General features: G+C 31.0%; 7 protein-coding genes across 8 annotated transcripts in view; 5 read left to right on the forward strand and 2 right to left on the reverse strand.

Annotated features, from left to right (window-relative positions):
* Positions 1 to 178, forward strand: part of LOC108469253 (transcription factor MYB41-like) — a 2,415-nt gene extending 2,237 nt beyond the window's left edge. Inside the window, exon 3 of the mRNA XM_017770143.2 lies at positions 1 to 178. This exon is cut by the window's left edge and continues 495 nt beyond it. Within this exon, the coding sequence (XP_017625632.1) occupies positions 1 to 4 (4 nt within the window). The 3' untranslated portion in view covers positions 5 to 178.
* A 1,263-nt stretch (positions 179 to 1,441) lies between these two features.
* Positions 1,442 to 6,508, reverse strand: LOC108468552 (ABC1 family protein YPL109C, mitochondrial-like). Of its 2 annotated transcripts, XR_008287042.1 has the most exons (6): positions 6,296 to 6,508; positions 4,554 to 5,895; positions 4,054 to 4,320; positions 3,590 to 3,745; positions 3,217 to 3,398; positions 1,442 to 1,796 (listed from the first exon to the last, which is right to left on the reverse strand). XR_008287042.1 is itself a non-coding variant. In XM_017769433.2 (5 exons), the coding sequence occupies exons 1-5, from the start codon at positions 6,502 to 6,504 to the stop codon at positions 3,279 to 3,281; spliced, it is 2,094 nt and encodes a 697-aa protein (XP_017624922.1). In that variant the 5' UTR covers positions 6,505 to 6,508; the 3' UTR covers positions 3,037 to 3,278. The 2 variants fall into 2 exon arrangements, 1 of the variants encoding a protein (XP_017624922.1); XM_017769433.2 differs by lacking the exon at positions 1,442 to 1,796 and having other exon boundaries at positions 3,037 to 3,398.
* Positions 6,509 to 8,853: 2,345 nt separating this feature from the next.
* LOC108469655 (ubiquitin carboxyl-terminal hydrolase 14) lies at positions 8,854 to 15,681 on the forward strand. The gene is made up of 20 exons (XM_017770626.2): positions 8,854 to 9,429; positions 9,677 to 9,848; positions 10,480 to 10,592; positions 10,698 to 11,031; positions 11,288 to 11,382; positions 11,883 to 12,016; positions 12,104 to 12,160; positions 12,252 to 12,329; positions 12,646 to 12,700; positions 12,791 to 12,826; positions 13,100 to 13,180; positions 13,460 to 13,658; positions 13,771 to 13,828; positions 13,908 to 14,030; positions 14,238 to 14,326; positions 14,405 to 14,494; positions 14,611 to 14,781; positions 14,883 to 15,007; positions 15,121 to 15,256; positions 15,372 to 15,681. The coding sequence occupies exons 1-20, from the start codon at positions 9,316 to 9,318 to the stop codon at positions 15,548 to 15,550; spliced, it is 2,439 nt and encodes an 812-aa protein (XP_017626115.1). The 5' UTR covers positions 8,854 to 9,315; the 3' UTR covers positions 15,551 to 15,681.
* A 794-nt stretch (positions 15,682 to 16,475) lies between these two features.
* On the reverse strand, positions 16,476 to 16,991 carry LOC108469656 (calcium-binding protein KRP1-like). Its single transcript, XM_017770627.2, has one exon. The coding sequence runs from the start codon at positions 16,913 to 16,915 to the stop codon at positions 16,613 to 16,615; it is 303 nt and encodes a 100-aa protein (XP_017626116.1). The 5' UTR covers positions 16,916 to 16,991; the 3' UTR covers positions 16,476 to 16,612.
* A 4,880-nt stretch (positions 16,992 to 21,871) lies between these two features.
* LOC108467700 (multiple organellar RNA editing factor 9, chloroplastic-like) lies at positions 21,872 to 24,586 on the forward strand. The gene is made up of 4 exons (XM_017768434.2): positions 21,872 to 22,373; positions 23,786 to 23,883; positions 23,978 to 24,043; positions 24,125 to 24,586. Exons 1-4 carry the CDS (start codon positions 22,030 to 22,032, stop codon positions 24,295 to 24,297), a joined length of 681 nt encoding a protein of 226 aa, XP_017623923.1. The 5' UTR covers positions 21,872 to 22,029; the 3' UTR covers positions 24,298 to 24,586.
* Positions 24,587 to 31,787: 7,201 nt separating this feature from the next.
* On the forward strand, positions 31,788 to 33,027 carry LOC108470148 (probable histone H2A.1). The gene is made up of 2 exons (XM_017771393.2): positions 31,788 to 32,076; positions 32,613 to 33,027. The coding sequence occupies exons 1-2, from the start codon at positions 31,888 to 31,890 to the stop codon at positions 32,823 to 32,825; spliced, it is 402 nt and encodes a 133-aa protein (XP_017626882.1). The 5' UTR covers positions 31,788 to 31,887; the 3' UTR covers positions 32,826 to 33,027.
* A 9,395-nt stretch (positions 33,028 to 42,422) lies between these two features.
* Positions 42,423 to 45,957, forward strand: LOC108468551 (receptor-like protein 33). The gene is made up of 2 exons (XM_017769432.2): positions 42,423 to 45,553; positions 45,656 to 45,957. Exon 1 carries the CDS (start codon positions 42,488 to 42,490, stop codon positions 45,527 to 45,529), a length of 3,042 nt encoding a protein of 1,013 aa, XP_017624921.1. The 5' UTR covers positions 42,423 to 42,487; the 3' UTR covers positions 45,530 to 45,553; positions 45,656 to 45,957.
* Positions 45,958 to 51,945: the final 5,988 nt, after the last annotated feature.

The raw sequence follows: 51,945 nt of genomic DNA on the forward strand, positions 1-51,945 counted from the left end.
TTAATCAGAACCTTGTTCGAGCTTGATTCCGTTGAATTCGTCGTCGAGTGATGAAGGTGGTGGAAGAGAGTTATTGTGGTAACATGTTAGATGTTTGATGTTACCATATAATAGATTGAATGTTAATGGATGTAAGAGAAAGGATACCATCAAAATGATATTATCTATTTTCAATCAATTAATGTCACATCAATTATTTTATTTTAAAATTTAGAATTTTGTTTGAATTTGATTATTTGTAATATGAAAATGTTGATGTAGTATTAAATTATTGAAAAAGAATCTGAGATGATGATGACGATATATGTAATATTTTAAATATGTTTGTGAAAAAAATAGTTGTTTAGATTTATTATTATTTTTATTGAAGATTTTTGTTGATTTAACCATTAATTTTTCTTGTTTCCATTGATGATAATAATAATAAACCTTTTGAAAAAAAATCTCCTTTGAGATTTGCAAAATATACATTAGGTGAAATTATGTTTATGTTTTTAATTTCATCATTAGTACCTATATTTTTTAGATTTTAAAGTTTATGTTTTGATTCAAATGGTAATTATTACATTTATTAATTAAGATAATATGATTTTTTTTTTTAGTTTTATGTACAAATAATAAGTTGAAAAAGTATATGTTTGTAACTAGTGGTGTAATTAGAGGGCTAGTAAGGACTCCAACCCCTAAAATGAAAATTTTTACATTTAGTCTTTAAAATTTTAAAATTTTAAATTAGCAAAGATAAAATTACACTTTGGTCCCTCTTAAAATGATAAAATTTGATTTAATAATTTAAAATTTATAAAAATATAGGCTATTAAAATGGTGAAATTACAATTTACTATTGTAAAAATTATAATTTAACTTCAGCCCTTAAAAATTTTTTTTGGCTTTCTTCTATTTGTAATGGCTATTTGTAATGGCTTTCTTCTATTTGTAACTTAAGATTTATTTTTAAAATAGCATAATTTAATGGCAACCGTTTAGTTAATATTGAAAATTTGAAAGTTCAAAAATTATAAAACTATTATTTTAACGTTAGAAAGACTAATTACAAAATTCAACCTATATATTAAAACAAAGCAAGTTAGGAAATTTTAAATTTTCCCATATATTAATAATAACGTTAAATCCTTTTATTAGTCCCTATATTTTATAAAAGTTATAGATTTAGTCTTTATACTTAAATTTGATCAATTTTAATCTTTGAACTTTACTAATTGGTCAATTTTATGCGTACAATTGTGAATTTAATCCATATTCTCCAATAGAATCATTTTAAATCTCTATACTTTTCAAAATTTTAAATTTTAATCTTGAAGCAAATAATAGACATTAATCCATTAACTGATTTTTACAGTGTAATATTTATAAATAATAAGCTAACATGACAATGGCACTACACATATAATAATATATTAAACACGTCAAACTCTAAAAATAATAGAATTTAATCTAATGAATTTAATAGTTATCTTGTGGTGAGGATTAAGATTCTAAAATTTGAAAACTACATGATGACCAAATTAAAATAGAGAGATTAAATCACAACTTTGGTAAAGCATAAGGACTAATTGCAGGAATTGACCAAAAAAGGACTAACAGCAGGATAATAGCCGCAGGGACAGGAATTTGCCAGTTTTCTCCGACGACTTTAGCTGACTAACACGTGTTAACACAGTCAAAAAGGCCATAAATAGCACGTGAGAAACAGAAGTTAAATTTGTAACACGTGGCATCCAAATGAAAGCTCCAAGCAATTCGCCGAAGATTTGTTCGTCTCTTGTCGTGTTCTCCTGAAACCAGTCAAAGCTTTTGAAACGTGAACGCAACTTGGATATACCTTCATCACCCCCTTTTCCATTTCACTTTTTGTTTACTTTAAATTTCTTTTCTTTTTAACCTTTTGCTTTTTTTCTAATTTTTATTTTTAAAACATGAAAATAAAATTAATATCTAAATATGCCTATAATTTAAGGATATTTAAATTTAGTTTCTTATTTTAATTTAAGATATTAAAATTTTATACTTACTTTTTATTTAGTAGATTTAGTGCAATTAAGATTTAAAATGGAACATAGTTTTCAAAATTTTAAATTAATTAAAAATATAATTACATTTTAGCCTCTCTTAAAATACATTTAATATTTATGTTTAAATAATATTATAATAAGTGTAACTTAATAAGCAAATGACTCTAAATTAGTAACAAAATTAACAATAAAATAAGAATTATATAATTTCTAAATAATAACAACAAAATAATAATAATAATAATAATAACAAAATGATAACAAAATAGTGTTAAAACAACACCAAAACAGTGGCTACAACAGCAAATATTTTTTTGCTAATTTTAGTCAGGCAAAAGAACTTACCCAATGCTTAACCCATTTAAAAAACAAGTCTCGTGTTTTTACCTAAGTCTATTTTTTGAACTTATATTTTGCTCAAACTCTTTCACTTTTCAATAGACATCTGGACCAAGTATGATCAGATCTAGCCATGACCCGACTCTAAAAATTTTCCAAGCTCAAACCCAACTTGATCCACCAAAAAAGCCCCATTTTACTATTTTTAAAACAATAAAACATTAAATATATTTTTTTTCATATTAATATTTATATAATTTTAAATAAAATTATTTAATTTGAATTTTGACCAGGACTAACGAGACTCAAACCGAACAAACCACTCAACCCGTTAATAAGTAAAAAATAATTATATAATATAATATAAATCATCTTAAACACAATTATAATCCACCAATTATCTAAAGTCGAATGAAAATCATACATAACTCATTAAATCAAATACTCAAATATCACACTATTTCTACCATTTACAGTATATGAGTTTTTGCTAAGTACTGTCCTTGACAAGATTTTTAAAATTACTAGATAACCATTTATAATAATAATAATAACTATATTAAAAACAGTAATTGACAAATTTAGTCAATTACTTCCAATGCATTGATAACTATATTGCTATATATATATAATATAGTAATCTCAAAATGCAGCTTTAGAACACTTTGTTATTATTTTAAATCTATTTTCTTTTAATGTATATTAGGAAATCAGAATGTGTCAACACTCTAAATATTTGTAACATACAATATATGCGTATTAACAAAACAAAATATTAATGCCCCTTATGAAATCCGGACCGAACCAATAGTTTTCTCATTATTGTAACAGGTTAATGTCATACCTTGGTACCAAAACTTTGGGTAAAAAAATAGAAATGATGATGATGATGAACAGAGAGTCCTTTTAAGGTGCCACAAGTCCTTCAATGGTGTAAAACAGAGATTCAGCCCAATCAACTTTGAATAGCAACGTCTGCAATGTCCGCATTACGTCGAGTTGAGGATCAAGTTTCCGTTGCCATCCCTACCAAAGATGGGAAAAAGAAAGAAGAAGATCAGGAATCCAGATTTAGGTAACATCAAGAAAAATGAAGAGTCGGAATAACGTAGCTCAGATTACATTAGTTGTCACACCCAGAAAATGAGCAAAAGGAATTCGATAACTTCCTTAGGGAAGAGAGGGCTGCAATATATGGCAGGCAAAGAGTGCATTACCTCGAGAACCAAGGTGGTAACGATTACTGTACAAACATTTCCATCAATGTTGACTTTATGACGTCTAACATGATCAAGCAGTTGTTGTATGCACTCGCCTGGATGGATAGACCCGCCGTCTAGAGAATCCCATAAATGGAAAGATTTTTCAACATCCTGTATAACAAAATAAAAAAGCTTAGCTTGGATCATTTCTATTGGTACAACAAAATAAAATGCATGGTCCAATCAAACCAAATTCAAAGTGCGAATAAAGAAGATAGCCGGTGAGGATATGAGGTTCTAACTTTGTCCAATAAACCCAATTTTAATTTGAGAACATGGATGAATGCTTAAAACCAAACATAGTAAAAACATGAAACGTGTTATGAATTCTTGAATAAACAAACTCTTCAATTGAAGCCCTGTTAACTTTCCTGGGCGATATAGAAAATCAGTATGTTATACTCATCAGAATACATTACCTCTATGAAACCTTTCGGATTAGGGCAACGTTGCTGTTTAGATAATCTAAGTGTGCACTCAGCAGCACTTCGACCGTCTCGAAGAGCAACAGCCTTAAAGAACTCGAGTAAATTCATTCGATCTGTCCTAGAGAGTTCAGCTGTCATGCCCACGTCAAGTAAGATAACATGAGGCCTTGAACTAAAGAGATGATTACGTGATCGCCTATCTTTTATACGGACAAGAATATTTCCGGGATGCATGTCTGCATGAACAAAATTATCTACCTGGAGAGTAACAAAAGAACCGCATAAGTCCAAATCCAATCACTGAATCTTAGCATGACTCACACATACACTTTTCGGATGCAAAATCTGAAACCAAGCACTGGACTACAGCATAGAAGAAACCATACAAACAATCTAATGCCAATGCAACTCAGCAATTATAACCGCCACTATGAGAAGAAATGAAAAAGTGAAAGATTGAAAGAAAAAACAAGAGAACAAGAGAATAGTACCAAAAGCATTTTTAAAAGTGCATGTGTCCCAATGTGAGCAAGGGTGCTTTTAATCTGTTCATGTCCTTCAAGCTCATCAACATAGTGCAAAACACTTTCTCCGTGCTCAAAAGTCTCTACCAGAACAGCAGGGTGCACCAAAGGGTATAGAGGCTTCGGAAATGAGACATCCTTCCATCTGCGGAAGTTGTAGATAAAACGGCTTAGGTGCGCAGCCTCCCTAGCAAGATCAACTTGAGACATCATGTAAACAGCAAATTGTTGTAAACTTTCATCCAATCTCAACCATTTCAACGTAGGGATGAACTTTGAAATTTTAGCCACAGAATTAATTATAGTAAAGTCCCTTCTAATTGATTCACCAACCCCAGGATGTCGAACCTTTACAGCAACAACAATGGGCTTGGTTTGCTGACCAGGGTATCTATATTTTAAAGTTGCTCTATGAACTTGAGCAACACTTCCAGATGCCAAGGGTTCCTCTTCAAAATCAGCAAAGATTTCAGATAACTTTCGACCAAATGCATTTTCAATGGATTTCTTTGTGAAAGAGAAACTATGTGATGGAGCTTTCGTATGAAGTTCAGCAAGTACATCACAAAGATCTCTGGGAAACAGATCCGGTCTAGTTGCAGCCCATTGACCCCATTTTATAAATGCTGGGCCTGCTTTTTCCAGTGTATGGTGGACAATACGAAGCCACTTTTTTCTGAATTCAACACCTAGAGAATCCACAAAGGGAGCCATTGCTACGCTGGGTAAAAACAATATCGCTAAATAGGTTGCTCTGAATAACAAAATTACAAATTCCAAAATGAAAAACACAAACGATGCTAAATAAATATGCCCATCTTGTGCTTGCATATAAAGAGTATCCTTTGCAGGGAAGCCTTCTGCCACTGCCCATCTCTGCTTGTTCCAGGCTAGTTCTCCGATTAAGAACGCCATAACACCAGGAGCTACCTGGTTCGACCTACTTAAAGCTAGACTTGCTGCACGGGCAATTCTACTTATTGGTGTCAAAGCTGGACCATCATAGTAAAATACATGAAAAAGCCTCTTCCAAGTAACTTGTGCCTTGTCCGAAAACACATAGCTAGGCGAAAGGGAATAGAAGCTCCGAGGCTGATAATTCTTGGATAATCTTTCCATTACTTTGTACAATGCATAATGCATAGTATCTTCTCTAAATGAATGTTTATACTGTGAGTAGAACCTATATAGGGAAAAAGGGTACTCAACTTTTGGGTGCACCCCATTATTATTCATTTCCCGAAAGCTATTCTTCCAGTTTGAATGAATCGATCGGCCAACCCTCCTAACATTTCCATAGACCAAAAATCTGCATAATGTTAAACCATATTTTCCATTTAACAAGCTGAAAGAATAACCAAAATACAAACAATAAATTTAACTCTATATAACACATTTTTAAAAAATGATAAATAAAAAACTTTAATTAATTTATATTAACACTGTTAATAACACTACTGAAGACGAATTAAAAAAAAAAACTCAATCGTAAATCAAGACTGAGATTTTCCATTCAGGTGCAAAGAAACCAAAAGGAAAACTAAATTAAAGTATTAAACGAAAGGACAAAGACAGAATCTGTGGTAAACTAAGCCAAATGTAAGTACTTAGCCCTATTCCGATCAATACAGCGAAACAACAACAAAGAATACGAATTCTTTTGAAAAAAAAAATTACTAAAAGATCAAAGTTCTTGAAGGTAGATTAACCTCGACATGACGGTAAACGACGCCGGTGAGAGCATCATCGCCGGCAGGGAATGAATTGGATCAGCCGTGAAGGCGGTCGTCGGAGTCGGAGGCGGCGGCGGTGGAAGATTGGCGCATGGTGGTGGAGTCGAACATGTAGCTGAGAATGATGCAGACAAAGAAACACTGTTGCCGCTCGAGTTAAGAGATCCGAGTGATGATGTGGTCATTGTTTTTGAGGGTTTCTTTTATATGGTTAATTGCATATTTAGTTCTTGTATTATATTATTTTTCTCAATTTCCTACTTAAAACAACAACAATAAGAATAAAAATAATAATCAAATAAAGCTTACATCCAAATATAATCGTAAATCAATATAAAATATTCACAAGTGATATTTCTAATATTAATAAAAAAAATTAATTTTAATTTTAATATTAAATCAATGTTATTAAAATCTAAGGGCAATTAATTTAATCGATCTAACCAATTAAAACAAGAGTATTGAATTGGGTTTTGAATAGACTTGTTTATAGGTTGAGTCACCCAAACCAGCTTGAAAAGTGAGAAAATTTAGATAAAAAATAAACTCAAAAAATAAATTTGAATAAAAAAATAGCACCCGTTTAAAAAATGTCAGACTTCAAGTAAGAATTTTTTACTCGACAATTTAGGGGGAGAGAATGAATTTTCTCTCTTGAATTAATGAAAATATTTAACTTAATTAATCCTATTTAACTAAATACTCTAACATCATTTTATATATTATAGTAATAAAGATGGTGGATTTTATCCTCACATGCAACTAACTTGGTTTAACAATGGTTAAATAACCATTAGGTTTTAACATAATTGCTACATAGGCCCTTATGTATTTTCTAAATTAGAACTCAATAGTAATTATATTTTTTTATAATTTAGTCCCTATATTATAATCAACTTATTTCTCAGTTCAATTACTCAACTACTTAACAATATATTTTCCAATTAAATACGAAAAATTCTTCGATTCATAATTTCATTCACTTGGGTTATGAAATTTGGTTTCGAAACCGTATTTTTTGACATTGGCTAAAAATCAAATTGTTACAACTTGTTCATTTAACAACAATTTATTTTGTATGAATAGTACCGTGGCATGCTTTTCATATAAAGTCTTTTCAGTTTTGTTGTTATTTGACTTTTCCAAATGACAAACCATCTCGTAAAGGGATTATTATTGATATCACTCAAAGATACAAGGTCTTTAGATGGAGAGGGTTTTATCTCAAAAACATATTGTTTAGCAATGCTTTTATCTAGAAAGTGCTTATTAGTATCAATGATAAATTGGCCAGTGCTTCTTGCCAAACAAGCTTAGAGAATGCTATAAATTTTGAAGTTATTATGAGTATACATTCTCAAAGGCATATACTCTATTTTATCTTTATTAGTGCTTCTGTAAAATATTTTTTGTCCCGGCAGAAGTAAAAAGATTTAACTTTTGCTCAAAAATACTTTTTTGTCTAAAAATATTTTTGAAAAACAATATTAAACTATGCCTAAGTCCCTAAGTCTCCAATAATTCTAGAAAGAGCAAGTGAAGTCTAATGCATCCAATGAATACCAATGCTATACAAGGAACCATCGCTTGAAAGATGGTTTATCTCTTTACATGCAATAAAATTTTCCCTTTCCAAGATTGAACCTTATTTCATATACCATCATCTTAAAGCTTCTCCTTTGCTACAGGGTTTTTCTCCATTGTTCTATCTCATGAATTCTTAATTTCCTTGTCCTATTGAGTTGTTAGACAAGATGACAGTAAAAATTCAAAAAATTAACCATTTGCCCTTTAACATTTTCAATAAGGTAAAAGAATTACATGCGAAGAAAAAAAACAAGTGGCTCAATGAAGGGTAGTAATAGCTAATGCATTAACCAATAAAGCTTCCATCTTCTAGGCGTTTGTCGAAGAGAGCTAGGAGAATGCCAACAACATTGATACAAAGATGCGGTGAGAAGGGGTTACCTCAGTAAAGTCTCATTGTTGGCACAAACTTCTCTCATTTCTCACCATTAAAAGCCATTGAGATATTAATTCTCGTTACACATCCAATAATTATTTGAACTCAATAAAAGTAATTTTTTAGTTTATTGAAAAAATATTTGAAGAAATCCTAATTAACTTTATGGCAAGCTTTACTTCGTTTGTTTTTTAAAATGAAAGTTAAAAAATATAAAGAAAAAAAATCAATCTGCTTAAAACGAAAAAAAATATAGAAACCAATTGTATAATTAATTTAAAATTTTTATTTGAAATGATGATCTAATTTACCACATCACTTATCATTATATTGTTAACGATAATTAACAGCTTATCATTATTTGACTTAAATGTTATAATGCGATAATATAAGTGATTAAAATGTAACATTTGAAATATAAATAACTAAAATGTAACACGTAATAAATAAAAATGACTATTTTAATAATTTACCCTAAAAAAATCACATTTATTTCCAAAAAAATCCAAATTTTTTTACGTCAAAATAAAAAAAAATTGAGGATCCCATGTTTATATTATGAACTCTAAAGAAAAATTTGAGGAATGAGTTAATTTTTGTGATATATAGAAAAAAAAAATCAATTTTGAAGAGAAAAAAACGAAATGAGACGTATTTAGTTGGAAGCAGGACTTAGAAGGCGTGCTTTCTAACTTTTTGTCCAAAAAAAAAATCATTTCTTTAAATATTTTTAAAAATATAACATTTTCTCCAAATTTGTTCTTAATTTCAAATGTTGTACATTTACTTTTATTTTAATTTTGCAGTCCAAAAGGGGGGTTTTGAGTTGATTTAGCAAAGACCCTTGTTTTAAAAGCTTACTCATCACTCTCTTTCTCTCTCGATAAGAAAAAAAGTTAAAAAGAAAAAAGAAAATTCAATCTTTCGGCGAAGAAACAGTCTCTGCATTTGCTTGAACTTTAGGGCAAAAATCTGATTCTTGCCCTCTTTTTTCTCTCCTAAAAGACCAAATCAAGGAAGAGAAAGAAAACAAATGGAAGGCATAAACCCTATGGACCTGCTCCGATCCAATCTCTCTCGGGTTCGGATCCCTGAACCCACCAATCGTATCTACAAGCAAGAATGCTGCCTCTCCTTCGATTCTCCGGTACTCTTCTTTTGTTGTTGTTATCTGTTTGTTTCTCGAGAAACTACTTGATTGCTTGCGACTGAAAAATATCATGTTTATAGGCTATTTGTTTTGACCTTTGAGTGTTTCGAATTTGTTTTGTTTATGAGAAAGTTAGTAAAAGCTCAGATTCTTTTGCTTGAGTTTTTAAACTTCTTTTTTTAGGGTTTTTTTGGTTCGAGATTTTTAAAGAACTGTTAAATGTGGTTGATTTTTTTTTTTGCAGAGGTCAGAAGGAGGATTATTTGTTGATATGAATACGTTTCTAGCGTTTGGGAAAGATTATGTGGGTTGGAATTATGAAAAGACTGGAAATCCTGTGTATCTGCATATTAAGCAAACGAAAAAGTTGGTTTCTGAAGATAGGCCTTTGAAGAAACCCACTCTGTTGGCTATTGGTACTTTTTATAATATTTGTTATTATTTACTGCTTGTGAACATTATGTTATCATGTTATTGTTCATGTTGGTGGTGTATGCATATCGTGCCTTACTTAACACTGGCAAGGCCTTTTATTGTGCCTTAAGCAATATAATTGTTCTAGTGCCTTGAGTGCATATTGCATGTCCTTGATAACAATGGAACTGAGAGTGGTTCTTATTTTGTTTTGCGCACCCTTGATACGTATGGGAGATCTCAAAGCATAGATATTTTGTATAATGTTCTGGGGTTCCAAGTATAAAGGGAAAACATTGGAAGTGCCTATGTCAAATACATAATCATGTCTGACACTTTTGAGTTGAAACTACTATCGCCAGTGACTTTAATTTCTTTGATCACGAGTTACAGCATAAAATGATGCTTGCAGCTGTTAATAAAAGAAGTTGGAACTAGTTTATCCATCTACTAGCACGTTTAGAGAATTAGAGCTATTGAATGTCTTGTTCCTATTGGACTCTGCATCTGGAACCCATGTGAGAGCTACAAAATGATAAAGTTTTGAAGTTTCAAATGTTTTCTGAATGATTGTGTTGCCTTAGTACTATCTGTTGTGGCTAAATAGTAATATCCATGCAATTTGATTTACAGGTGTTGATGGTGGATTTGACAACAATGAACTAGAATATGAAGAAACTCACAAAATTGTCATTTTGCCTAGCTATGCAACTCTTCCTTTTCCATCTGTGGAGTTGCCTGAGAAGGTATGGATTGTCTCATTTTTTATTTTTAAAGAATTTTAAATCAGAAGTACATATTCTTCATCTTGGACAGTAACCTAGCTTGGTTATCCAATACGAATACTGTAGGTAAGGTTGGCAGTTGATGCTATTTTAATGGCTGAGGGTGCTGAACGGAAAGAGCAAGTTGCAGCCTGGACAGCTGATAAGAAGCAAATAAGTGCATATGCAATGGAGTTGCGGCAAATTGGCAATGTTGTTGTTCCCCCATCTGGTTGGAAATGTGCTAAGTGTGATAAAAGAGATAATCTATGGCTAAATCTTACTGATGGAATGATTCTCTGTGGGAGGAGAAATTGGGATGGAACTGGTGGTAACAACCATGCGATTGAGTACTACAAGGAGACTGGCTATCCGCTAGCTGTAAAGCTTGGGACAATTACTTCTGATCTGGATGCTGCAGGTAAGGCTTCCTTGTATTTCACTGTCTGTGTGCGTTTATTTCTGGTGTCATTTTAATAACTTCTTATTGATCCACAATGGTTACAAACTATTTTTGCTCAGTTACCCTTGAGATTTCAACCTTAGATTTCTTTGTATTAGAACTTTGGTTTGTGGCACTGAAAGTCTGAACTGCAGTTCTATGATTATCTTTCTTTTGAGCATTGGTAGGGACATTTGTCAGAACTTACCATGGGTAACTTATTGTGGCATTTCAGATGTTTTCTCTTACCCAGAGGATGATAGTGTTATAGACCCTCTTCTAGCTCAACATTTGGCATATTTTGGTATTGATTTCTCATCATTGCAAAAGGTTAGCTTTTTTCTGTCGATTAATTATTTGCTGCCTTTAAGGTGAATTTGCAATTTTGTTATGCAATTGTACCTTTTTTGTTTATTATCCCTATGGTTTCATTTTTGTTCGAATGTTCAGATAGTGTTTGCGAAACCTTAAGTTTGATATCCATTCCCTTTTCATAGAATCCCTCTTCTGATATGTTGGTATGTATAAACTTTGTCATGTAAGTATTACATTTTTAATGACAACATTTGCTAAAAACGAACTGTGTCAGCCTTAAGGTTTGTAATTTTTTATTATGGTTGGAGTTTCCGTAAACAAATGTTACATTTTAAATACAACTATATTCTGTATCAATCTTGACCAACATCAGCTTAAGCAGTAAACAAATGATATCATTACTGTAGAATGTAAGTTTCAAACTTTACCATAAGAGAAGATAAGTGAAGGTTTGAAGTGTTTATAAATGATTTAGTGTCATTTGATTTGAAATTAAAGTCTTTCATTGTTTCCAGACCGAAATGACAACTGCTGAAAGGGAGCTTGACCAGAATACCAACTTTGATTGGGATAGAATTCAGGAAAGTGGGCAGGATGTGGAACCAATTTTCGGACCAGGTTATACAGGTCTTGTGAATCTTGGAAACAGGTAATGTTGATCATGATTAGCGGTATGGCTACCAATAACTATATAATTATATAATGTTTTTGACTAGCGAAATTTGTTCTCATGCAGCTGCTACATGGCTGCAACCATGCAAGTTGTGTTTTCAACACAGTCATTTTGTAGACGGTAAATTACAATGCTAATATTGTAAATTCACTTAAAATTGGAATTTATTATGCTTATTTGCCTTTCTTGCCTTTTTTTTGCGTGCTATCAGATACTATATGAACCAAAGCTTAAAAATGGCTTTTGAGACAGCCCCAGCTGATCCAACTGTAGACCTCAATATGCAGCTGTAAGTTGCCATTGTTCTGGATAATAATTTCTAATTTCAATATGTCATGTGTTAAAATAGTTCTCAAATGTTGGTAGCTCCGATGGGGTTTTGTTGGTGTCTTTCTTGACAAAGATCACATGGTTGTTCGTTATGTATTTTTAAATACAATATACGCATGGTTTTCTTCTTATTTTGATATGTGTGGTTGTTGAGTTTATTGCGTTGGCATTTCCTTGCCGGTTCTGTTCTGCTTTGTATTTAATAAGCAGTTTCTTATTCTTTTGCCTCATCTCTATTCTTATGATTACGTAACCACTTTCTGGCTGTGTGGCAGAACGAAACTGGCACATGGTTTGCTCTCCGGTAAATATTCTTTTCCAGCAGTAGAGGTACAGCAACCGTATCAATCTATTCCTTAGTATAGTTGGTTATTTTCCCTGATTAATGAATTAATTGATTTAGTTTGTTTTATCATCCAGAAAGTTGAAACGACTGCACCTTCAGTAAAAGATGCAGTAAGCTTCCCACTTTATATCTCTGCCATGATTGTTCTGATCTTGAAAATTCTTAGATGGCACCACTGAATTGCCATTTATATTGTGATATAAGTGTATTTGCAATCTAGAAGTTTAGCAATAGAATTTGTGTTATGCAACTAATATGCTTAACACGAATCTTTGTATTAAATTTTCAGTAAAATTAGTATAATTTCTATGTGCTGTGTTTGAACGATTCTGACAGTTGTCTGTTAACTTCGTTTCCATTTGTCAACCTTCTGAAAATATTAGAAACAGGAAGGGATCCCTCCTCGCATGTTCAAAGCCGTTATTGCAGCCAGCCATCCCGAGTTTTCTACCGTGAGGCAACAGGTATGCTGATCCTGCTAATTTGACTACGGAATTATTATTTGGTTTCTAGCATTAGCTTGAAATTTCTACCTTTGCAGTAAAGTAAAAACGATTCTTTTAGATTCCATAAAGAATATGGCATAAAGGTTCTAATTGTATATATATATCTACTTTTTATAATTGCAATCTGGGCTTTTGTGGGTTAATTCCCTCATTGCACGGTAGGATATTTCTCGGGGCTCATGATTTTCCCTATATGTAGCCATCAGTTACTTATATGGACACTCGAATTATCTGTAGGATGCCCTGGAGTTCTTCCTTCATTTTCTTGACCAAGTTGAACGTTCTAATGCCGTGAAACCTGAACTGGATCCCTCGAGGAGTTTCAAGTTTGGTGTTGAAGAGCGTATCTTATGTTCATCCGGGAAGGTTGCTTACAATAAAAGGCTTGACTACATTCTTTCTTTGAATATTCCATTGCATGAGGCTACCAATAAAGGTAAGTTTTGATTTCTATATGTATATTCATGTTTGTGCGCATACTTCATTTATATCTATATTCATCTATACCTGAAATTTATTTCTAATGATTTATTCTCTGAAAAATTCAGAAGAACTGGAAGCTTTTAACAAAAGCAAAGCTGAAAAGATTTCAGAAGGGAAGGATGTGTAAGTTCCTATGGTTTTATTTGATACTTGTAGCCTTCTGTAGAGTGTAGGCCTTTTCTTAGGATGCCTTGTTTTACAGATCGAGTGATGAAATTGTTCGACCAAGGGTACCTCTAGAAGCATGCTTAGCGAACTTTGCAGCTCCAGAGGAGATACCAGATTTTTACAGCTCCGCATTGAAGGCTAAGACAACAGCTATCAAGTAAGATTTTTGCTCTCTAATTGCCTTGCAATCCCTTAGTAATGTATACTTTTGGAGAAGGGTCCAAGATAAGTATATATTTTCCAATAATAATAATAAAAGATGACAATACAGTTTATTGATGCTATTTTGAACAAAGGTTGCAGACATGCAATCTTAGAGTATTCTTTTCTTAACATGGAATATCTTTTGTATTTTACACAACAGGACTGCTGGTTTAACTTCGTTCCCCGATTATTTGGTATTGCACATGAGGAAGTTTGTCATGGAGGCCGGCTGGGTGCCTAAAAAGCTTGGTAATTTTACAACGTTGTTACTTACAGTGCACATTACTTTTGAATTGATATTCATCATCTACTTTTTCGTCCATTCAGATGTCTACATAGATGTCCCTGACGTCATAGATATAAGCCACATGCGCAGCAAGGGCCTTCAACCTGGGGAAGAACTGTTGCCAGAGGCTGGTATGTGAATTAACAGATTCCATAAGTGATAATTGAATTGAGAAGGCGGTGATGTAAAAGAGAATTCCTGATCTGTAAATATTTGTTCTTGATTTCTCTTTATTTCTACTGCATAGCTCCTGAGGGTGCGGCGGAATCAAGTCAGCCTGTGGCCGATGAAGCAATTGTTGCCCAGCTTGCCTCAATGGGCTTTAACCAGCTTCATTGTCAGAAAGCTGCCATAAACACTTTAAATGCTGGTGTGGAAGAGGCAATGAATTGGTTGCTTTCACACATGGATGATCCAGGTACTCTGAATTTAGCATTATAAGCATTATCTTGTATCTTTCATTGACCAGTAGGCGAATAGCTTTGCATCCAAATGATAATCATTGTTATATCTTTTCAGATATAGATGCTCCTATCTCCCATGAGTCACAAAGTGCTGAGATATCTATCGACCAATCAAAAGTTGATACCTTGATTTCGTTTGGATTTCAAGAAGAAATTGCTCGAATGGCATTGAAAGCATCGGTAAAGTCTTTACAGCATTTCATTTCTTTGGCAAATTTGGAAATTGTTGTTCTGTAATCTGTTTTCTCACACTCGAGAAATTCGTAACTGTGGGCACATGTACATTTTCACAGGGTGGCGACATTGAAAAAGCAACAGACTGGATATTTAACAATCCCAATGCCTCTGCTTCATCAGCTATGGATACAAATGCATCAAGCAACGGCCCATCTACTCCAGTCGATGCAGGACTGCCCGACGGAGGAGGGAGTGAGTCTCTTTTTCTCAAGTCTTCAACTTATCTTGTCAACGTGTTTCACACTTAAATGATCGTCTGGTTTATGGACTTCTAACCCATTGCTGCAATGTTTTTGTCAATGCAAAGGATATCGGCTTTTCGGAATAGTGAGTCACATCGGAACCTCAACTCAGTGTGGCCATTATGTTGCTCACATCCTGAAAGATGGTAGATGGGTGATTTTCAATGATGATAAGGTTGGTGCTTCGATCAATACACCCAAGGACATGGGTTACTTATACTTTTTTGAGAGGATTAATAGCTGAAATTATAAGTGAAAACTATAGTAGAATTTCAGTTGGAAAATTTTAGGCAACTCCTTTCAGTCTTTTATAGAAGTGGCTTCAATAACATTGGTATTCAAACATTTTAATCTCTAATACATTTTTCCCCTTAATATTTTGTTTTTGCTTTTTTTTTTTTATACTATGCTTTCAAGGGTAGTTATTATTATAATTATCATAAATTTGGTGGTGGTTTTTTCCTAAATAATTCAACTGGTAGTACACATAAAATTAATATGAATGCTTAAATGCTTTGAAATCTATAATAAATGAATTATTAATGTATTAAAACTTATTTAAATTTATTATTATATTATGAAATATATGATGGATTACACAAATTTTTTTCTATCTTTTATTTTAACCTTAGTAGTAGTAGTTTTCTTTTCTTCACTCTAAATTATTCAAGTAATTAAAGAAAACAATAAATTCTTTTGAAAAAGGATTAAAATATTATAAAATTTAGTTTAATTAAATTTTAAAATCGATTTAATCCCCACATCATACGGTTTAGACAGATGGAAGGCCATTTGCTCTAAGTTGAGTGTTTGATTGACGAGTGTTCGGTGTATATGTGTGAGACTACAAGTGTTACTTGTATTATGAAATGTTTGCATGGATGTGGCCACAAAAAAAACATACATATTTTTTATTTTATTTTACAAAACCCATCAAATAACTGAAGACAGCATCATGAGAAAATAAATGTCAAAAAATATTGGTAAAAGATGTAAATTAGTAACTTAATTTTTACTAATTTAAGAGTTAAATAATTATTTATGGTAATTAATAATTTTCGTTAATTTTACATTGATATAATAATAAATTTAATTCTCAAAATAATGTTTTGTTTTTAAATTTTTAAAATTTTTTTAAATATCAATTTACTTAATATCGAAATACCAACTGATAAAGATGAACTACATTAATGTTAGAATTGAGAAAGTTGGGAATATCATACAAGGAAAGAAGAGGAATGAAGATGGAGGAAACTTGAATATTTTTTTTTTTATTAACGTTGTCGCATGCTTCTTCTGTCTCTCATTAAACCAGTCCAGGACTTAACCTAAACATGAGAATACAAAACTCGAGCTGGTTCAAAGCACCATCTCCATCCAAATCTCCTTCACTCAACATGCAAACAATTTCATCATCTTCCATATCTCCCAACCCTAACATCGCGCTCTTTATCTTCAAGCTCTCGAACGTTATCACCCCTTTTTCCGCATCCATCAATAGCCTGAACCCATTGCATACTTCTCCCAACAACCATTCCGCACCGTATTTTAACATCATTGAAGGGAAGTAGTCTTCGAAATCAACCACAATGTCGATTACTTCTTCCATGGTTGAACACTGTAGATTTTTAAAGGGCTTTTTAGGTTTTAACTTGTGTAGGAGTAGGACGGGTGGGGTTTATATAAAGGAGGTTCTTGAAGGGGACAATAATGGAGATAGAGGAAAAAAATGGGGATTTTCCAGGAAAGAGTGGAGCCATTGCAGACAATTTACAGTACTAAAGATAAAGTTTTGTGGTTCTAACTACTAGAGTGAGCTTCTTGCACCATTTTTTCTTCACATTTCCTACTTCCTGGAAGCTGCATGATATATGTATATATATAAAGTAATTGATATGGCATTATAAATTGTCTAATAATGTAGTCAATTTTGGCATTATAAAGGTGTTGTACTTTTATTATATATTTGTGAAAAATTACGTATTTAAAATATATATTTGTGTTTAAAATTCACATATAATAAATAAATAAATATACATGGTAGGTGAAAATTTTGTGTAATAATATTTAAAAACACGAGAAATGAAAAAATGAAGCTCTAAGTGCTCATGAGTTAAGTCAGGTTTGGGTTAGACCTAAGTATGATATTAATACATTTTATGCTTGTCTAACCTTAATTCAACTCAAAATATGAGTTTAAAATTTTTCCAAGCTTACTTCATATTTGTAAATAGCTAACCCGAGATTATTTTACACTTATCCGTATTTTTAAAAATTTTAAAATATATATTTATATTATTTTTAATTTATTAAATTTTTATATATAGTCATCTTAACATTTTTAATTACATTATAGTAGTATTATATAATACTATTTATTTAATTTCTTATGTATTATAAATGACATAATATTTAAAAATAACATAATATAAAACATTACAAATTTATAAAAAATTAGGTCGGGCCCGGCCTTAAATATCCAAGCTCAAGCTCGACTCATATCTTAAAAGAGTATAATATTTTTTACCCAAATCCTTCCAAATTTCAAGTAGACTCGTGAGCAAATCTAAGCTCTAGCTATACTCGTAAAGTTTAAGTTTTATGCTATGTTGATGGCATGGATTCAAATTTCATCATTTTTAATTTTTATTAGTTTTATTAAAAATATAAAAGATAAAAGTATTCTCGTAAGAATGTAATTTGTTCCAAACATGTAAGGATAATTTAATAATTTTATAATTGAATTGATGTCCAATTAACTCGTAATATCAAATTAAATAAAATTTGAATAGATGTATTCCAAAATAAGGAACCCAACAGGATATTGTGGAAATCAAAGGATTTCTTTGTTTGTTAGTTGGTCTCAAATGGAATATATGTATATGTGTGTATATATATATATCTATCAGTATAAAATTAATATAATTTTTATCTAACTTTTAAATTTTTTACAAATAATATATAATTTTTAATTTTTAATAATCGGATGATAATACACTTCAATACACTTGAACCTACGTTCTTACATTGACAACAATATTATGTTTTATAAATTTATAATGTTTTATATTATTTTTATATATTATATAATTTATAACACATAATAAACAAATAAATAGTAATATATAATACTACTATAATATAAACATTAAAAATATTACGATGACTATATATAAAAATTTAATAAATAAAAATAAAATTATTAAATATTAAATTAAAATCATTTAACTATATTTTTAAAAAATTTAAAAATATGGATGAACCTAAAATGATCTTGGGTTAGCTATTCATAAATATAGGGCAAACTTGGAAAAAAATTTAAACCCATATTTTGAGCCGAATTGGAGTTAGACAAGCATAAGTGTGTTAATATTATGCCTGAATCCGACTCAAACCTGACCTAATCTATGAACACCTAGAGCTTCGTTTTTTATTTTTTAATATTATTACACAAAAAATTTCACCCATCATATTGCATAATTATTATTATTAATTTTAAACCACTCATTTATTTAAATACACGTAATTTTCTACTGACATATAATAAAATTTAATAAAAGTGCAACACCATTATAATGCCAAAATTGACAACATTATTAGACAATTTATAATGCCATATGTATCATGCAGCTTCCAGGAAGTAGGAAATGTAGAGAAAAAATGGTGCAAGAAGCTCACTGTAGTAGTTAGAACCACAAAACTTTATCTTTACTGTAAATTGTCTGCAATGGCTCCACTCTTTCCTGGAAAATCCCCATTTTTTCCCCTCTGTCTCCATTATTGTCCCCTTCAAGAACTTCCTTTATATAAACCCCTCCCGTCCTACTCCTACACAAGTTAGAAACCTAAGAAGCCCTTTAAAAATCTACAGTGTTCAACCATGGAAGAAGTAATCGACATTGTGGTTGATTTCGAAGACTACTTCCCTTCAATGATGGAAAAATACACAGATGTTGTTAATACGAGAAATATTTTTTTTTAGCATAATAACAGTCTTCTCAATCACATTTCATAGCCTTAAATATTTCGTATTAAAGAATTTACGAGCTGTTTATAGTACTTGTGTCTAATATTATTATGTCAAATGATATTATATTCCACTATATAGCGCAAGAAAATCATTTCTATTTGCGTAATTAGTATCAATCTTTTAATATTTAAATTTTCAGTTCAAAAATCTATAGCTTTAATTATAAAAAAAAATTGAGAAATACTTATATTAAGTTATATTCATTTTTATAATACGTAAATTAAGTAAAAATAATTAAAATTTATAATATATAACCTTTATAATTTTTTTATAAATTGCAAATAATATAATTTTAGTAACTTTAAAATGTTATTTTTATTAAATAAGTTATGATAAAAAATTATTACATTTATTTATGAATAAGTTTATTATTTTTATAATATATAGTATGTACATATAAATAAGTTATGTCCATACTTCATGATATTATAACACTTAAATTATTTTTATAATTAAAATTTTTACCGTAATTTTATAATTTTTATTATTTAAATAATATAATTTTTTATAAAACTTTATACATACACAAATTATTTTTATAATATAATATTTTTTGCCATAATCATCCCAAACACTCATATGTGTTCATGCTTATAATATATATATATATATATATATATATATTATAATTGTATTAAAAAATTTTAAAATTGGTTTGGGTGCAATTATCTACTCAATTACTCTAATTCTCACCTCCCTAAGAATTGTAAGTGTAATTGGGATGCTCCAATTATACCAAATTCGATAGGATCAACCAATTGCAATGGTTATCCAAACATGCCACTAGTAATTACACGAAAATTCAATTATTCGATTGTTTTTCAAATATTACCTGAAAGTTTAAAGCCTAATTAAAATATAAATTAAAAAAATTAAGAAATCCCTTAGAAAAAATGACTGAAACAAGGCATAATTTAAGACCAATTATTAATAGTGTTAAAATTTTTCTAATAAATTTATTGACGTGACATTTTAAAATAAAAAAAAACTCACTTAATGAACATGTAACTAATAATAACATTGTAATGAACATTGATTTAACAAAATAATTACTACAAAATTAGTTTCTAACACAAAAACGAAGTTCAACTCTTAGCTTTTTTTTTTTTTTTTTTGCATTCAATTATTTCATTGGAAAAATGGAATAAATCAATCACATTTTATGTCATCAAATGTCAACTTCAAGTTGGAGAATATTTAGTTTGGTAGTAGAGCCGTAGAGATAAGAGAAATTGCGAAAAAGGAAAAAAAATGATGATCTATGAGACCATCGGAATTGACATTTCGGTAGCTCTTTCATGTTTAAGTTAATGATTTTGTTTAGAGAAATTGAATAAGGTTGAAGACGATGAAGAGTGAGCATGTCTAAAAAGTATCCCCGAAGACATTTTTGTGTTTATCTCCTCCTTACCTCTCACATGATAGTCCTCTTAATTTTCGAGCCCAATGTGCCTAGAGATTAGTTCATCCTCTTGCTTTGTTTGTTTGCTCCTTTTGTCCAATTTTAATCGTGGAAGGCTTTGTCTAGCCTTGGTATTTTGTGCAATTTACGAGTAAGAAATACATATAAACTAATTTTCATACTAATTAATCACGTCAACTTTTAGGGATGATTGTGGAATGAAATGAGGATGGATGTTATCAAATAACCACTCCTCTCCATTACAGATGTTAATATGAATGTAGGGGATAAACCCAATTAAACAGCGAATAAAGTGAAGAAAATAAGAATCGAAAAGATCAAACATGTAAATTTTACGTGAAAAAACTCCTCAAAAGAGGATAAAAAATCACGGGCAAAAGGAGGTTTCACTATAATAAAGGAGAGCACAAAAGATTGAGAAAATTAAAAGAAAAACTCGAAGTCCCACAAGAAAAACCCTTCGAAACAAAAAAAAAATTCTCTTAATCTAAATATTTTTGTTGTGTAAAACCTAGAGTAACTAAGGCCTATATTCGTAGCATATATGACTACAACAACTCTAGGTTAATTAAAGTTTAAAAATGGGAAACTAAAAAATAGAGTTTAACTAAGAGAAGAAAAGTCAAAATTAACTCTGATCAAAATAAGAGACATTCTCTCACAATGGGAAATCACTATTACTTCTATGAATGTTTGATGCATCCATCTTCGATTCGTCTCATCCTACCCCATTTCGTTTCAATTTAATGTTTACTAATTATTTTTTAAAAAACGTATAATTTTTTTATAACATATTATTATTATTTTAACAATTTCATTATAGATTCTGATTACCTATAGGCTCTCTCTAACCCTTAAATAGGAGAATAATGCTCTTCATCATACTCGAACTCACGTCTTTCTGTACTGGCAACAATACCCATGGTAATTGAACTAAGGCTCAATCGATTTTATAACACATTATTATATTTATCATTTTAATAATTATGTATAAGGATAAAATAGTAATTTCCTATTCAAAATCTATCCAACAATTTGGATTTTGTGGTTGGACTCAATTTTCTAATTAATTCACATAAAAAAGCCCTTGAAATCCATGAATTTTGGACTCTCAGCCCCAAAAAAATTTGACCCAAAAATCAGCCCAAAACTCTGAGCAACAAAAATATCAAACATCCTCAAAGTCCCCAAAAAACAAAAATTCCCCATAAATTTCAGAAAAATTATCTCAATCTAATCTTCTTCTACGTTTCTCGCTTTTTTTTTTTCAATGGCGTCTCTCTTAAACCCTTCTACTCTTCTTCTACCCACAAAACCCTTTCTTCCCACTCGTTTCCGACTCACTTCTTCACCTACTCTGCGAGTTAACTCACTGGCTCCCCGTCTTCCACCACCATCGACTCGTCCTCGTCGAGTTATCAAAGTTGCAGCAGCACTCGACAGTGATTATTCATCCAAGAGGAGTAGCAGCAATGAGCAAAGGGAAACGATAATGTTACCTGGTTGTGATTATAACCATTGGCTTATCGTTATGGAGTTCCCTAAAGACCCTGCTCCAACAAGAGAACAAATGATTGAGACTTATCTTAACACTCTTGCCACTGTGCTTGGCAGGTTACACTTTCTGCTTTCTGGGTTTATTTTATTTTACGTTTTTAGTTGAAAAATCTGAAAAAAAATTGGAATTTTTTATGTAAATTTTTGTGGGATTTGCTTTGTTTTTAATTTAGTGTTTAAAAATCCCCCTTTTTTGTTTTGTTTATGAGAAATTTTGTGGGGGTTTGCTAGGTTTTTGTATGAGGAAGTGTTACAAATTTCTACTTTGAATTGAATGGAAGAAATAAGTTGAACAGTGCATTGCTTAGAAGTAATTTGAATGATATCATAATTAGCAGTTGACCAATAAAGTTGAGTTTTTGCAATTTATCTGGCTTATATAATGAATTTAAGATAACATTTTAACAAATTATCCTTAGTAATCGAGGCTATTTAGGACAGAATCTTTGTCTTAGAACTCCTTGTCTGAATCTTTCACCTCAACTTTTGATAAGGATTGTGATTTAGTTATAGTCAAGAGCTTGAATGTTTAAATTGATGATCTTCATTTGTGCATATTGGTGAAGCTCACAACTCTTATGTCTAGCTTTATACCAGTCTTGTTAAGGCCAAATTGCATCGAAGTGCCTTTCGTAGTTTTCTATCGACATTCGACATCATCATGCATGTAATTAATCACTTTTAGTATATGGGGATCCTTGAAGGTTCGTGATTGTGTTTATTATTGTCAAGAACTTAAGCTCCTAAATAGTTAGATTGATTTACATTTTGGCATGTTAGTGAAGCTCACAACTTATATGTCTCTTCTAGTTTTATATCATTTGTTTTGGCTGTCCACAGTCTTGTTTGAGTCCTCATGCATGTGCCTTTCTTAGTTATCAAATATTTCAAAGCATCTTTGGGCATGTGTTTAATGATATGGAGATCCTCAATGGTTCACAATTGAGCTTATCCTTATCTAGAACTTAAGCTCCTAAATAGTTAGATTGGTTTACATTTTGGCATAGTAGTGAAGCTCACAACTTATCTCTTCTAGCTTTATATCATTTGTTTTGGTCGTCCACAGTCTTGTCGAGTCCTCATGCATGTGCCTTTTTTAGTTACCAATATTTGAAAGAATCTTTGTGCATGTGTTTAATGATATGGAGATCTTCGATGGTTCGCAATTGAGTTTATCATTATCTAGAACTTAAGCTCCTAAATAGTTAGATTGATTTACATATTGGCATAGTAGTGAAGCTCGCAACTTATATGTCTCTTCTAGCTTTATATCATTTATTTTGGCCATCCAGTCTCATTTGAGTCCTCATGGATGTGCCTTTCTTAGTTATCAATATTCAAAGCATCTTTGTTCATGTGTTGTATCACTACGATATGATAGCCTCCATTTCTACGAGTGCATGTTTTATCTAGTAATTGTAACAAAGAAATCTTGGTTATGTTTTTTACCTTTTTCTTCTTTATTACAGCATGGAAGAAGCAAAGAAGAACATGTACGCTTTTAGCACCACTACGTATACGGGATTCCAATGTACCGTTTCGGAAGAAACCTCGGAAAAGTTCAAGGGTAAGATTATTTATCAGGCAGTTTTGTTTGTTTAAACTATATGTTGTTTGTTATCATTACTTTTAAGAGTTAAATTTTGTTCTTTTCGATGTAGGATTGCCCGGGGTTCTTTGGGTGTTACCGGATTCATACATAGACGTCAAAAACAAAGATTATGGAGGTTGGTTCAGCTAAAGTTTCTTCAGTTATGCAAAAAAGGTTATTTTGGTTGTGTAATCTGCTTATTTTGTGTACTTTTTAGGTGATAAATATGTCAACGGGGAAATAATTCCATGCAAATACCCTACTTATCAACCAAAGGCAAGAAAAGAATCCAAATATGTGAGCAAAAAATACGAGAGACGAAAAGACGGCCCTCCTGCAGGACAGTTCCGACCAAAGCAAGCAGCAAGTCAGTCGGAATCATCGTCTTGACAAGGTACCAGAAATGCTGTTTCGAGACTACTCATAGTTATGGTGGTCTAAAGTCCAGTTTTTCATCATGCAACTTAGTTTCTCTCGTTTGTTATTCATCAATGTTTCACTGCTAGGACCGGTAAATAATATTCGAGCTGATACCAAGATTTTGCATGTTATTGAAATACATGTTCTGCGATGTCATGTATCTGTAAAGTCTTTGTAGTAGTTTCGTGAAAAACCGAAACTGACCTATACGAGCTTGTGATCTGAATTTCATCGATATGACATCTAAGGTTTAAGGTTATCTTCGAACGCGCATCATATTTATTTCACCATTTAAACTTTCAGTAATGAGATGGATTTTGGTTTATATTATGTGTGCCTGCAGTTGTTTCCAATTGCCTCTTTTCTTGGCCAACTTTGTGTATATGAACATATGCAGAGTGTTTAGCAGTAAATAGAGTTCGACGAAGAACACGATCCGTTTAAATACGATCAACATCACATGTTTAATACATGTATTGTATTCGTGTTTAAGATCTTGACACGTATAATTATTCGTGTTGTATTTGTACCGTTTACACGAAAAAAAACATGAAATATGTACATACATGTTAACTATGTAACACGGTACAGCCGGACAACTATAATCATCCCGGTCATGGATGCGACGGATTTTATCATCCTGGTCATGTATGCGACAGTATTTTATCATCCTGGTCATGGATGTGATTTCGATAAATATTGATGATGAATATAAATAGTGAAATAAATTTTTGTGACCATTATATAAATCTTTAGTCACATATTCAACAATATAGTACCATATCCTTTTTCACCAGTCCTGGGAATGGGAAAAAAACAGCATAATTGAACGCTAAAATGAATGAATTTTATATTGAAAAATTTTGATTATTTTTAGGTTAAATATGCTTAAAGTCCTTACAATTTTTCTACGTTTAGAATTTAGTTTCTTACTTTTGTTTTAAGGAATTTAGCCCTTTTCTTTTTAGATTTAAAATATAAGTTCAATTATTAATATCGTTAAAATAATAATCGTTATTAATAATTAGATTTGAATATTGAAATTTAAAACGTAAAGGGATCAATTTTCAGAAAATAAAAGTAAATACACTTAATTTTAAACGTACAAAAAGTATAAGAATTTGGAGCGTATTTAAACTTTATTTCTATATAGGTCCCTTTTACTTACAATTCGGACCACACTATCATAGTATCAGAACTGAACTAGATTAGGATGCTAGTTCGGAACAAGAGGTTGGGTTAATTGATCAACAAATGAATACAAATTGAATGAATCTAGTTAAAAAATAGATTGAACCAACGATCGAACTAATTTGTTCTATTTATTATTATTATTATTATTATTATTATTATTATTTGTAATAAGTCTTTTAATAATTTTTAATTAAATTGGATAAACTAGTTGAATCGAGTTAAAAATTATTTGAATTATTAATTAAATTAATTTATTTTATTTTTATTTTTAATATTTTTAATCAAATCGCATGAACCGATAATCTAACTGGTTCAACCATTAAAACTTTCAACGTAATGAAAGTGAAAATTTATGTAGATCTATAATTTATAAACCGCATTGTTTAGTACTATTTGTCATGCATGATCCACATCACATGCCATATTTTATCGTCATCACCGAAAAGAGTAGCAGCAGCTCAGCACTCAGCACAGCTTCGAAATTTCTAATTACTGAACCATTGAAGGCGAAAGAATGGCACCCATGGCTGCGTTGCAAAGCTCAATGACTGATCTCTCTCTATCGTCCAATGATAAAAATAAATCTGGAATAAAAATTTTACATTATCTAAAAAATAAATGGTAATGAGATTAATATATATTGTGGAATCTTACATTTATCGAAAATGTAAAATTTTTAAATTTGTAATTTTGAATCTAAGTCATCATAATTTTATAATTTAATTTTATTATTTTTATATAAATTATTTATTTTTTCACTTGTATTGTAAGTGTACCATAATTTAGTAATTATAAATTATATAATAATTTAAAGGTAGGTAAAAGTATCGTAGAGATATTGTAACACCCCTAGCCCGTATCTGACGCCGGGACAGGGTTCGAGGTGTTACCTGACTTAAACTCAATCAACTATATAAAATCGAGCCATAAAATTTTGATCAATTTAAAACTTTTCTTTCACAAAAATTTTGTCCCTTAAACGGGTTCACGAGACCCAAAACATACATTAGAGACGGTTCGGAATTAAACCGAGAACTTAAGAAAAACTTGAAAAATTCATACTTTAAGGCTCCACACGCCCGTGTGAATATAGGTCGTATGGTCACACACGCCCGTGTGGCTAGAGACACGCCTGTGTGCCTATCCGTGTGGACAAATACAAAGCTATTTTCCAAGCCATTTTGTCACACTCACAACATATGCACGCGTACTTATACAATAACATACAACATGACAAAATTAGGTACTTAAACATTCCTAACATGTCATGATTATGGCAATTTCACATGCAATAGATATCATAGATATTACTCACATCTTTACCACATTCATGCTATAATCATTATAAACTCATCACGTAATACCATAGCACATACATGCATAATTAAAATGGATTTACAACCCCGTAATCAAAATAGGCCAACACATATGGTTAAAGCCATATCACATACTCTAATATTTAAACTCCTATACATGCCATAGACTCAAAGTACTTGAAATCACTACACCAATAGCGATAGCTTGACAGTGTGATAATATCTCTGACGAACTCCAACCCGAGCAAACCTGACAACCCTAGAGAACATGGGAAAGCAAGAGAGAGTAAGCTTTATGCTTAGTAAGTTCCTATGAAAACAATAAGCAACTCATTAACAAGTTTTATCAATATTTACAACAAAATCACAAATTCACTACAATCTGTCTTCCTGAGCAACAGTCACTAATTTATTTATAACTGGAGCTACGAAACTCCAAATCAAGTGCCGTTAATTTTTCCTGAAAATATATTCATATATCTTCTATCCAAAAAATTTTCAGGATTTTTGGTTTGGCCAATAAATACCAGATTTTTCTTAAATTTTCCCCTATTTCACTGTTTGACTAATCTAACCACTCTTCACTACGAATCAAATTTCTCATTGTACAGAATTCAAAATATGTTCTTGTTGATTTCATTTGAAACTAGACTCATTAAGGAGTCTAAGAATATAAATTTTATCTTATAACCATTTTTGTACAAATTATAATGATTTTATAAAAACAGAACAGGGGACCCCGAAGTCATTTGGCTCTGTCCCACGCCACTTCAATTATCTCATTATCAGCAATTCTTTTGCTTACACGGTTTCTTTTATAAGAAACTAGACTCATTAAGATTTAATTACATAATTTATTCAGCTTCTAACTCAACTCCCACAATTTATGGTGATTTTCCAAAATCACGTTACTCCTGCTGTCCCAAGCAGATTTATTACAAATTTACTCTTTCACACATTCTTTGTATTCATATTATATAAACATGTACATCACCAATCAATTTCATCACATATCTATAATTTCACTTAAGCATAATCTCAATACAATACATCATGCTCAATGATTCGCACACAACCGATTAAAATGGCAATTATAAGATGGTTCCGCACATAGCCCACCCTGATCGATAATTTATGATGGTTTTACCCTTATTCACATATATGACATAAGCATTTAAATATTTCAGTGTCAACTTTAACTCAATCGAATTTAACCATTGTACCATTTCATAACCACAGTTACTTTCGTCATTCATATCTAAATGGTATTTCACATAATTCATATAACCTTTCACCATGACCGAATACACACCTATGCTTCTCATTTCATATTCATGATTCAATTCCATTCGATCTAACATGTATAAGTATATATCACATACCTGGCCAACTTAAATTTTTTGAATGAATTCAATTGCCGATTTAACACAAGGTTTCATAGTCTTAGACTTTTATCAAATCATCGGCATTTAGCCTGCTAGGTTTTAAACCCGAATTCATCACCGGCACGAAGCCTGCTAGACTTTAAGTCTGAACTCATTCACCGGCATTTCACCTGCTAGGCTTGAAGCCCGATATCATTTCACCGGCATTATAGCTTGCTAGGCCTGAACCCGATATTATCGCATCGGCATTATAGCCTGCTAGGCCCGAAGCCCAATAATATTATTCACTAGCTTAAAGCTTGCTAGGCCGAGGCCCAAATATCACATTTCGATAAACAATTCACCTGTTCTTTCATACTTTCATAACTTATACTTCAATTACTTATAACTGAAACACATATCTATGAACAAAGATTTTCATCCTTTCAACCATATAAGGTTTAAATTCCACATTGGAACACATATCTTAGTACATCATTTAAGAGTATCAAAGTCGACTAGATGTGCTAGTCACATACGGCTCATAACTTTAATTTAATATTCATTCAACACAAAGGACGTATGTATATATATATATACACAATCAAACATCTTCTTAATTATGATTATTCAACTCTTAAGCATATAACATGATCAAACACAAACACTTAAGAACTTACCTTGGATTTTATCGAATAATTACGGATTGACTGATCGACTAGTTTCGCTTTCCCTTTATCCAAAACTGGCTCCTTATGCTCTTGAGCTTGAATTAAACAAATTTAACTTATTGTTAATCAACTAATCAAGCATTGTATCATGGGTATATTCGGCTTTCACACATATTAAACATAGTAATAATCATGCACATTATAATCAAAGTGCAATTAATCCCATACACAAAAAATATACGACACTTCATTTCCATCTACTTATATACACGTATCACATGAGACTATTTCATACTTTCTATCACCTAAATAAACAACAAATTTTCCAAATAATTTCTTAAGTCTACATTCGGCATCTATATCCACAAAAACACATTAGCCGATTATTATAAATCATCTAAACATTTTTCACCTAAATCACACATACATATCATGCTAGCACATAACACCATAATTTTGTCCTAATTTGGACAGCCAATAATTTACAGTATTACAGCAGCATATTAATTAGCTAAGCACCATAAATTTGTCCTAATTTGGACAGCCACTAATTTACAATATCACAGCAGCAAATTAATTAGTAATAAACTATCTTAAGTTCAATTTTAACTCCCTCATGTAGTAACCGAACAGCATGCAAGTTAACTTCCAACATTCGGTCAACATTTAACCTTTACAATGAGTAGCCAAATAAAAAAAATGACAACATTGAACCGAAGTTCCCTTCCTTTAAAACAGCAGTTAATGGAATTTAAATCAAAGGGATTTATATGTTATATTTTCAGCATTTGGTCAGCATTAAACACTTCCAATCAATAGTCAAATTTAATAATCCACAATCACACTTTCCTTCATTTACAACAGCCGGTCAAAGCATTTAAAATAAAAGAATATGCATGCTAAATTTCCAGCATTTGGACAACATTTCAACTTGAAATTTTCCATCTTTTCACCTTCGATATTTCGAATATTTAAAAGCAAAAAGAAGAGTACAACTAATCAATTAAATTTTTTTGAACATAATTCAAGGTATATGTTCAACTGAACATTCATGTTAACTCATAATCAATAAGGTATTAAGTAGAAAATAAAAACATTATTAGCATGCATGCTATCTACATACGACAACTATTCAACTTCTATCTCCTTCTGGCCTTACTAATTTCTCCATAATAGCCAATTGCCATTAAACAATTAAGCCACAATTATCCTTATTCATCAAGCTCAACTCATCTATCATCACATTTAATACCAAAAACATCAAACACCTTCAAAGACACTCAACAACCCATAGCCGAATGCATCACTTCAAACCAATAACAAAAATTGAGTCATGGGCTATGAAAGGAGCTTAGCAATTAACTTAATTTCACATAAATTATCAAGAAATAAAATCAAACATACCTCTAATTAAAATCACCAAGACCAAAAATCAAAGAGCCCTTTTTGTTCTACCTTAGATTTTTTTTTTTTTAGCTTACTCCATTGCCGAAATCCTCAAAGTATATTTCCTTCTTTCTTTCTCCAACATTCGGCAAGAACAAGGCAAGGATGTGTGGCCTTCTTCTTCTTTTTTTTTTTTTCATTCATTTAAACCATTAACTATTATAAAATTAATATATAATGCATACATGGCTATTCAACCATCATCATGGCCGGCCACTTACTTAAAAATGAGGAATTTGACATGCAAATCCCCATATTTTAAACCATGCAATATTTAGCCACAACACTTCAACCTATCACAATTTTAATATTTTTCACATAAGTTCTTTTTAATTAATTTCACATTTAAATGATAAAATCAAAGTATGAAATTTTTCATACATACACTTTCACTTATAATTGGCATAGAATATAACATTTAATTATTTTTGTGACTCGATTTTGTGGTCCTGAAACCACTTTCCGACTAGGGTCAAATGAGAGCTGTCACAGATATAAGAGTTAGCGTTTTGTTCTCTTTATTAAGAATAAATGGGTAAATTAATCAATGTTAGATCAAATAGTAAACTAATCTTTTATGTTTGAATTTATCCATTTCTAATGCTAAAAACTAGTATGGCTAATAGAATAATAAAAAAATTACACGTAAAGTGCTATGTGTACCTCATTTTGCTGTGCAAGGACCAATTTTTATCAGCAGAAATAGATGAAACTTTTATCAAAATGACTTGTTTACTGTTAATCTAACATACGATGACTAAATTGTTCATTTTTTAAAAAACGGATAAAATGTAATTCGACTCTTAATCATGGAAGCCACCGTACTAGAAGGTAGATTGCATTTTACTTCATTTATTAAAAAATGAGCAAATTAATCCCTATACGTTAGATTAAAGAACAAATAAACTATTTTTGTTAAAAACTTCATTCATTTTCACAATTAAAAATTAGTGTGACTGATAGAATAATCGAACAATTACATATGAAATGTTTTGCATACCTCAACGTACATAAATAATTTTTTAACAGAATAATTAATTTACTCTTTAATTTAATACATAATAATTAATTTATTTATTTTTTAAATAAAAATAAAATATAAATTAATTTTAATACATCAATTTCCATGATACTTTTACGATAATGGACATCAGCATTATCTTACTTGACACTGCACACCGTTGCCGAACCAACAAATAAAAGTATTAAAATTTCTGAAATGTCAGGGACATTTCAGTCATTAACCTCACTCAATAACATTCCAGTCTGAGGAAAAAAAAGACAAAAACGGAATTTCCCCTCTCTTAATTTTATAACTAACCAAAATCCACACAAAAGAAATAATTATAAAGACCGAAAGCGGTGTTCGGTTTCAAATCCAACCGTTTATTTAATTTCCATCCTACGGTCACTTTTCTCGATCCACGTACCTGTTTTCCATTGGCTATTTTCTCTACTCTCTCCTCTATATATACACCCAAAATAAGCGGCAAGTATTCACTAATTTCTATTTCTCCTTTCCACGCTTTAATTTGTTTCTGCATCTCTCGTTTTATTTCTCGTATATTAATGGCGGGTCGGGGTAAGACTCTCGGATCCGGAGCCTCGAAGAAGGCAACGTCAAGGAGTAGCAAGGCTGGGCTTCAGTTTCCGGTGGGTCGTATTGCTCGGTTCCTTAAAGCTGGGAAATATGCTGAGCGGGTCGGAGCTGGAGCTCCGGTTTACCTCGCCGCCGTTCTTGAATATCTTGCCGCTGAGGTGCGAAAACTATTTTGTGGTCTAATTTTAACAATCCTTTGTTTTTTCATTTTAAATTTCGGTGAAGGATTATCGGCAGTTTTCACAAGTGTAGTCGTTTGATTCTGTTTCGTAGCCTAATGTAGGGTTCCTAATTTCGTCCCTTGAAATCAGGAGAAATTTTATTTTTCTAATTTCAATTTTGATAAAATAAGATCAATCAACAATTTTCTTTTCATGTATGCTTTTTTTTTTAAATTTGAAATTTCTAGGTTTTTGTGAAATTTGTTTCTTTTTAACGGATCTATGTTCTAAATCAGACCTTTTATAATTATGATCGCAGAAATTAGTATTTCATCTTCGGATCTATGCTTTATGCTTGAAATTTTCAGTATCTTTCCATTTTGGTAGGCTCACAAATTAGGGTTTCTTCTCCCCAAAAAAATTTCTACTATGTGAAAGTGAAACCCAGTCTTACTTGCACCTAAAAAGCATATCAAAGTTTTTCTTCAAAAAACTGCTTTACTAATTCAGTTATCATTGTGTGTTTGTATTAGGTTCTTGAACTAGCCGGGAATGCAGCCAGGGACAACAAGAAAACCCGAATCGTGCCACGTCACATCCAACTTGCCGTAAGGAACGACGAAGAGCTGAGCAAGCTGCTCGGCGATGTGACGATCGCCAATGGTGGTGTGATGCCTAACATCCACAACCTCCTCCTCCCCAAGAAAACCGGAACCTCCAAAACTTCCGGTGCCGATGATGATTAAATCAGATAAGTTTAGATTCCCCGAAGCCGTTCACAAATCAACCCCTCTCCCCCTCTCTCTGTAGTAGTTGTTGATCCTGAGATTCAAATCTCTAGGGTTTTTGGCTTTGGTTGTTGTTCTATTATTACCTTCTGTGGAACTTTAGTTAGCAATTAGATTTTTAGGGTTTTAAGTATAATGTGAATATAAATCAAATTATCCATCTTTTTTTTCCTTCTACTCTTTCATTAATAGTATTAAAAAAAGTCAAATGATTTTGCTCTTCCATAGTGGAAATTTAGTGCTTCCTATCAACGTTTGAAGTTATAAAACAAAAAAAACAAAATTAATAGTATTTTACTCACGTAAGCTATTTATAATATCTATTTTTAAAACTATTACTAGAACTTTTTAATCTCTTGATCCAATGATAAAAATATTATCTTGTAAGTCAAAGAGTTTGACTTTAATCTCACACAATTCAATTTCTCTTTTCAATTATATTTAATAAATAGTAAATTGAATTTTTGGGAAATTATTGAAATCATACAGAACAATTAATTTATTATTTGAAATTATTTATGAAAATTATATGTTTGTTACCTTTAAAAGAAATCAATTTTTTATTACATTGGCCATTAACCCCAAAACTACCAACTACCTCTTCCTAAAGACCCTTAACTATCAAACATTTAATCAAATCCACAATCCACCTAACTTTAATTATTTATCTATTTCCAAAAATCACTATAAATTCCCCAACCCAGAGTTATTACTCACAACAACAACAACAACAATTCCGAAAATACCAAAAATGGAGTAGGCAAGAAACCCATTGGTCGAGTTTCCACCAATATTGAATACAAGATGTGGGGTAATCGACATCAGACTTGTCTGATTTGTGGTTTTCCTTGTCAAGGTGATTACATGTCTACATTAATTGGTTTAGGGAAAATGAGAGATTCTATTTTACTCAATGGTGGTCGACCTCCGTTTCGGCTTCAAGGTGGCCTTTTGAGGGAACTTAGTCCTTTACATGCTGAACTGCAAGCTGCACATTGCCCTACTCCGTTGCATGTTGATAACTACCGGATGTCGGGTATGTCTGTCCAATTAAGAGGTTGTTCAGCCTAGCAATGACATTTACCCATGAGTAGTTATCGATCGAAAATGCTTAAGTTTGGGGCAGGGGGGAGGGGACAAATTGCGGGTTCTTCTAGCAGTCGATCACATCATGCATGGAATGTTGAAGATATGGCAACGTTCAGTTGATTATTCTCAAGTCATCCAACCAGAGGTCGAAACAAGAAAGCAGGTATAGATTTTATGATGCAGGACTTGTTTGGGTCGGCATATAGTCCCACATGACAGCTATGCTTGATGCGTTTCGGTTTTTAGGTGCAAACTTTTAACAACTTCGTTGACATACTTTAGTGTTCTTGTCAACGATCCGTATGTGATATCGTTACCTCAATCGACTCAACCAAACTAAACTGAAAAAAAATAAAGACATAGGGGATGACTAAGGAGAAGGGTAATCCGAACCAACGTCGTGAGCAACCACCTTTTCGTAGGCAACCACCACAAAGATATACGCCTAGAACTACTCCGTTCAACCATAGGGAAACATTTATTTATATAGAGCATAAAGTTATATTAGATAGGTTATGGCGATTTGCAGTGAGGCATAATTCGGAGAAAGTTTGGTACGAAATATTGGTTAAATATTTTGTTACGATTACTGTACGAGAAGGTGCAAAGAGAATTTATCTAGCTTGTTATGAGCAATAATATTTGCAAACTCATTTGGGAACTCAGATTTCCTTGAATGAGGAATTTGGTCCTTAATGAATTATTAGAAGATTTTATAGAATTTGTATCAACACAGGTGACGAAGGTCGAGAACCAAACTTCTCATCTAAAGAAATCTTATTTTTGAATGGGTTTGCAGATATTATTGTTCATAACAAGCTAGGCAATTTTTTTTGCACCTTTTTGTGTAATGCTTGTAACTAGTGGAAAGTGAAGAGCAAGCTGAGTAACTAGAGGCAAGAAAGGCATTTTGAAATATACCATTATTGGAGCATGTACTAGTATCCACCAATGTCTTGGTACTTGCTAGTAGATTCTAAGCACATCTCCCAACACAATGATGCAGGTACGTCTTCTTCTAACTAAAATTATTTGCATGTCTCAAATCACGGAGGTAGTATTAGTTCACTCGATTATGTGATTTATCTGACAACCAAAATTTTCCTAAGATTGAGTTGAGAATTGCACCTTTGCTTCTGATGCAGTCTCAAGTAGCATCGTTAGGAAAGTGTCCGGCCAAGTGTGTAAAATAAAATTCTCTTTCATTTTTCTTTTCGGGGATACCTCTCGAACAACTCTAGGCAAACATTGTCCATGTCCGAACTTGATTCTTCGATTACAAGTAATCCATGAACTGGAAGACCAAGCTGTATATCAACATATTCCAATAGTGCACTCACCACACAACTAGTGAAGTTCTTCGATTACAAGTAATCCATGAACTGGAAGACCAAGCTGTATATCAACATATTCCAATAGTGCACTCACCACACAACTAGTGAAATGTATGTCTTAGATCTTCATTGCTCCACCAATGTAGCTAATAAATCTGGATAGATTGTGGAGCTTCGGATTAACACCGTGTACCCGAAATTCACTTTGTCTAGGCATGCATGGACCCTTGGGTCAATATCACCTAAAGAGCCATGATACAACCTGCTTCGGACTGATCAACCCACTTGCTATCTATAGTTTATATAACACGTTAGTGAAAAAAAAATATATATTATGTTAAAATCAAGTTGGTAATATTTACTATTTTCAATATTTTATCAGATATATGCAAAAAGTTGTAGCAATGTCATTTCCCAAACTTGCAAAAACAACAAAAATGGAAAATATTTTCACAATCATAAACTTTTATTTTAACTTAATCTAAATTTCATTATAAGCATTACAAACTTATAATAAAATATTTCTATTAAATAATTTTCACGACAAATATTATATTTATATTCAAATTAAACCTATTGCTAATAAAATTAACTATTTACAACTAAGTGAACAAACTAATTACAAGTAAAAAAATTAAATCTCTCTCATAAACATATTATTAATATCTAATTCATTATAGTAATTACAAATATATCCAACATATTACAGCAATTTGCTTAAATTAAAAAAAAATCCTACACAATTGAACTACCAAATAAACAATATGTTATAATAAAATATAATTACAATTTACATATTTTATAACAAATTTAAAGTTCATATATATGTATAATTTTCTTTTTTACTATAGCAAACATGTAATATCTCTTGCTCAACTAGATCCGTGAGTTTGAGCTACGAGGATGTTATATATATTGTCGGAGCAACTACAATTAATTACAATATAATTTTTATCAATTCAATACTTTATCTTCATTAACATGATCATTTCATCATTATATCATAACATATAATTTGATTTAGGGTTTGTATGGGATTACAAAAGTTCTTTTGATAACTTGAGACCATTTAAGGATTAAAATGTAAAATTTCAAAATAGTTTGAGTTGACGTCATGACATCTAAAATTGTAGGTTGGTGACACAACTTAGGACCAAAATGTAAAGTTTCAAACTTTACAGAATTGGCGTTACGACACTAGGGTGTAATGTCGCGACATTGAATATAGTTAGTTGATGTTGCGACCACAAACAGAGAAAGTTGTAATGTTAAAAGGTGGTGTTGCAACATCATGAGGAGGTGTCATGACTTTGTATGTAACAGTTTAATTTTCAGTGGTATCGGAACAGTGATTCGAGATCACTAAATCCGACAAATGAGTAGGAAATATTATTAATTTAGTGAGTATAAATTAAATGTGAAGCTAGGAGAAATTTTGAAATAGTGAATAGTATACTAAAAATAAATATTAAAATAATTAGAATCAAAAACGAGGTATCGAGACCTCAATAATTTTAAATCGAGCCATAAATATTTTTATTGTTAATATGTTAGTATTAAATTTTTGTCAAGAAATTTTAAAGTTTTGGTAGTTAATTGAACAAAAAGGACTAAATTGTATCAAATGTAAAATTATGGGAAATGATTAAACAGCTTAATTGATAAAAGAAAGAGGGTTTAAAAGGAAAATAGACCCAAAGTCTATTTGGGCTCGACGGCAAGGGCATGAAATCAACAAGAAAATAAGGAGAATTAAGGGCAAAATTGGAAAATTACAAAATTTACTTAATAAAGCTAGGACTAAAGTGGAATTATCTAGATTTCTCTTTATTTTTCTTCATTCTCATCAGAAAAATGCCATGGAAGAGTTCTATTAAGCTGGTTTTTCATATTTTTACTTCAAGTAAGTTCAATTCTTGATTATTTCTTGAAATTTTTGTGTTTTTGTGACTTTTACAACTAGGTCCTATTGTTGAATTCATTAGTTTTTGATTCTATAAAAGAAATTGAAAGTTTCTATACATATGTGCTGGAAGTATATGATGATTTGGCATGGAATTAGAGCTTTAAATTGTTTATATGTTGATTTTATTGTAAGAATTGAATAGAAAGTGAATGTTTAGGACCTAATTATAAAAGAGTTTGAAGTTAGAGTTTTATGTGGAAATTCTGAAATTCAATAGTTATGAAATAACTTATAATGTTTAGGAAAAGTATTAATTGAGAAAATTATCTTAATTGAGGGTTAATTGAGCAAGGACTGAATTGTATGAATTGTGAAATTTGGGGCAAAATGGAAATCAACATTTTGCACTAAAACTGTTTTGGACAGCAGCAGTAGTCTAACTTTAAAAAATCACCAAAAATTGTAGAAATAGAATTAGAGGATGAATAAAATATGAAATTAAAGATTATTGAGTCTAGTTTTTTATAGAAGAAATAATGTAAGCAATGGAATTGTAAATCATGAGATATGATAAATTTTGTGAGATAAGGTCAGAATGATTTCGGGTTCCCCTGTTTTGACTTTGTAAAATCATAAAAAATTGGATAAAAATAATTAGGGGCTTAAATTTATATGTTTAGAATCCCGGATGAGTCTATTTTCAAGAGAAATAAATGAGAACATCATTCGAATCCTGTACGAGGAGATAATTAATTTTTAGTGGAGAAGGTCGGGCTGTCAGCAAAGACGAGCAGGGAGACTTCAATGAATAAAGCAGTATTAATTGGCCCAACCAAAAATTATGAAAATTTTATAGTAAGAATATATGTGAATCTAGTTTCTGGGAAAATTTATGGATCTTAATTGGAGTTTTGTAGCTCAAGATAAAAATAATTTAGTGACTATAATACAGATGGACAGCTTGAATATTCACATAAGTAGATAGTGAAAATTATAGATAATGTTACCTACAAGTGTGTTGTTTATACTAAGGATGTGGATGGAGAGGAGGAAGAGGAAAATATACAAAAATATATGAATGACTCGTGTATAAATTGATCACATGTCCGATTATAATCGATAAGTATTGAATTAGAAACGATATAATATTTTATTTGGAATATTTATTATGAAATTATGATTATCGCTATAATACAAAAATCGAACTTGTGAGTTTATATAACTAAATCTAGTGACCATTTGTTAATATTATTAAATTTTAATATTATTTTATGAATGGTGATTAATATTTAAGTATGTTAATTGTTGAAAATAAGTAAATTATGTACAAAAGTTATGAAATTAAACCGAGAATTTTAGAGAGCGAACGCAGGAAATGAGTACAATCTTTCGGTGAAAAAGATGAATTGATTGTAAATTACCCAAGTAAACCGAGATTTAGCATTTGTTGCAAATTCTCGTGTTTTCTTTCCGTTTAGCTCTTCGAGCTTAGTTAACTCATATGAGTTTGATTAACCCTTTTTGGTTTGATTCATTCGATGAGCTTGATTAGCCTTCTAAGACTTCGTTTAGCACTTATGTGCTTGATTAGCCTCCAAGCTTCGTTTAGCACTTATGTGCTTGATTGCCTTCAGACTTAGTTTAACACTTATGTGCTTCACTAGATTTTGGGCTTGAGATCACGATGTACTCAAATTGTAAGTTGTTCCTTGGATGGACAAGTTGGTAAATCGTAAATGTAACATGTGGAAAAAGAAATGTAAGTAATGTTATCATTATTATTATTCAGCTTCAGAGATTGTGTTTGACAGGATATGTTAGTAAATTATGAGTATGTGAATCAAAGTGACGAATTTAAACATCTAATGAGGTTGAGTTGATTCACATGAATTTGTCATTTGAAATTGTGATTGTGGGAAGAAAGCAGTGAATTACATGCTTATCAATGGTTACACATAATTATCGAAAAACAAGAAAAATGACGGTTATTGATATATGGAAATGTAAGACATTGATATATGAATGTGGAATATGTTTGATAAATGTGTTCATTCTTAACTATGGAATTATGTACCTCATGTGTGCTATTTGCATACAGATGATATTTCAAATACTTTGGTGAATAAAGCTTAAATATGAAATAGTATGAAATCGAGACAAGTTGTTATGAAAATATATTTAAATTATCTGTAAGTGTTTTGTACTCCTCGGTAATGCCTTGTACTCTGTTCCGGCGACGGATACGGGTAGGGGGTGTTACATTGTAGGTGGTATACTACAAACTTATATCCCTTTTTCTTCAATCTATCATTTTACATAATATGCAAATTTTGTAACCTATAATGGCAATCATCACAAAATAAAAGTTCATCCTAATTTCATCAAATCATCCTATCATGCCAAATTATGCAATTCAAACGTATAAGATTTTTGAAATCAAGTGCTCAAATGACATTAAACTCATGATTGAAGTCTAGACATATTCAAGCCATTTATGAATCTTAACGAACTAAGTTACCACATTTATCAACTTAAACACATACGGCTTAGGTAAACTTTGAATTCAAGAATCGAAATGACATTAACATAACCAAACTAGGCACAAACTAGGCCATATGTCAAGCTTAACATGCAAACAAAACCTTAGCTACAAATAAAACATTTCAGATTAGGATGACCATTTACATGACACAATGACCCTGTATACATGCCACAATATTAGGACCAAAATTATCCAATTCAATTCAATCTCATCTATTATCCATGTATGCCAATTTTTATCAACATTTTATATTATGTTAAAAAAGAGATAAAAATCAAACCTTAGTAAGCAAGGAAGAGTAGTACTAACCATAAGAACTTGCCTTTCAAAATACAAACGAGTAGGTTTCTCATGGCCTATTATGCAAATCTAGCTTTTCCTCTAGTAATTCTATACAAATATATATTTATATCAACCAATATAACATAATAACACATAATAGTCATTCAATGGATCACAACAATAATGCCACAAGATGCATGATCTTAAATAATCTCTTTTTCGATTTCACATATATTCTGTATTTTATTCAATTTAGCCTCTGAACTTGGGATAAACATATTTTTCAATTCTTAGCTTCAGATCAAAATTCGATTTCATATGCTTTCATTAGAGACATTATACTTTTTATTTTTAATGTTTACGCAATTAGATTTCCCTATACTTACGAGGCCTTTCTCAAAAAGATAATTCACTATCTTTCAACATCGTACAGAAGTAATTTAAGTCCTAACACCCCGATTTAACAACTTCACTTTTGCACTTAAAAGATCAAAGGTCTCTCTCCATTAAAATTTCCCCTTAAAAACTTAGTTTATAAATCAAGTGAGTTAGTTATTTACTTATAAAATGCACTAACAACAATAAATTTCTAATCAACATAATAAATGCTAAAACTCTCACTACAGAATAAGTCCAAACAATATTAAATTTTATATATACTCTTTAAAAATTAAATTATATATATATTCAACTTACAAATTATGATGAGTCTTTCTTAAATGGTAAAAAAATAAAGTTGTAAAATCATATTAAAATTCTACGCCCTTTTTTATTTTTATTTTATTTTTACTTTTGGACATTTCAAATTTATTATCTCTATTTTTTAATTTGAAAATTAGAAGTAATACTATTAGTAAACTTTCTTTATATTTGAATAAGTGTCATTTTAGTATTTATAAGTCTAGTTTGAAAATTAAAATCAAGTTCATATTATACATATATATATATATATATATATATTCAAAATTATCATAAATAAATTAACATTATTATTAATCAAACTTTAATTTTTAAATCATACAAGTGAAGAGATTAAATTCATGGAATTAAATGTAAATGGGCAAAATTTCAAAATTCCAAAGTGTATGGGAATAAGGAACTATTAGACCTAAAAGTTTTAAATATCAAATAAGTAGAAATGTATACAAATATTTTTTAAAATAAATTATTATTAACTAAATTAAATAGTCTAATTCAAGGAAATTAAAAAAATCAGAGCAGAAAAAGATAAAAATAGATTAAGAGTTAAATAAGTGATTTTTTTTTGGTACAAAATGAAAAGTAGAGAATGAAATGGGAAATCAAGTAAACATTAAGTCTTAACTTCTAAAATGGGATAGACTTTTGTGGTATAACTAACACTTGGTTGATTTCAAAATAATTATTGATGTTTTCACTTTTTTTTGTTTTCAATTTTTTATGGGTCCACTTGATATTTAAGTAGATATGATTTGTCGGTTGAATCTTAGTTTAATTAATATGGGTATTGTTGTTAATACGAGATGACTTGATTTCGAGTGTGCTGAAGCTCATTGTACTTTTATTTTTGGGTTAGGGAGGGATTATGATTAGAATCTATAATGAAATTACTACAAAAAAAATATGATTTTAATTTTCATGTTTAATATTTATTGTAATTAAATTATGAACCATTAATAAATTATAATGATTTTTAAATAAGTACACAATTTTTATTATGTGTAACATATGTTATTAATTCTGATATACTTAAAAGAGCATCCATCATTTCATAGTTGAAATACCATCAACTTTTATTCAACATTCATAATTTTCCAACACCATAACTTTTTTTACCATTTTGGAAGCAATTTCCAGGAAAGAGTTTGGAAATGCTCAACATTTTTCCAACCTGCTTTTAAGTTCCAATTCTCTTGACTAATTTTATAAGTCGGAGGTATATATATAAAACTCTACAAAACATCTTGGAATGCAATAATACCCAAACGATAAAATGATTTCAAAATTAAGGGGTAAAATTAAATTGTAATTTTACAATAGTAAAAATATAATTTTATCATTTGAATAGTTTATATTTTTTATTATAATTTTAAAGAATTAAATTGAATTTTTATTATTTTTAGGGATGCCAAAGTAAAATTTTACTTTTAATAATTTAAAATTTTAAAAATTTTAAAAGAACTTTCATTTTAGGGATCAAAATCCCTACCAAGCCTTTAGATATACCCTGTATGCAATTACCATTAATTTTAAAACATCTAAATCCACCTTCAAACCCACCTTTAAATCCAAGTTTTTAAATATCAAATAAATGAAAATGTATTTTAAAATATGATAAATTATTTTTAACTAAAGTAAATAGTGTAATACAATAAAAGGAGACACTGAAGGAACATCCTTACTTATATTAAGGACTTGGCTGTTCTTATAATACACAACCCTTTATTTCTTAACTTTGTACTTAGTTTCTTTTTTGGAGAAAAAAAATATGGGAAGCCTTTGCCTGGTTTTGGTGATCTTGCAACTTTCATGGAGTTTGTCTTCCACTGTTGCTCCTCCATCCTCTCATTTATGTCTCCTACATCAGAGAGATGCTTTGCTCCATTTTAAAACCACCATTTCTGTTGATTGTTTTCGAGATTCTTACCCCAAGATAGACATAGAGTCATGGAACAAAAGCATTGATTGTTGTTCATGGGAGGGAGTGGAATGCGACAACGTGACTGGTCATGTAATCGGTGTCGATCTTAGTCACAGTTGCCTTGTTGGTTCTCTCTTCGCAAACAACAGCCTTTCTCAACTTCACAACCTCCAATGGCTTGACTTGAGCTCCAACAACCTCGAAGGCTCTCTTCTTGAGAACACTAGCAGCTTGTTTCACTTTCATGGACTCCGACGACTCAACCTTGCTGACAACGCTTTCGATGGTGCTATCCCAACAGAGTTATTTATCCAGTTGGTGAGTTTAACTCATCTTAATCTCTCTTCTAATGGCTTCTATGGTTTGATCCCGCATAATATCAATCTCCTATCAAGTTTGGTTTCACTTGATCTTTCCTCTTACGGTTTGGACTTAAGATTTGATAGCCAAGGTTTTGACATGCTTGCAAGAAACTTGACCAAATTAAGAAACCTTGTGCTTGACACTGTAGATATGTCTGACGTTGCACTTACTCCCTTTCTAAACTTGTCTTCATCACTTGAACATTTGAGTCTCAGTGGGTGTAAATTACATGGGGAATTCCCAACTCAAGTTTTTCAGCTTCCAAACCTCAAAGTTTTATATTTAAGTGAGAATGAAAGTCTCACAGGTTATCTCCCTAACACAAGCTGGAGTAGTGGCCTTGAGTTGTTGGACCTTTCCAATTGTGGTTTTAGGGGGTCAATTCCAGCATCATTTGGAAATCTCACTCAAATCATTTCCGTTGATTTATCAGGAAATTCGCTTGAAGGACAGATTCCAGATGTTTTTGGAAACCTTAGAAAATTAACTTTTTTGAGCTTTTCTTCATGCAGTTTGAGTGGTCCACTTCCAATAACTATCTTCAACCTCACAAAAATTACCCGTTTGGATTTGTCATCCAATCACCTGGAAGGTCCCTTGCCAAATCATGTTAGTGAGCTTCAATTGCTAGAGGAACTTGGGTTATCTAATAACTCTATAAGTGGTGTAGTACCATCTTGGCTGTTTACTCTGCCATCCCTTCCACGTTTGGACCTCAGTTATAACAAACTAGTTGGTCCGATTGATCGAATTCAGAAGCCTAGTTCCATCCAAGAGGTTCATTTGAGGTATAATAATATTGGTGGTCCAATACCCGATTCCTTTTTTGATCTTGTGAACCTTACTTGGCTTGATTTGTCATCAAACAACTTGAGTGGTGTGATCAAGTCAGATATGCTTTCAAAACTCACGAGTCTTGAAGTTCTTGATGTTTCAAATAATAGTTTATTATCATTAAGCACAAGCGGCAATGATGTGAACTATTCTTTCCCCCAGCTTACAACTGTGAACTTCTCTGGTTGTAGCGTAAGGCAGTTCCCGAATTTCTTTCGAACATCGAACTTGGAAAGTTTAGATCTTTCCAATAACAGGATTTCTGGTGGAATTTCCAAATGGGAAGCTGAAGGGTGGGAAGGATTGCAATGGTTGGATCTTTCTCATAACTTTTTGACTGCTTTGGAGCAATTTCCGGGAAACAATTTGGGAAAACTCAACCTTCATTCCAACTTGCTTCAAGGACCAATTCTCTCAACTTGCTTGAATCCTCAAATTCCAATTTTAAAGGAGTTGGAAGAGTTCATCATTTCAGAGAATAAATTGGCAGGAAACGTCCCTTCTTCTATTTGCAATTTGAGTTCACTTGCTCTTCTGGACTTGTCCGAAAACAGCTTGAGTGGAACTATTCCTGATTGTCTTGAAAATTTAAGCTATCTCCAGACCTTAGATTTGCAATTGAACAACTTCATTGGCAAGATCCCTAATTCTTTTGTGAATAATAGTTTGAGCCGTCTTTTACTCAATGACAATCAATTGGAAGGATTAGTACCATCATCTTTGGTTTATTCTACTTCATTGGAAATTTTAAATTTAGGGAACAACAAGTTAACAGATAGATTTCCCCGTTGGATAGCTTCGCTTCCAAGTCTGCAAGTTCTTATCCTGAGATTTAATAGATTTTATGGATCACTGCCTCATTCCATAGCTTCATCTAACTTCTCTGCATTGCGAATAATTGATCTCTCTGCAAATGAGTTCACGGGCACATTGTCCACGAAACTCTTACGAAATTTGAAAGCAATGAAAGATAAACCTAGAGAGTGGTTAAACTCCTCATATACAGATTTTTTTGGAATAGTAGATGTCAGTCGTATTTATGAAATTCCTGTGAATGTAACAACAAAAGGATTGGAGATGGGATTGACAAAGACCTTGGACATTTTCGTATCTATGGACTTGTCAAACAACCAATTCTCTGGAGAAATTCCTGAGGATGTTGGGCGACTTATTTCCCTGCAAATGCTCAATTTTTCTCACAACAATTTCACTGGTCCTATCCCAGCATCATTTGGAAATTTGGTAGCACTTGAATCATTGGATCTTTCATCAAACAAGTTTAGTGGCGGGATTCCTTCTCAAATGACGAATCTAACATTTCTTGCAGTATTGAATCTTTCAAACAACAAACTTGTTGGACCAGTTCCTCATGGGAATCAATTCAATACATTTGATAATGATTCCTACAGCGGTAACTTGGGATTGTGTGGATTACCATTATCCAAGCAATGCGTCAACCATCGGGGGCCCGACCCGCCTTCACCATTGGTGGTGGAACGTGAAGGTTCTAAGATACCCTTCTTTTGGCAAGTTGCAATGATGGGGTATGGAAGTGGAGTAGTGATAGGACTGAGCCTGGGTTACATTGTATTCACAACTGGAAGACCATGGTGGTTTGTTAGAAAGGTGGAGAGAGACTGGCAATACAATTTCACGAAGTGGGTACAAAGAAACAAAGTAAGAAGAAACTAGCTCTGCATCCAATATCTTGCTTAGGTGAGTTTCTTTTCTAACAATTATTTCATAAGTTTCATCTTTCTTATCTAATATTTAAGTTAAAACAGGTTTTTTTTTTTTTTTTTTTGTAATTTGTGATAGTGGCATTGGAATTCAAGATTGAATTGGATGGAAAGATTCAGCATTTCAGTTCTTTGGGAATGATTTGAATAAATAAGTGGGGGTGTTGTGAATTTAACAAATGATATGACTGTCTTTGTGTTCATCATAATTTCTAAATCTGTATTTATGGGTGTTCTGTAGTTATGTTTGTTCTAAGTAATATTATCCTTTCTTTCGCATGGTTACTATATTTGATATATTATTAAATTTATACACTCTTGTATTGAGTTGATCAAAAGTTCTAAAGCTTTGTATAAAAAGTAAAATTTCAATATATCAAATGGTTGTTATGCTAGTAATATTTCATTAAAGGTGGATAGTTAGAGGCCTCCTAGTTATTTGGAAATAATTTTAAGAATCCATCAAATAGTGAAAAGATGCACGAAAGATAATATTGATATACGATATCTTGAATGTTGATTTAAACATTCTTTAGTAAAAGAATGTACATTTTGCACATGGTGGATGTGTTGGTTTCTTAAGAACAAATTCAAAAAATATTATATATACCACCACGGTATAATTTCATTGTGAAATTATACAAGTTAATAAGTTTAGCTATCTTGTTAAATAAAAATTCATTAAGTTCGTTCTTAATCTTAAAAAATTAATGTAATTGTCTTCTTTATTCACTTATCCAACTTCAAGTTGGATTAAAGTTACTGAAATTGAATAGTTAAAATTATATTAATGAGAATGAGTTGTGATCACAATCGATGCCGATTATTTCCTAGAAAAAGAAAACAATGTCCAAAAAAACATATTGTAAAATAGACATTTGGACATGTTAGCTTATGAATTGATTATATATTAGCGGTTTAATCGCTAATTTATGATAATGAATAAGAGAAAATAATTTTCTTTATATAATAGTCCTACAATCAGGATTAGTTTCAACTCTATTATTAGACACGGGGAACCCAACCTTTAATTAGTAAAACCCCTAACCTTAAAGTTCAATAGGTAAAAACAAGTTACCATTATGTGTTTGTAATGTACAAGCAAAACTCATTTTAAAAACAGTTTAGTTGAAACTAGTACGGTCCATTGTGTATAGAGGATGAGTTTAAATACTCTACCTATATAAACATAAAAAGTCATGTCGCTTCAATAAGTAGAGGTAGAGTCTCTCTTGTAAATATTTATTACGAACAAGATGCACATGACTTTATTAGTGGTAAAACAACCTTTGAGGGAACTATAAATGAATATTATGTATGGTGGATTTCAACTTCTAATATTAGGAGTTTTGGTTCAATCTTCGAACACTGACAACATTATTAGAACTCTGGAATATATCCACTAATTGATAGTTCAAATCAAGAAATAACTTTTATGTAAAATGATATCTCATTAAAAGATACATCTTTATGAAAGAGTATTTTATGGAATGATCACCCATTAGATATCTATATAATGGACTTTTTTATTAATTATTTTTACAATTCTTTTGAAAATGTTGAGGGCTTTATTGTATTTTGAAGGTGTTAAGAAAAGTGTTTTACACCTCAAAGCCACTATATGGCTTAACTTGAGCTACAACTACTGCGATGGCCTTTTTCTTGAGAATAACCAGCAGCTTGTTTCGCTTTCATGGACTCCGACAACTCAACCTTAGCTACAAATACAACATTGGCATTCACATTAGGATGACCATTTACATAAGACAGTGACTGTAATACCCCTACCCATATTCATTGCCGGAATAGGGTACGAGGCATTACCGGAGTTTACGAATTAATTTTTTTTTTATATTCAATATAGCCCCTTTATAAATATCTAACCTTCTCTGCAATATTAAATCGAGACCAATCCACATCAACCAAATCAATTCAACATATTTTCAAGATAAATTCATGCATATTTATAAGATAACGTCATCACATATCTAAAACCAGGTTTGTTAACCATACTAATGGCTAACTTTACATTCATTTCACGTTAACATTTACTTTGTTAGCTTATACATGCCATTGATTTCCAAAATAAAATTTCTTTATATACCGAAATCCTGAGGTTGACAGTGTGATATGTCTCCGACCAAATCCGACCTCCGAGCTCTTAACACTACAAAACAGGGAAAAAGGAAATGGGGTAAGCACTTTGTGCTTAGTAAGCTCATGTAACAAGAATTATACTTACCTAATATTTTCAATACAATATAATAAATATTCATATATCCATTCAATGCATTATTATCCTAACATGCACAAACTCAACATTCAAGTTAGTACAATAATTTCAATGTATCAATAATATATATATACCATGATTGATGAGCTCGTCAATACCATGATTTCCATTTCCTTGTTATTTTTCCATATTTATCCCGTTGAATTTATCGGAATTTCGATGGATTTTCAGAGGTACACTTTTAGTATACATTTCCAGATCCGTCAATTCATATTCATGTGCGCACATTTCCATTTCAGAGAGCACACTCCCACGAATCTCAACCTTGCAGCGGGATTACCAGTCTAGGCTAAATCCACTGCAATATAAACTCATAGAGTATTGTCGGGATTACCAGTCCAGGCTAAATCTCTTGCAACGACAATTACTTTAATGAGCTTGGATCTGAATTACCAGTCTAGGCTAAATTCAGACCTTAATTCGGATTACCCGTCCGGGCTAAATCCATTTTACACATATTCTTCGGGAGGGCTATATCAAGATAGGATCACCGTCCGGCTAGATCCTTTTACCGTCAATTCCTTTTCGAGATCCATCAATTTTCCTTTCATTCAACCGGATTTCTTCCCATTTTATCAAATATATCAATGTTTCATAAATTTTCATACAATGAACATTCAAATCATTTTCACATAAATAACATACAATCTCAAGCATTTAAGAATATAATTCAAGTTACATGAGCTTACCTTGATACTTGTTTGTAAACAGTAAAAATCTACTAATCCTGAACTTTTTCCTTTCCTCGATCTAGCTTTGTATTTGAATCTTCCGGATCTAAATAAATAAATTTAATTATCAATTTAATACATTTCATGTTCATATGCAACATTCTCTATAATTCAACTATTATTTATAGTTCATTCAAAGCTGTCTACTTGAGTCATAGTCACTAAATTATTTATAACTTGAGCTACGGAATTCCAAATTAAGATCAGTTAATTTTCCCTGAAACTAGACTCATATATATTTTTACTATAAAATTTTCAGAATTTTTGGTTTAGCCAATAAGTACAGTTTATTCTTTAAAGTCACCCCTGTTCTGTTGTTGACAGTTCTGACCCTTCTTTACTAAAAATTAATTATCTCTTCATACAGAATTCAAATAATGTTCTCGTTTGTTTCTCTTAAAAATAGACTCATTAAGGATTCTAGACATATAAATTTAACACATAATTGTTTTTCTGAAATTTTTTATGATTTTTCAAAGTCAGAACAGGGGAACCCGAATTCATTCTGACCTTGTCTCACAAAATTCATTATATCTCAAAATTTACAAATCCATTGCTTACACTATTTCTTCTATGAGAAACTAGACTCAATAAGCTTTAATTCCATATTTTTTTCATCTTCTAATTCGATTTCTAAAATTTTTGGTGATTTTTCAAAGTTAGTCTACTGCTGCTGTCCAAACTGTTTTTGTGCAAAGCTGTTTATTACCATTTTCCCCCTAAGCTTTTAATAAATGATAATTTCGTCCCTACTCAATTAGACTCTCAATTGAGCTGATTTTTCTCAATTAACATTTTATTCTATCACCTTAAACTAGTTTACAACCTTTAGGAATCAGAATTTCAGCAATAGACTTTAATTCCAAGCATTTTCACAATTAGGTCCCAAAAATCAATTTCTATTGAAATTATCTAATAAAATCATCTCATAAACAAATTAAAGCTTTAATTTAATTCTATTTCATCATAAACATACAGAACTCAACCATAGTGACTTTCAATTTCATCCATGAAATCAAAAACTAATGAATTTAATAGTAGGACCTAGTTGTAAAAGTCTTAGAAACACAAAAATTACAAGAAAAAGGCAAGGATTAACTCACTTGGTACAAAAATTATGAAATATAAGCTTATAGAACCCTCCTATGGCGTTTTTATCTGCTGGAATTGAAGAGAAATGAAGAGAAATCTAGATATTTCCTATTTAGTCCTAGCTTTATTTAGTTAATTTTGCAATATTCCAATTTTACCCTTAATTTATCAATTTTTCTGCTGATTTCATACCCTTGCCGTCCAGCCCAAATAAATTTTGGGTCTAATTTCCTTTTAAATCCTTTCTCATTAGACTCTTAAGCTATTTAATCACTCTAGCAACTTTTACACCTATTACAATTTAGTCCTTTTCATTTAATTGACTACCCAAACATTAAAATTTTCTAACGAAATTTTAATACCACATTAATAACATTTCATAAATATTTATAAAATTATTTTTGACTCGGTTTTACGAGATAGAGGTCTCGATACCTTGTTTTTACCCAATTTCTTCAATAATTTCTTTTTCTATCTAATCACTAAATTGGTAAAATTTTTCTATCAATATTTTCATACGATTTTCCTATCATATCAATTTTCAAGCAAAAATATTGAAATAAATTTCTCTTTAAATCGGATTTATGGTTACAAAACCATTGTTCCGATAACCTTGAATTTAGGCCATTACAATGAGCCTATGTACATGCCACAATATTAGGACTAAAATTATCCAATTCAATTCAATCTCATCTATTATTCATGTATGCCAATTTTTATCAACATTTCATATTATGTTCAAAAATAAATAAAAATGGAAATAACACAATCAAACCTTATTAAGCAAGGAAGAGTAGTAATAACCATAAGAACTTGCCTTTCAAAATACAAACGAGTAGGTTTCTGATGGCCTATTATGCAAATTTAGCTTTTCCTCTACTAGTTCCACTTTTATCCTGTTCTGGTTCTATACAAATATATATTTATACCAATCAATATAACATAATAACACATAATAGTCATTCAATGGATCACAACAATAATGCCACGAGATGCATGATCTTAAATAATCCCTTTTTCGATTTCACATATATTTTATATTTTAATCAATTTAGTCCTTGAACTCGGGATAAACATATTTTTCGATTCTTAGCTTCGGATCAAAATTCGATTTCACATGTTTTCATTAGAGACATTATACTTTTTATTTTTAATGTTTACGCATTTCAAGTTTCCTATGCTTACGAGGCCTTTCTCAAAAAGATAATTCACTATCTTTCAACATCGTACAAAAATAGTTCTAACACCCTGATTTAACAACATCACTTTTGTACTTAAAAGATCAAGGTCTCTCTCCATTAAATTTTCCCCTTGAAAAACTTAATTTATAAATCACACGAGTCAGTTGTTTACTTATAAAATACACTAATAATAATAAATTTCTAATCAACATAATAAATGCTAAAACTCTCACTACAAAATAAGTCCAAACAATATTAAATTTTATATATACTCTTAAAAAGATTAAATTATATTTATATATATATATATATATATATATATATTCAACTTACAAATTATGATGAGTCTTTCTTAAATAAAAAAATAATGTTGTAAATTCATATTAAAATTCTACTCCCATTTTTTTTTACTTTTGGACATTTAAAATTTATTACCTCTATTTTTTTAATTTGAAAATTAGAAGTCAATTGATAATACTAAGCTTTCTTTATATTTGAATAAGTGGCATTTTAGTATTTATAAGTCTAGTTTGAAAATTAAAATCGAGTTCATATTATATATATACATTCAAATTTATCAAAATAAATTAACATTATTATCAATTAAACTTTAATTTTTAAATCATACAAGTGAAGGGATTAGATTCACGGAATTAAATGTAAATGGACAAAATTTTAAAAATCCAAAGTGTAGGGAAAAGAGAACTATTAGACCTAAAATTTTAAATATCAAATAAATAGAAATGTATAAAAATATTTTTAAAAATAAATTATTGTTAACTAAATTAAATAGTCTAATTCAAGGAAATTAAAAAAATAAAAATTAGAGCAGAAAAAATAAAAATAGATTAAGAGTTAAATAAGTGACTTTTTGGGTACAAAATGAAAAGTAAACAGTGAAATGGGAAATGGAGTAAATATTAAGTCTTAACTTCTCAAATGGGATATCAAGTAAATATTAAATAAGTGACTTTTGTGGTATAATAAGACTTGTTTAATTTCAAAATAATTATTGATGTTTTCACTTTTTTTCTTTTCATTATTTTATGCATCCACTTGAGATTTAAGTAGA

The sequence above is a fragment of the Gossypium arboreum genome, chromosome 8 (genome assembly GCF_025698485.1).
Source record: "Gossypium arboreum isolate Shixiya-1 chromosome 8, ASM2569848v2, whole genome shotgun sequence".
In the NCBI taxonomy this organism is placed as follows: Eukaryota; Viridiplantae; Streptophyta; class Magnoliopsida; order Malvales; family Malvaceae; genus Gossypium; species Gossypium arboreum.

Coding starts and splice junctions, on each gene's coding strand:
- LOC108468551 (XM_017769432.2), top strand. CDS start 42,488: ATGGGAAGCCTTTGCCTGGTTTTGGTGATCTTGCAACTTTCATGGAGT.
- LOC108469656 (XM_017770627.2), bottom strand. CDS start 16,915: ATGGAAGAAGTAATCGACATTGTGGTTGATTTCGAAGACTACTTCCCT.
- LOC108469655 (XM_017770626.2), top strand. CDS start 9,316: ATGGAAGGCATAAACCCTATGGACCTGCTCCGATCCAATCTCTCTCGG. Junction 12,017..12,103: donor CTTGTGAATCTTGGAAACAG/GTAATGTTGATC, acceptor GTTCTCATGCAG/CTGCTACATGGCTGCAACCA. Junction 14,327..14,404: donor CTGGGTGCCTAAAAAGCTTG/GTAATTTTACAA, acceptor TCGTCCATTCAG/ATGTCTACATAGATGTCCCT.
- LOC108470148 (XM_017771393.2), top strand. CDS start 31,888: ATGGCGGGTCGGGGTAAGACTCTCGGATCCGGAGCCTCGAAGAAGGCA. Junction 32,077..32,612: donor TTGAATATCTTGCCGCTGAG/GTGCGAAAACTA, acceptor TGTTTGTATTAG/GTTCTTGAACTAGCCGGGAA.
- LOC108467700 (XM_017768434.2), top strand. CDS start 22,030: ATGGCGTCTCTCTTAAACCCTTCTACTCTTCTTCTACCCACAAAACCC. Junction 23,884..23,977: donor AACCTCGGAAAAGTTCAAGG/GTAAGATTATTT, acceptor TTTTCGATGTAG/GATTGCCCGGGGTTCTTTGG. Junction 24,044..24,124: donor CAAAAACAAAGATTATGGAG/GTTGGTTCAGCT, acceptor TGTACTTTTTAG/GTGATAAATATGTCAACGGG.
- LOC108468552 (XM_017769433.2), bottom strand. CDS start 6,504: ATGACCACATCATCACTCGGATCTCTTAACTCGAGCGGCAACAGTGTT. Junction 3,746..4,053: donor ATCCGAAAGGTTTCATAGAG/GTAATGTATTCT, acceptor TTTGTTATACAG/GATGTTGAAAAATCTTTCCA. Junction 3,399..3,589: donor TTACCACCTTGGTTCTCGAG/GTAATGCACTCT, acceptor CATCTTTGGTAG/GGATGGCAACGGAAACTTGA.